This window comes from Homo sapiens, chromosome 8 (genome assembly GCF_000001405.40).
Source record: "Homo sapiens chromosome 8, GRCh38.p14 Primary Assembly".
Lineage (NCBI taxonomy): Eukaryota > Metazoa > Chordata > Mammalia > Primates > Hominidae > Homo > Homo sapiens.
The window spans coordinates 35,061,831-35,133,919 of NC_000008.11; the positions used below are offsets into that span (position 1 = coordinate 35,061,831).

At 35.9% G+C, this 72,089-nt stretch overlaps 1 long non-coding RNA gene across 2 annotated transcripts, besides 1 other annotated feature; it reads left to right on the top strand.

The window, feature by feature from the left end:
- The first annotated feature begins 18,750 nt into the window (after window positions 1-18,750).
- On the top strand, window positions 18,751-31,959 carry LOC105379369 (uncharacterized). Of its 2 annotated transcripts, none has more exons than XR_949664.2 (3): window positions 18,751-18,879; window positions 19,039-19,140; window positions 31,308-31,959. It is a non-coding gene; the product is annotated as an uncharacterized LOC105379369 (long non-coding RNA). The 2 variants fall into 2 exon arrangements; XR_949666.2 differs by lacking the exon at window positions 31,308-31,959 and adding an exon at window positions 21,059-21,117.
- Window positions 20,550-21,749: an enhancer, noted in NCBI's record as "CDK7 strongly-dependent group 2 enhancer chr8:34939898-34941097 (GRCh37/hg19 assembly coordinates)". NCBI's record gives its function as "activates an origin of replication core promoter dependent on BRD2, BRD4, P300/CBP, MED14 and CDK7 cofactors, with strong dependence on CDK7, by STARR-seq in HCT116 cells {active_cell/tissue: HCT116}" and the evidence as "EXISTENCE:reporter gene assay evidence [ECO:0000049][PMID:35650434]".
- Window positions 31,960-72,089: the final 40,130 nt, after the last annotated feature.

Sequence of the window (72,089 nt, forward strand, 5' to 3'; positions counted from 1 at the left end):
TTTATGAAAGAACTGCATCTACTCATGTCTTGGAAAGTTAACACGCACCTTAGGTACTACAGTAGTTGTATAATCCAGAGCCCAGGAACTTGGCTCCACAGCTGCTTTCAGAACCTGTTCCCTAGACCCCAGTTCTGCCATGGCTGCTTGTGGGCTGACACCAAGAAAGATCTTCTTATCTAAAACTCCTACTATTGGGAAGACAAGAACAAGAAGATCCCCGAAGCCTTTTCTCCAGTAATAAGTCCAGCCACTGTCACTGCCACCAATTCCTGCAGCCTAGATCACTGAGGCACCACAGCCATTGTTGATATTGATCAAAATGGAATAAACTACACAGAGACGACACATTGTCCTATATGGAACAAGCGTCAACACACCCTATCCAATCAGCATGCTCAGGCACATCTTCAGGTGAAAGTATTCCCCTACCAAAGCCACTCTGTAAAGTTCAAAAGAGATTAATGGACCCAGATGCACAGATACTAATGCAGGGACACAAGGAAAATGAAAAAGCAAAGAAATATGACACCAGCAAAGGAACACAAGCATTTTCTAGTAACTGTCCACAAAGAAATACAAATTTATGAATTGTCTGAAAATGAATTCAAAATAATGATCTGAAGGAAAGTCAGTCAGATGCAAGATAATACAAACAGATAAGTTAACAAAATCAGGACAACAATTTGCAATCTGAATGAGAAATTCAACAAAGTGATATTATTTACACACACACACAAAAACCCACCAGAAATCTTAGAGCCAAAGAATTTAACCAATAAAGTAAAAAAAAAAAAAAAAAATACAATAGAGAGCTTCAACACCAGACTAGATCAAGCAGACGAAAGAATCTGTCTCTTGAAGATAGGTATTTTGAAACGACTCAGTCAGAGGGAAAAAAATGAAAAACAGTGAAGACAGCCTATACAACTTATGGGACACCATTAAGCAAATAGTCACATTATGTGATTTCACACAGGAGAAGAGAAATAGAAAGGGACAGAAAACTTATTTAATGAAATAATTGATAAAAACTTCCCAAGTTTTGGGAGATATTTGAACATTCATTCCTGATTTCACACAGTTGTAGAGACAAGAAAGGCACAGAAAACTTATTTAATGAAATAATTGTTAAAAACTTCTCAAGTCTTAGGAGAGATTTAAACATTCATAGCCACGAAACTTGAAGCCCCCAAAAAGATACAACCCAAAGACATTTTCACCAAGGATGGTTGTAATCAGTTTCAAACATTAAAGAAAAGGAAAGAATTGTTAAAGCAGCAAGAGAAAAGTCTCAGGGAAGTCTCATTAGACTATCAGCAGATTTCTCAGCGGGAACTTTGCAGGCCATTGGAGAGTGGTATTACATATTCAAAGTGCTGAAATTAAAAAAAAAAAAATCAGCCAAGGATAGTACATCCAGCAAACTGTTCTTCAGATATAAAGAAAAAACAATGTCCCAGACAAGCAAAAGCTAAAGAAATTTATCTCTGCTAGATCTTCCCTACAAGAATGTGTAAGGGAGTTCTTCAAGCAGAAAAGAAAGAATGATAGTTACTACCATGATTGCATATAAAAGTATAAAACTCACTGGTAGAAGTAAATACACAGTCAAATTCACAATATTTCAATATGGTAATGGTGGTGTGTAAATCATACATATCTCTACTATGAAGGTTAAAAGTTAAAGCTGTCAAAAATTACTAAAGCCAAGGCCAAGTGCAGTGGCTCATGCCTATAATCCCAGAATTTTAGAAGGCCGAGGCGGGTGGGTCACTTGAGGGTAGGAGTCCGAGACCAGCCTGGCCAACATGGTAAAACCCCATCTCTACTAAAAATATAAAAATTAGCTGGGCATGGTGGCACATGCCTGTAATCCCAGCTACTCAGGAGGGTGAGGCATGAGAATCATTTGGGCCTGGGAAGAGGAGGTTGCAGTGAGCCGAGATCACATCTCTGCACTCCAGCTTGGGCAACAGAGTGAGACTCTGTCTCAAAAATAAAATACATAAAAAATTAAAAAACAAAAATAATAAAAATCACTAAAGCCCCAAAATAAGTTAAGAAATACACAATATTAAAGAATGTGAATTGTTGTCTCATCAAATACGTAAATTTGGGGTGGGCAGTAAAAGTCTAGAGTTTTGCATATGACAGAAGTTATCAGCTTAAAATAATTGATTATGAGACGTTTTATGTGAGCCTCATGGTAACCACAAAACAAAAACTATAGGAGATATATAAATAATGAAGTTGTAGGAATCAACACTTAACACTAGATAAAATTACCAATTGGCAAAGTAAACAAGAAAGGAAAAAAGAAACAAAAGAGCTACAAAACAATGAGAAAGCAATTGAAAATGGCAGGACTAAGTCCATACCTATTAATAACAACCTTGAATATAAATGGATTCAATTTTCCAATCAAAAGGCAGAGTAGCTGAGTGGATTTACAAACAAGATCCAAGTATATGCTGCCAACAAGAGACTTAAGCTTACCGGCACATATGCTGGAAGTAAAAGGATAGAAAATATCCCATGCAAATGGTGACCACAAGAGAGCAGAAGTGGCTAATTTATATCTGATAATGTAGATTTTAAGTCAAAAACTTTTAGCAAAGACAAAGGAGGTAATTATTTAATGATAAAAAATCAATTCAACAATTTTAAATATAGTAGCACCCAACATTGGAGCACCAAAATACACAAAGCAAACATTAGTGGGCATAAAGGAACAAATAGATAACAATAGAATAATACTAGGGGACTTCAATACCCCACTTTGAACAAAGAATAAATCAATAAAACAGAAAAATGATAAGGAAATATTGGACATGAATTGCATTTTTGACTAAATAGGCCAAACAGATGTGTAATATTTTCATCCAATGGCAGCAGAGTACACATTTTTCTTTAATGGACAGGAAGCATTCTCCAGAATCAACCATATGTTAGGCCACAATAGAAGTCTTAACAAATTTAAGGAGACTGAAATCATATCTAGCATCATTTCAAACCACAGTGGCATGAAACTAGAGATCTATAACAGGAGAAATAATGGAAATTTTACAAATATGTGGAAATTAGCAACATTCTTCTAAACAACCAAATGGATCAAAGAAGAAATCAAAAAGTAAACTTACAAATATCTTGATACATCATGAGACACACAACAGCAATAAATGCCTACATTAAAAATTAAAGAAATACCAAATCAATAGTCTAACATTACACTTCAAGGAACCAGAAAAAGAACAAACTAAACCCAAAATTAGCAGAAAAAAGGTAAAAAAAAAATAAAAAAAAAAGTCAGAACAGAAATAGAATAAAATGGAGAACAGAAAAAAATAAATAACATTGAGTTCTTTTCCAAAAAAACTAATGAAAATTGACAAACAGCTAGTCTAAGAAAAAAAAGAGAAAACTCAAATAAATAAAAAATAAAAGAATCATAAGGCAATATTTTGAACAAATACATACTAACAAATTGGATAACCTAGAGTGAATGGATAAATTCCTAGAGAAATACAACATACCAAGATCGACTGAGGAAGAAATAAGAAGCCTGAAAAGACAAATAACAAACAAAAAGATTGAAGAAGTATTCAAAAACTTGCTGACAAAGAAAAGCTCAGGACAAGATGGTTTCCCAGCTGAATTCCACCAAACATTCAAATAAGAATAATACCAATTCTTCTTAAACTCTTTCTAAATATACAGTTATAAGGAATACTTTCAGATGCATTTTATGAGGCCAGCATCACCTTCATACATAAGACAGACAAGGATAATACAAGGAAAGCAAACTACAGGCCATTTTCTCTGAATATTGATGCAAAAATTCTCAAGAAAAGTTTACCAAACCAAATTTAAAAACACATCAAAAAGATTATATATCATGGCAAAAAGGATTTAACCCTGACATGAAAGCCAGGGTTAACATATGCACATTAATCAATGTGACACATCACATTAACAAAATGAAAGATAAAAACAACATGATTATCTTAGTGGATGCAGAAAAAGCATTAGTCAAAATCTAATATCGTTTTCATTACAAAAACTCTCAACAGTTTAGATATAGAAGAAAAGTTTTTCAACATAATAAAGACAATTTATGGAAAAACTCAGCATAATCAACAAGAAACAACTGAAAGTTTTTCCATTAAGATCCAGTACAAGACAAGGATGCCTCCTCTCGTTGCTTCTATTTAACATAGTACTGGAAGTACTATCCAGAGCAATCAGACAAGAAAAAAAAGGCATTCAAATCAGAATGCAATGATTAAACCATCTCTGTTTGCAAACGACATGATCCTGTATGTGAAAAATCCTGGGGATTTTGAAGAAAACCTGTTAGAATTAATAAATGAATTTAGTAAAGTTGCAGGATACAAAATCAACATGGAAAAATCAGCTGCATTTTCCACACTAATAACAGCCTACTTGAAAAGGAAATTATTTCTTTTTGCCATTTCCAAAGCTCTTTATTTCTTTTCTAGTTCAACAATTTTGTCTATGATGTTTTTCTTCTACCTGAAAATCTTCTTTTAATATATCTTACAGTACACATCTCTTGGCAAGAAGTTGTCTCAGATTTTTTTCTGACAAAGTTTTTATTTACTCTTATTATATAATGAGGTTCTTTCTCTGGACATTCTTTTCTTTCTCAACATCATCTGCTACTGCTGTGACCCTCACTCCCTGAAATAAATAGCAAATTTAGTCTACTAAGAGAAAAGAAAATTAATTACAACTATATTTGACTCTTCACTTTTCTTCAAAAATACCAGGCATATTCTCACCTCATGGCCTTTCCACTGGACGTTCCCTCTGACTGAAACTCTTCCCCCAGATATCTATACAGCATATTCCTTCAACTCCTTCAAAAATTAACTCAAATATCATCTTTTCAAAACAATATCACACCCATCTCCAGAAAGCACTCTTTTTCCTTCTTGCACTGTTTAATATTCCCTCCTGAGATTTATCACCTTTTATCATAGTATATTATTTACTTATTTACTTATATTTACCTGTTTCCTTCCAGTAAAATAGGAAATAATAATTTTTGTCTCTTTTTTTCACTGCTGCACTTAGAATAGTGTCTGGCAAATAGCAGACAATCACTAAATATTTATTGAATGAAATGCTAATTTGTGGTCGACTTCATGAATTAGATTAAGTAACATATGTAAAACACCTGACATTTAATGTGACCTCAGTAAACACTTCTTGTGTGTACAAGAAGCAGTGGTAGACACACATTATAAATATATTATAATAAACTGGTATATATTTTAAGTTTTTAAGTTTAAATTTCTCTATTATAAGTGGAAATAATAAGTAAGTACATATTTTTTAATTACATCCTCATATGAGGAGGTCCAGGTAGTAAAAAACAATGCACATTTTACAATTGTTTTGTGTGGGGGGGTTTAAGTATGAATAGAGTTTTACTCTATAGACATAAAATCATACTAATAGTAATTGTCTATGAATGTGAAACTTGGATCTAAGGCAAGCCCATTTTCAGAGTAGGAGTGGAGATCAGTCTTCTAATTAAAACTGCAGAAAGGAATGGCCATGAATCCATGTGAACTGTAAATATATTTGCCACCAATTTCCTACATTCCTACAAATGAAGTAAAAAGAGATTTCTGAATGTGTTCCTGATAATAATTGATAATTAGACTCTGCTCACTTAGACTAAGGTGTTTTTTTTTTCATGAGAATGAAAAGTATGTAAAATGTAGAGTTATCTTGGAAGATTCAGAAAAAAAAATAACATTCCATCAGAGTGGCATAAAAAGATAAAGAAAAAGTAGTTGTCTAAGAAGGGGACCCTAGGGCACCAATGAAGTTTAGGATGATATAGAGACTTATTTTTCACTGGACACACTTTGTACCTGTTGATTTTTAAAATCATAGGCATTTATAGTATATAAAAAGCATATAAGATGCAGTAATTTCATTTATGGATGTATTCATCTGAGTTCTTCAGAGAAACAGAACAAAAAGCTTTTTTATATAGAAAAACCTTTATTTTAAGGAATTGGGGGCTGCAGAGTCCAAATCTGCATTGTGGACTAACAGGCTGGAAACCCAGAAGACCTGATGGTAAAGATGTACTCTGAAGACAGCATGAAGGAAAATTCTCTGTTGCTCAGAAGGCCGATCTTTGGTCCAACTCAGACCTTCACTTGATTGGATGAGGTCTACCCACATTATGAAGGGCAATCTGCTTCCTCAAATTTCACCAATTTAAATGTAAATTTCACCAAAAATTACTAGATTAAGAAAGCACAGATTAATCTCCAATATATTAAGCTGAAAGAAAGATGCCTTTCATAAGAGAGCACAGAAGGTATGATTTCACTTATATAAAGTTCCAGAACAGAAAAATCTAATCTATGGTGGAAAAAAATCAGATAAGTGGTTGCACCTGTTTAAGTATTGATAAGGAAGGAGCAGGGAGAAACATTCCAGATTAATGGAAATGTTCTATATCTGGAAAGGTACTTGGTTTCCAGAGTTATATGCAGTTGTCACACCCATCGAATGGTATGCTAAAAATTGTGCATTTCATTATGTAAAAATTTTACCTGAAAAACTAAAAATAAATATTGAGCACTAGTTAATGATATACATGCTTAAGTATTTATAGGTTGTTAACGTTTCAGCATGCATATCATTAACTAGAATTTAATATTTGTTTACTGTATACAACCTACTTTAAGATGCATTAATTCATTTAGGTGGATTTGTGGATAAACAATGGGACAGATAGATGAATAGTTATGTGAGAAAGTAAATATGGTAAAGTTAACTATGGCACCTATGTGGTGGATATATGGGTATTCATTGAACACATTTGTATTTCTCTATGTTTGAAATGTTTTAAAATAAAATATTAAGACAAAAAGAAAATGTAAATTAAAAAATTACTTTTACAAGTATTTCCCTCTATGCATTCAGCATAATTGGCCCTCCTTGGGTAAAATTAGAAATCCATTTTCCTAATTATTTTACATTCAAATATAAAATATCTACAAGGAAAAACTGCAACAAAATTTCATTTACCTTTTTCAATTCCATTTCTTGCTAGAGAGCAGATGCAAACTGCAGCAAAGACTACAGCACTACTTATGAAAAAATCCACATGATTATTCACTTTAACAGGGCACAAAAGTGAGAATCTGAAAGAAGGGTTCAAAAGGCTCTAATCTCGCTGCCTAAGATGTATTCTTGTTGTCTTTGCAAACTATTAGAACTCTAGACCTACAGCCATGACATTGTATATTGAAATGTTACTAACAAAACATCATTTGCCTCACTAGAATTCTCCAGATGAGAGCTCTGAGTTCTTCAGGTAAAAAGGGAGTGATATCAGTCAACACTTTAGTCTGATTCCAGATTGCAAAATGAAGGATGGACTTGTATCACTTATTTGATTCCAATTTGTACAAACTGGTCAGTGATTAGGCAAAGTAAATATTGGAAAGAAGAAATTCCTTCTAACTTACCAATGGCAATTTCAGGTATGAAATAAAACATTACCTATGTCACATAACTTACATTATGTCAATAACTCTGCACTAATGATGGTGAACTTCACTATAGGCACTCTATTATAATTTTAAAAAGGCTCAATTGGAAGTCTTCTGGATCCTCTTCCCACTTTTACTTCTCTGTGACCCCACTTCCACTGTCCTTAGGGTAATCCATTCAGACAGAGTTTGATAATGTTGAAAAAGTAGTTTCCAGTAATAATGCATCAATGCCTTTTCATTCACATAGCACTTTGCCATTTTAATATGTTTTGGAAATATCCGGCTCAATAAGACTTGATAAGATGATGCTGCCTATAGCACTAGCTTTCAAACCGTTGTTCAAATGCAGCTGCATGAAAGTCACTTAGGTTGCTTATTTCAAAAGTAGGTTTATTGGACCTACCCCTCACCTACTCAAACAGAATTTTGTAAGAGGGCATCCAGAATCTTCTTTCTTTCTGTCTATGTAGGTATCTAGATATCTATATCTATCTATCTATCTATCTATCTATCTATATCTATCTTCTATCTATCTATCTATATCTATCTATCTAATCTGTCTATATATGTGTATATCTACCAATCTATCACTTTGTAATGATGCTTTCAATCAATTAAGCTTAAAAATTACATTTTTCTTACTAGTTCTGCCAATTCTTGGCATGAGAATCTTGTTGACAATTGTCACCTGAGGTTCAGCTGGTTGAGACAACCAACGATCCACAATATGTGAGGAACATTTGAACATTGGAACCGAAAAGAGACAAAAGGATTAATTCAAAATACATTAGTATCCATAATAGGATGGCTTTATTAGCATATGTGTATATAGAAAAGAGAAAAAGAGAGGAGTGTAATTTGAGGTACAGTAATACCTACATGATTCTGGTTGTAAGGCCTAATTCTTTCTTCCTAGAAATTAGTAACAATACTTACCAAATGAGGCTAAGGCTATAACTTTGTTTGGCCAGGATCTTTAGTTTTTCTTTCTTTGTCATCTGGATCACTCTCTTTTTCTATCTCTGATTTTCAGTGGAATAGTGGCTTTATAATATCAGCTATGACAAACTAACACAGGAACAGAAAACCAAACACCAAGTGGGAGTTGAACAATGAAAACACATGGAAACAGGGAGGGAATATCACATACCAGGGCCTGTTGGGGGATGGGGGGCAAGGGGAGGGAGAGCATTAGGACAAATACCTAATGCATGCAGGGCTTAAAACTTAGATGACGGGTTGATAGGTGCAGCAAACCACTATGGCACGTGTATACTACCTATGTAACAAACCTGTATGTTCTGCACATGTATCCCAGAACTTAAAGTAAAATTTTTAAAAAATCAGCTATGAGATTACAATGTTGAGAGACAACTCTCTATAAGTCTCTTTTATTCTGCATGCCTTGCAACAGAGGCACCAACTGCTTTTGTTCTGAGCTATATTTTCAAGAATATTTCTATAACAAACATCCTTGGAAGATAGAGATAATGTCTTCCTCCAGGCCAAAGAGCAGATTTTCTTAGTACTTAGTGTAAAGGATTCAGGTTTTCTGTGTTCCAGGTTTTATCTTCTGTGATGCAATCCATTACATGTACAGGTGTCACCTGGCCTTCTTCGTTTCACCCGGTGAGAATTGAGGATTAGGGTTCTTCTAGTGCAAGAAAAGACTGGTTATTTAGCTACTGCTAGTGCTGTGAGTAATTCACTGTCCTTTGTCTCTAACTCAGATGTCATGTGTCTTTGGCAGAATTCATGAATCTGTGGCAAGGTAATTGCTTACTTGCTTAAAAGTAGGATAAAATATCAGATTTTTCAGTTTTTGACAGGCAATTGCATAACATTTTCAATTTATCTCTACTTTCTAAAAGTTCAGATGAAGTAGTAAGCCCTTGGCAACTTTATTTTATAATTCTAATTATCTAGTTCGTAATATATAAAATTCCAAGAAGCTCTTGCTGTTTCAAAGAAACAAACACTCTAGGCTAGGCATGGTGACTCACACCTGTAATCCCAGCACTTTGAGAGACCAAGGCAGGAAGACCACTTAGAGCTAGGAGCTCAAGATCAGCCTTGGCCAAAAAGTGAGACCCCCATCTCTACAAAAAAATAAAATAAAATAAATTAGCCAGTTGCAGTGACATGTAACTGTAGTTCCAGTTACTCAGAAGGCTGAGGCAGAGGATTCCTTGAGCCCGGGAGTTCAAGGTTGCTGTGAACTATGATCATGCCACTGCATGCCAGCCTGGCTGACAGAGCAAAACCCTGTCTCTACAAAAAAAGAAAGAAAAAAACATCTGAAAATCTCTTCTACAGGTAATTACAATCCCAAACATGGCATCTCTCCTTTAGCCAGGTCTACACTGTCAGTACATTATCTCTCCTCAAAGTTCTGATATGTGTTCTTCTGGAGGGAAAAGCTGGCATTTTATCACTGTTAGGAATTCATTTTATCCCTATTGGCCTCTGCATGTGTAGCAACTTCCACGTTGAAGCTAAACTGAAATATCTTCTTCCATTAATTTTATGAGTGACTTTCTGAATGTCTAAGAAGTTTGACCATAGCTGCCTATGCAACTAGAAAGGAAGTAGGAAGATAGCAATTTCTTACCAGTTTCATTTCTAGGTTTAGGTATAGACTTCCAAACACATTTTTTATTTTATTCTCTATTTTATGTAAACATATAGTCTTATCAACTTGAATAATTTTAAAGTGGAAAAAGATCTTAGAAGCCACCTATGTGCAACCTCCCACATTAAGCAGGCATGTGCTCTACTAACTATAAGCAGCCATTGTTTAGTAATCTACAGTAATGGGAGCTTATGGAATTCATATAACATGCTTATTGTGATTGAGTTAATTTAATAATTTAGCAGCACTTGTTTATACTAAGCATAAATCAGTTATCATAATCATCTCCAGTTGTTAGTCCTATGCCTATCCTCAAGAGCCACCACTGAATTAATTTACTCCCTCTCAAATATCATAAGCTATCTACCCCCAAACTAAACTTAACAAATCACAAAGATTTTTTAATGACATGGCTTCAAAATCTTTGGGTATCTAGCAAAATCCATACTCAAATGCACTTCATATGTGCTCAGCCCACAATAGCCTACTAGCAAAACTTAATACTGTATTAGCCTTTTTATGCAGATGTATCACATTGTTGATTTTTATTGTGTTCACAGTTAACTAGAAACATCAGATACTTTACACATGAATTTCTAACAGCCAGGTTCATCACATTTTAAATTCATGCAATTGATTTTTTTATCTAAATGCATTGTGCTAAGTTAGTTTGGTGGGTTTTAATCCATTTTTTCCGTCCTCTTAAAATTCTTTTTGAATGTTATTGCTATAATCAAACTATTGGTACCTTTTCCAAGTTTTCTCATTTAAAAATCTGAAACAAATGTCTTTTAAACCTTTACTCAAGTTATTGATTAAGACATCAGATAGAACAGAGCCAGAAATAAAAAAAGCCTTTGATCTTAAACTTTAAACTTCTTTCATGGTTGACATGATTTTAAGCTCTATATTTTTATGTGTGAATATTTAAAATGCTTCAAATTTATCTTATTTTTGTCAGTTAGGATTCATTTATTTATCTTATTCCCAATGTTGCAATGACTTGAGATAATTTAATAAGTATCTTGCTGAAATTTGAGAAACTACTCGATTAAATATATTATAAAGTTTATAAGTATAGGAGGGCATGGTGGCTCACACCTGTAATCCCAGCACTTTGGGAGGCCAAGGTCGAAGTATCATTTGAGCTCAGGAGTTCAACACCAGGCTGGGCAACACAGTGAGACCCAGTCTCTACCAAAAAAAAAAAAAAAAAAACAAACCTATAAAAATTAGCCAGGTGTGGTGGTGTGCACCTGTAGTCCTATTTACTCAGGAGGCTGAGGAAGGAGGCTCCTTTGACCCTAGTTCAAGGCAACAGTGAGCTATGTTTATGCCATTGCACTCCAGCCTGGACAAAAACTTTGAAAACACTGAAAATATAGATAATGCCAGTTAACTCTATTATAAAGGTGGCTGTGTAAATTAGAAGTGGTCCACATAGCCTGCATAATAACATACAGATGAACAAAGAAGTGCAAATAAAATTCACATAAAACACATAGCTTCAACATTATTACAAGTTAGAGAACAAAAGTTTTAAATCACCTGTACATAGACAAATCAACATTAAATGCCAACAGAGATACCATTAGACTTCTCGCTGTCACTTCATGACATTGGATATGGGGAACGGTGCTGAGTCTAAAGAGACTGCATGGAAAAGTGGAACACAGAAAAAGAAACATATACACAGCAAACACAAATTCACCACACAAAGAAAAATCCAACACAGAACACAGGTCAGAAACCTGTTGGTTGAAAGTATGAGCTATAGTTAAAAGATTTGAAAATATATGTGTCTGAGATGGCAGTCATGGGAAAACATTATATCTAGGGGGAGAAGAAGGTAAGTAGGAAGGAGGAGACATCATTTTAAGCTGTAGTAGTGAAGCCAAATCAAGAATTAAGAGGAAAAAAATAAGGCTCTTGAAAAAATGAAAAAAACAAGAAACATAAATTCTTTTCCCTCATCATCACCACCGACATAAAAGTTATTCATTAAAAAAGTAACTTTATGAAACTAACAGAACAAAAAGTGGTTTTGAAATACAAACAGAATTTATCAAAAGGATAGAATAAAATTAGCCTATTTCCATATAATGATACTATGTAAGAAAAACAGAAAATGATAAACAATGTATCTGATAAAAATCTCCCTCAAAAAACAATCTTAAAGTAGAAAAAAATTATAGCACAACACTCAAACTAAATAAAATATCCTACAAAAGATCATTTCAAGATCATGCTTATATAATTAATTCAAAATTTAAAAACAAAAATAGATAAAACAGCAAAAAAGGAAATGAACTGACAGCAGTTACTAAAAGTTAAAGAAAAAGACATACATGAAAATTAAGGTGAAAGACAATTAATCAAGAATAGAGTTAAATGAAAATTGGTAGGAAGAATTAAATAGGGACGGGTTAACAAAAGTAATGAAAAAAAAAAGAGGAGATAAAGGACAAAAAAAGAGTCAGAAAGAAAGGGATTAAAATGGTATACAGGCAAAGAAGATCTACCATAACAGTAACTGGAGTCCCTGAAGAATATTATTAAACAATGTAACAAAGACTGTACATTTAATTGTAATCCAGAGTTCTACTTTTGGCCACAATGAATAAACAAGGCTCAAACTAGCAATCCTGCCTCAACAACACTGAAGAAAATATAAACAAGAATTGTTTTCCAACATTGGAGATCAGGTAGTGAAGGACTGTGACCTATGAGGAAAGAGAATGAGGTGAGCCTTATAATTATTCCCATTTGGGGTAGCAGAGTCCTGTGGGCTAAACTGAGTTGAGGAGGCGGAGATTAGAGCTTGCCTAATTCCTTGGCTGACGACCAATTATGAAAACACACACAAGACCACTAAGTGTACCTAGCTTAAAAGCATTAGATGGAAATCTTAAGAGCAAAACTGAGATATCAACTTCTTCATTTTGTGAGGGAGATAACTTTTCAGTTTGAGTCCATGCAAATTAACTACTGGAATAAAAAGCCAACACTCTCCAAAAGAACATAACAGAATTACTATATTATATTATCTACAATATTTACTTAACAATGACAATCATGAGACATGTGAAAAAAATAAAAATAAAAAGTAAGTATGACCTATTCAGAGGAGAAAGAGCAGTCAATGAAAACATTCTGAACAAGAGCCACTGTGGGATATAGTAGATCAAAACTTCAAAGCTTATATTACAAATATATTCAAAGAATTAAAAGATAAATATTCAAAGAATTAGAGGAAAAATGATAAAAGTGAGTCAACAAATAAGGACCATCAGTAGACAAAATGCCATTATATAACTGAAAATCCTATAACATAAAGAAAGTAATAATTCGCTAGATAGGGAAGAACAGTTAATTGATAGACTACTTGATTTTGAGAGATATTAAAGCAAGAGTAATAGAGTGAATTTTAGCCTAAGGAAAAAATATTTAGATTAGTGAAACAGAAAAGAGAGTCCAGAAATAGATCCACACATTTACGAGCAATTGATTTTTAACAAAGGCACCAAGGTAATTCCATAGGAGAAAGGATTAACTTTTCAGCCAGTAGTGCTTGAACAACTGGACATCCATCCGTAAAAAAGTTCAATGAACTTCACATCATAGACAAAATTAATTCAAAATAATGTATAGATCTATTGTAAAAATTCAAACTATAAAAATTTTAGAAGATAACATAGGAGACCATCTTTTTGACCATGGGTTAGGTAAGCTCACATTCTCTAGACACAACCTACTAAACAACTAAGGATAAAATAAAAAATCGATAAAGTGAATTTTATCAAATTTTAAAATGTCTGCCTTTCGAAAGTTACTCCTAGGAAAATTGACAGGCTATCACAGTTGAGGATAAAAATATTCACAATATATATCACAAGATATATATATATATATATATATATATATATATTCACTATTATGTATATCTGATAAAGAAGTTGTTTTCAGAAAATATCATTTTAAAACTTTTATAGATTAATAATATTAAGACAAACAGGTTTTCCCAAAACTGGCAACAGATTTAAACAGTAGCTTTGCTAAAGAAGCTATATGAATAGTCAATAATCACATAAAAAGGTGTTCGACATCATTTATCATCAAGGAAATTCAAAAGAAAATAACAATTAGCTACTACTGCACAACTAGTACAATGGCTGAAGTAAAAAACAAACAAAAAAATGAATATACAGTGTTGCAAGGAAGTAGAGCACACAAAACACTCATATGCTATTGTTGGTAATATAAAATTGTTCAAGAGCTTTGCAAAGCAGTTTGGCAGTTTCTCATAAAATTAAAGGCACATGGCCGGGCACAGTGGCTCACGCCTGTAATCCCAGCCGTTTGGGAGGCCGAGGCGACAGGATCAAGAGGTCAGGAGATTGAGACCATCCTGGCTAACACGGTGAAACCCCGTCCCTACTAAAAACACAAAAAATTAGCCGGGAGTGGTGGCAGGCGCCTGTAGTCCCAGCTACTCGGGAGGCTGAGGCAGGAGAACGGCGTGAACCCGGGAGGCAGAGCTTGCAGTGAGCCGAGATCGCGCCACTGCACTCCAGGCTGCGAGACAGCGAGACTCCATCTCAAAACAAAACAAAACAAAACAAAACATTAAATGCACATTTACCCGATGATCCAACAATTCCTCTCTTATTTGTCCAAGAGAAACAAAAACATGTACACCAAAAAACTTGTTCACAAATGTTTACAGAAGGTTTGTTTCCAAAAGCTAATACGTAAAACAACACGAGTATCTATCAAAGGCTAAATTCTTAAATTTGTGGTATATACATACAATGGAATACTACATGTCAATAAAAAGGTATAAACTACGAACACATAAAACAGTATGGATAAATTCCAAAATCATGCTGAGAAAGAGAAGCAAGATAAAACAGAAACAAGGCACCCTACATGAACCCTGTATGATATCACACACAATATGTTTATATTGTATGATTAACTTATATGAAATTCCAGAAAAGTCTAACCTGTAGTGATAGAAATCAAATCAGTGATTGCTTGGGGCTATCACATGGGTGGTAAGATAGATGCTTGGGGAAAGGGATTAACTGAAATGGAGTGGAAGGGCATTTCCTTGAGGCATAAGAAAGTCCTATATCTTGATGTGGTAGTGTTTATGTGGGTAACAAAACATATACATTTATCAAAAGTCATCAAACTCTCATTTTAAACAGTTGAATCTTAATGTATGTAAATTATTCCTAAATAGAATTGAGTTAGGAAAAAAAAACTGTAATCAAAGAAAAGTTTCTTGAACTAAAAGACTTACATCTACATACTAAAAGGTTCACTGGGTTCCTGGAATAATTGAGTTGGAATTTCCTGAATTTTGTGACATACCCTTGTAAAACTATTATAATTTAGAGACAAAGAAAAAAAATTCTCCAGTCTTGCTCACTGAAAGACCAAAGTAAGAAAATAACAATGGGATCAGATCTGTCAAAATCAACAAACAAGTCAATTTTGTAGCAGCATTTTTATTTTATTTTATTTTATTTATTTATTTCAAGACGGAGTTTCATTCTTGTTGCCCAGGCTAGAGTGCAATGGCATAATCTCAGCTCACCACAACCTCCGCCTCCCAGGTTCAAGTGATTCTCCTGCCTCAGTCTCCCGAGTGGCTGAGATTACAAGCATGCACCACCACGCTAGGCTAATTTTGTATTTTTGGTAGAGATGGGGTTTCTCCATGTTGGTCAGGCTGGTCTCAAACTCCCTACCTCAGGTGATCCGCCCACCTCGGCCTCCCAAACTGCTGGGATTACAGGTGTGAGCCACCGTGCCCGGCCTGTAGCAGCATTTTTAAGGAACTCATGGAAAGAATGATCCAAAGATATTTTACTCAACTAAGCTTCTGTTCAAATGTCAATAAACTCACATAATGAGTTTATACCTGAAAGGACTCAGCCTGTTCACAATTGTCTTTCTAGAGGAAACTACGAGAGAATGGTCTTTATCCAACCAAAAGATACTGTGAAATTTGGGGTGAAAGGACTGACAGTGAGCATTTAATATATATAATTATAAATGTAACATGAAAACAAGGATGATGAAAATGATGGAAAATATTGTATAGATATGATTTCACAAAGAATAAAGAATTCAACTTAAAAAATCAAAAAAGGAGTGAAAATTTAAAAATAAGTTAATTGATTGTTGGAGTGGAGATTAAGAGATAATCATTTTACGCTGACAAACCAACCATAGACATGCACGACATGATGACATTTCAGTCAACAACATATCTCATATATAACAGTGGTCCTATAAGATTATATTACTGCATTTTTAAAGTATCTTTTCTATGTTTAGATTCACAAATATTTTCCATTGTGTTCCAATCACCTACAGTATTCAGTACACTCACATGTTGTACAGGTTTTCGACCCAGGAGCAATAAGCTATACCATATAGCCTAGGTGTGTAGCAGGCCACACCATGTAGGCTTGTGTGAGTCCACTCTATGATGTTCATGCAACAACTTGGTTGCCTGACAACACATTTATCAGACTGTATCCCCGTTATTAAACTATCCATGACTGTAACAAATGTAAGAAAAAGGGGAATTAAAGGTGCTGTAAAAGGTAAAAATAAAAAGATAATCACTAGAACAAATAAGACATCACATTTTCAATATACTAAAGGAAATTGTTTTAAAGTGCAAAGAAATTTATATAACACCCATTTTAACTTCCCAGAAATAGTCAGTTAACTAGAATTATTTCCAGTGTCTCCTTCTCTCTTCCAACCCTTTTTCTTTCTCTTTCTCTCATGCATTCTCTCTCTTTCTTCATGTGCATTATTACTATAAACTTGAATTGTTGAATTGTATTTTCATTTAATATTTTGTCATGAGCATTGTCAGTGACATCAAATGTTCACTAAAACATGACTTTTAATAGATTCTTGTATATTCCATATAATGGATGAATTGATATATTTGTTCTAAAATCTTACTGGCTCATTGTGTTTTGTAATCAAGAGTGTATTCATTTATTTATTCACTTAAAATGCCTTTATAAGATGCCACATGTTGTACATGATACATCTATGAGCAGGACAGAATTATCCTCTGCCTGTCTAGGAAGAAATTTAAGCAAATAATAATGTGAACTGCACCTGGGAACAGGAGATTAAGACCATTCAATTATACTTCCTGAAGGTCTCTATTTTAAAATTGTTTCTAAAAGTACCATTTCTCCTTGACATTTTTCTTTCTCCATAATTGGGAATACATGTACATTCACCTTTTCATTCTACAAAATTTTAAGTTTATATAAAACATGTTGAACCTATTTTTTTCTTTAACTATCAGTAGCATTGATGGTAATGGTATCTTAACTCTTAATATACAACATTAGCTGTTCTTGTTTCCTCTTCTGTTCTCCCTCCATTATTAGTTTTGTTGTTATGAACTGGAACTTTGGATTCATATTTTATGAATAATCATGTATTATTCACCAAATATCATCTTTAAAGAATTGTTTTAAACATTTGCCATATTCTATGAACATTGTAATGACTATTAATTCTGTATGCATCTGCTATTGTTCATAACCTCAGTCATTTTATACCACAACTTGTTCATTTTTGAATTTCTTACGTCAACTCCTTTTTTGGTTGGCTAGAGTATTTTAAAATATTTTTTCTAGGAAAGCAGTATCTTTGTTGATATTTAAATATATTGTTTGTATAACATTTTAAAGGGCGATTACTGTAATTTAATCAAAAAAGAAGTCAGTATGTTTTGACAAAATGTATTCTTGAAAAATGAAAAATTATTAATAATCAGTTTAAATTTCTTTGATATGCAAATGTACATAATAGGTAAATCTACAGAGACAGAAATTACATTATGCGCTGCTTGGGGCTGCAGGACTGAGTTGATGAGGGGTGATGCCAAGGGATATGGTGTGGAGTTTCTTTGGGAAATAATGAAAATATTGCAAAATGCATTGTGGTGATGGCTGCACAAATCTATAAAAACACCAAAAGCCATTGAACAGTTCACTTTAAATGAGTGAATTGTATGGTTTGTGAATCATATCTTGATAAAGCTGTAAAAAAGAATCAGCTTATTATTTTTACTGTTCAGTAGTCAATTTGCTGAAATTTATCTTCCTGAAACCAGAGACATCATTTTGCTCATTTATCTCCAAGCTTTTGGCATCTCTTCTCTTCACCAGGGTTTCAGACTCAAAGTATAAACTAGATACAAATCACAGCATCAATACACATTTCACTCTGACTTGGCTTGATATAATAATACAGATTTAAAAATCATTCCCAATGTTTACACTTATTTCTACTTTGCTTTTATCTGTGTCTCTGCTGTCTCATGTTATGCTCTCCTTACGCTTTCAACTGATTAGCCAAATAAGCTGTAAAGAATGGATTTGACCTGGCCAACTAATTCATGTTTTTGTTTAAGGACCCATCCTGTGACCCTAGGAAACATCACATTCCACAAAACTCCATCACAATGGCCAAACCGTTATGCCAAATGCCAAAAGTTCTAAAGTGAAATTTAGGGCAACAGAAGAAATTGGAAAAGACATTTGGAAATACAAAGAGATTTTCGAGGATCCTGAAATCAGGGCACAGGTGCAGCTGCCAGCCCTGCCTCCTGTTCATGCTGGCTCTTGAGTGTCCCTGGTTTGTACTTCCACTGTCTGCATTAAACTTCTGGGGACCATTAAGGCTGATATTTCTCCAAGGAGCTCCTCTTCCCTAACTTGGGTGGCTAAATGGCACCTTTATATTTAGTTTGGTTTTTATCCTCTCCTTCATGGTCCTCTCCCCTACAAATTATAGATGGAAGATGTTTAAGGCCAGTGCTATGAAGAAATTAATAAGTTCAAATACAGTATCTGAGGGGGATTGGTTCCAGAACCTCCTGCAGATACCCAAATCCAGGTATGCTCAAGTCCTGATATACAATGGTGTAGCATTTGCAATCTACTCACATTCTCTTTATACTTTAAATCATTTCTAGATTAAATACCTAATAGAATGTAAATGAAACCACCCTCATAGGGTTAACAAGAACTAAATGGTGGGTTCTGGGCAGAACTACAGTAATAATTAAGCATTAATCAGGCTGCACTCTGGCCCACTTCCTTGTAACTGAAAGTCAGGTAGCACTAGGTACTGACCATTTGCACCCCCATTGCTCCTGTAGATAGGATTTCGATGTTAGAATCCTAAGGCTTTTGTTTAAGAATTGATTTGCATACTTGTTCCTATAAGTAGAAACATTGACATAAGAATCACAAGGCATTTTGTTTAAGAACTGCTTAAGAGGGTCTTTAGATCCTAAATTCCAGTGGAAAGGCTGATGCCAACCAATTTAAAGACTTCCACAGAGAAACCCAATCAGCAGGAGAGTGCAGTTTCCTCATCTTCCCATCCCATGACTTTACCTTGCACTCCTATCAGTCAGTGATCCCCATACCTCGGCCTACTGCAAACTACCTAAAATCCCTAGCCCAAACTTTTTGGGGAGGTAGATTTGAGGTTTCCTCCCATCTCCTCGTTAGGCTGCTGTATAATAACCAAACTCTACCTCTGCTGCCATCCCCAGTGTCTCAATATATTGGCTTGCTGTACATCATGCAAGCGAGCCTATTACATACATGCTATGTAAACAGTTGTTATACTGTATTGGTTTTTATTTTCATTTTTTATTGTATTGTTATTTTTTGTTGTTCTTTTTCTTGAATATTTTTGATCCATGGTTGGTTGAATCTGCAGATTTGAAACCCACAGATACAGAGGACCCACTGTAATTCCTTTTTTTTTTTTTTTTTTTTTTTTTTGATGGGGTCTGGCTCTGTCACCCGGGCTGGAGTGCAGTGGTGCAGTCTCAGACCACTGCAACCTCTGCCTACCGGGTTCAAGCAATTCTCCTGCCTCAACCTTTTGAGTAGCTGGGATTACAGGTGCTGACCACCATGCCCGGTTAATTTTTGTATTTTTAGTAGAGACAGGGTTTCACCATGTTGATCAGGCTGTCTGGAACTCCTGATCTCAAGTGATCTGCCCACCTTGGCCTCCCAAAGTGCTGGCATTACAAGCGTGAGCCACCGCAGCTGGCTTCCTTTTTCATTTATGTTACATTATTGAAACTTTTAATAAATTTTGGCATTTTTTTCTTCTCTTTGTCTAAAAGAATGATAAAAAGTCTTAAAAATTCAGACAAGACATTTATGAAGCCTTAGGGGAAAAAATAAGAAAAATACAAATGGAAAAAGCATGCTTTTTGAGAAGGTTACCAGTATTCTTCTGGATACTTTTTTTTAATAACTAGAAGAAGGACGACAAAAAGCCATATGAATATATTGTTACATTAAGTCGGCACCACTTTCTAGTTTCTGGAAGTTTGTGGAAATGAAGTGAACATGGATGACACCTTACAGTGAGCATCAGCCAAGAAGGGAAGTCTTGCCTCCTTGGGAGCTGAAAAAATGAAAGTGGACTCTAAGGCTTTGAAAGAGCCTTCCAATGCCCTGCCATTTACTACCACCCACTCTGTCCAGATCCAGTAATTATGGTAATTACTGTCATTGGTAATTATCAAATCATTCTTTGGGTGAAAATGGTACGATCATCCCTGGTAATCTGCTGCTGTTTAACCAAACTGCAAATGTAATCTTTAGCTAGCTTTGGTCTATCTTGGTACTCCTTTGCTTCAACATAGGCCCCATTCTCCCTCTAATGTCCTGTGGAAATGAATGCCTATCAGTTTTTCCTGGGTTTTGATGTTGTTTACTCTGGTTTTTCAATTTAAATAGTGCACCTTTTTGCTCCATTTATCTTCTTTGTTATTTTTCAGGTGGATCATCAGAAACTTCCCTAAGAGATTTACTCCTAACTCAAACTGTAGAATCTAGAACTATATATCCTCTCCTAGTGCCCAGTATTTTAATGGGGTCCTCTTGCAGCACTGCTGTGATAATATATTCTCATGTCATACTTACCATCTCAGGAAATGACTGCACCCCTGACTCACATCAAGCTCATGGTCCACCACGCCTGCCCTCTGGTCTTTCTCTCTCTCACTTGCATGTAACTCCTTCTGTCAATTGACAAAGTTAGGTTTGACTTTATAAGAAGAACCTTTTCTTTGTTTCCCTTGCCCTTTTGCAGGTTTCCAGGGAGGCACAAGTGTCAGCTGTCAAGGCAGTTTTTAATTATTGACTCATCAGGCTTGGCCTTCCCAGGGGAAAGGGAAACTGCTATTTCGCATTTGTGCTACGGAGGGCAATGACTAAGATATGATAAATAAATAACAGTGCATGATGGATATCTGATCCTCTGCAAGCCACAAGAGAACACTTCTGTCAAAGCAGCCATGCTTCTGTCTCCTTTTAACAAGGCATCGTCCTTTAGCAGCCACAGCTGCCACTGTGAAACAATGAGCATGTGCTCAGAGCACCCATTTTTTCTATGCTTAGAAAAAGAGGGTGGCAACCTTCATAAATCCTACATTGTAGGGCTTGTCTATTTCATCCTTCCTCTGCCCTGCTTTAAAGGAAGAAGAATGGAAATGAGATTTCCTCCCTGAAGACCTAGATGCATGACCTTGCTACATCATTGTAGGACTCTTAGCAATCCACTGTCTTTCCGTTCTTCAGTTTCCTTATCTATAAAATTGAGATATCACTTCACTCTGCCTATACTACATCATTACTCTGAGACCCTGTGGAAATAATATGTATAAAAATATAAAAAGAAGGGGGCCAGGGGCTGAAAACTTTCTATTGGGTACTATGTCCACTATCTGGGTGATGGGATCGATAGAGGCCTGAACCTCCGCATCACACAGTATACCCTTGTAACAAACTTGCACATGTACCCACTGAATTTATAATAAAAATGGAAATTTAAACAATTAAAAATAAATATATATGTAATAATATACATTTTATTTGAATTATTAGCTGTTTTCTTCTCTTTCCCTATTTCACTTTTTTTAAGCTCTGCGAAAGCTGAGGCTTTCTTTTGCTCACTGCGTGCCTGACACATGGTGAGCACTCATTCAATATTTAAGGAATAAATGCATTAGACAATGAAGAAATGAGTTATGTATCTACCATGCAGCTACTGTGGCTGCTATTGGGTCATAGGAAAGTGCGTAAAATAGGCATAACCTCTGCCTTTGTGAGATTTATAATTTCACTGGAAACATAGAATGCTTCTAATAAAGACATCAACTTTCCCTTAAATTAGACAGGACTGGAAGAAACAGGGATGAAGAAAAAAAATAAGTGAAAATTTGAAGCTGTCAAGTTTATCTTTAGGATCCAGCTTTTTTCTTGTTGGTCTATATCTCCCTTCTGTTGACTTTCTTCTGCTCTACTCTCCTCATTCCGTTTGCCCCCTTACGGCCAATTCTGGTTTTCTCCTATTTGCAAACTCTTCTTATGAAAATATATAGGTGATTTTTATAGCATTAATGCATCTCCCTTTGGGATTTTCTATGTAGATGATTATGTCATCTGAAAATAAAGAAAATTTTTTTTCATTTTTAGTACATATGCCTTTTTTTCCCCCTAGCTTGTCTTATTGCATTGGCTAAATAGCCAGTATAAAAGCTTTCTTCGATTCCTAGTTTTGCTAAGAGTTTTTCCTGCAATAGTGCTGCATTGTGCCAACTTTTATTCTGCATCTAATGAGATGCCCATATTATTTTTCTTTTCTGTTAATATGTCAAATTACATTGATTGTCTTTTCATTGCTAAACCAACTTTGCTTTTCTAAAATATGTCCCACGACCCATAATATTTCCTCAACTTTTATATATATATTGCTGGATTTAACTTGCAATTTTTTAAATTTTGGCGACTATGTTCATGAGGGATATTTGTGTGCAGTATATTTATTTTGGAAATATCTTTGTCCATCTTTGATATTAGTATTTTGATGATCCAATAAAACAACTTGGTGTTTTCTACTCTACTTTCTCAGTATTTATGTAAGATTGGTAGTTTAACATTCTTAAACATGTAGTAAAAGTCACCACTAAAGCAACCTGGACCTGGAATTTTCTTTATGGGAAGATTTTTGATAAATAATTGAATTATTTTAAAGAACATATGAGTCTTTATATTTTGTTAATCTTTTTTCAGTTTTTGATAAGTTTTTAATTTCATGGAATTTAGTCATTTTGTCTGAGTTGCCAAATTTAGGGGCGTATAATTGTTCATAACATTCCCTTAGTATATTTTAATATCTGTGCATCTATGCTGTCATGACAATAAAGGACAAAATTCTGTTATTTTCTCTATTATTTATTTATTATTTGTTTATTGTGACAGGGTCTCACCCTGTCACCTAAGGTGGGGGCAGTGGTGCAATCATGGCTCACTGCAGATGACCTCCTGGCTTCAGGCCATCCTCCCATCTTAGCCTCCCAAGCAGCTGGGACTACAGGTGTGCACCACCACATCCGGCTAATTTTTTATTTTTTTGTAGAGATGAGGGTCTCACTACATTGCCCAGGATGGTCTTGAATGCCTGGCCTCACCCATCTTCCTGTCTCAGCCTCCCAAAGTGCTTGAATTACAGGTGTCAGCCACTGTACCGGTAGTTTTTTGTTTTTTATTTCATGGATATCTACTCTAATCTTTATTACTTCCTTATTTTTGATAACTTTGGTTTTACTTTGTTCTTCTTCTAAGTTCGTCAAGTATACCTATGGATCTTTGATATTAGACATTTTCAGTTTTCAAATATAATAAACATTTAATGCTATAAAGTTTCCTGTAGATTTTATTCATTTTGATTTTTATATTTTCATTGTAATTTGGTAAAATTAATTTAAATATCTCTTGTAATTTATTCTTTGGTCTATTGAGGACTTACAGATATCTTATTGTTACTAATTTATCATTTAATTTCATCGTGATTAGAAGATATAGTCTGCAAAATTTCACTCCGTTAGCATATTGAAATATTCAAACATTTTTGCCATATTGAAACTTCTTTTATAGCCTAGAACATGGTCTATTTTGGTAAGCATACTAAGTACACTGAAGTAGAATATGTATTCTGGTATAATGTTCTATAAATAATAATTAGTTAAAAGAAGTGCCTAGTGTTGTTCAGGGCACTTATGGCCTGACTGATTCTGTGTCCAGTTCTATCAGTTACTGAGAGATGAATGTTAAAATTTCCAATGAAATACATGGATTTTTCTGTTTCTTTTATCAGTTGAATCAATATTCACAGAACTATTTTGAAACTCTGTTATTAGCCATATACGTATTTCTGATTAGTATAGATTCCTGAAGGACTGAACATTTCATCATTATGAAGTGTCCTTTTTTTTAATCTCTTGTAATAGTCTTTGTCTTAAGTCTATCTTATGTTAAGATAGCCACTCCAGCTTTCTTATGGTTATTGCTAACAAAGCATATATCTTCCATTCTTTATTTTAAACTCTCATTTTCTTCACATTTAAGTGTGTTGTGTGCTGCTGTTGTATTAGAATTGAGTCATGGTTCTTTTTCAACTCTAATAACATCATCCTTTAATTACAATGTTTAGTCCATCTCCATGCAGTGTAATTACTGATAACAATTGAGATATAGCTAGAAGTTTCTATTTGTTTTCTGTGTTTCCAATTTTTTTATTCCCCATTCCTATTTCTTGCACTTTTTTTTGTTAATTCAATATATTTTAGGATTCTACTGTAATTTATCTAATGACTTTTAATCTATCCTTTTTTCTGTTGCTTTTAGTGAGCTTGATGTACAGACTAAAATCCAAATCATTAACTTTTCAAACTACTTAGAGTTACAATTATCCAACATCATATAAAAGAATCTTGCAATTGTGCTTTTGTTCTTTTTAATGTAATTTTTCATGATTTACCTCAACATACATTACAAACTCCCAAATAAAACTTATAAATTTTGCTTTAAGAAGCCATTTAAATTATACAAAAATAATATAGAGAAATATGTCTTATAAAATTGTATATAAATTTTTATATAATCATACAGGAAATAAGATAAAAATTAAGCTCATATTTATATGCATATTTATCATTGCCATATCCCTCATTTCTCTCTGAAGATTCAAATTTCCATCTAGAATTATTTCCCTCAGTCTAAATAATTGCTTTTACATTTCTTTTGGTACACATCAGTTTAGAAACAAGTCTTTTCATTTTTTATTTATCTAAAAATATCTTTTTTTGGCCTTCATTCTTGACTTATACTTTCAAGATATAGAACTCAGAATCGGCAGGCCTGGGTTTTCCCCTTTCAACAGTTTATGTATCATGTTTGCCTAGTTTCCAGGTTCCCTTGTTCTGAACAGAAGTCAATATTATTCATTTAATATAATGTGCCATTTTTTTTTTTTGCTTTCTAGATTTTTTCTTTTTCTTTTGTCCTCAGCAGTTTTACTATGATATACCTAGGTGTGGTTCCTTTGTATTTATTCTGTGTGGAGCTATTTGTGCTTCTTAAATCTGTAAGCTTATACCTTTCATTTATTTGTGGATTTTTCAGACATTACTTCTTCAAATGTATTCTTTGCCTGTTCTCTTTCTTCTCTCCTTTTAGAATTATTACATTTTAAACTTATTCCATTTTTTAAATTACATTTTTTGTAAGTCATTTGGTATTGCCAAACATAATTCTGTCTTCAATGTTTTTTTTATTTCTCTTCTTCACAATGAACATTATGTTAATCAGTTTTAAAGTTTTTTGGTTATTTCTTCCCTCATCTCTAGTCTTCTGTTGAAGCCATTCAATAAAATATTCTTTATTTTAAACATTTTAGTTCTCAGTTTTAAGATATTCATTTGACACTTGTTTATAATATTTATTTTTCTATGGATATTTTATTATCTGTTCCTTCATTATAAGCATATATTTCTTTCATACTTTAATACAGTTAAAATAGCTGCTCTAAAACACTTGTATGCTAATTCCAATACAAGGATACCAACACCTCTAGGTAGTTTTCAATTGATTGTTTCTCCTCTTGATTATGGTTCAACTACACTAGTTTCTTAATATGTCTAAATTTCTAAAAAAAATTTTATTGATACATAATATTCGCACATATTTAATGGGTACATATGATATTTTGATACATGCATAAAATGTGTAGGAATCAAGTCAAGGTATTTAGGAATCCGTAACTTCAATGATTTATCATTTCTTTGTGTTTGGAACATTTCAATTCTTCTCTTCCAGCTGTTTTGAAATGTAAACTATATTTTTGCTAACTCTACTGTGCTTTAGAACACTAGAACTTATTCCTTCTCTCTAACTGTATGTTTGTACCATCTACCCCTCAGCATGCACACACACACACACACACACACACACACACACACACATACCCTTCCCAGACTCTAATAACTATCATTCTATTCTCTATCTCCATGAGATAAACTTTTTTAGCTTGCACATATGAGTGAGAACATGCAATATTTGTCTTTCTGTGCCTGGCTTACTTTATTCAATGATCTCCAGTTCAATCCATGTTGCTGCAAATGATATTTCATTCTTTTTTATGGCCAAAGACTATTACTTTTTATTGCATACTTCACTTTGTTGACAACACATTGTAGAGTCTGAATTCAGTTAATCTCCTCTGAACAGCAGTGGTTTATTCTAGCAGCGACTGAAATTACTGACTGATCACTTGGTTTTCGCATCTTGCTCTGTATTTGGGGTGGGGGAACCTATTTCAGCTTTGTCTTCCGTGTTAGCCATATGCTTAGTCCTAGGATGTAGTGATTACTTTTAAGGTATGATCCTCCTGGGCTTCCGTTAAGAAAACTAAAAACTAAAGTGTCCTTAACAAATCAAATCTTCTGACTTGATAGGATCCCAACATCAAATTCTGTCTCTCACGCAGAGGTCCTTAACTGAAATATCTTTTTAGACCTCCAGTTTGTTGCTTATTGGTGGGCGGTTTGGAGCCTCACACATACATTCACAGTTTGTGGGTCAAATACTTGAGGAGAATTTAGACACAAATTTGGGTACTCATCTCCTAATCAATTTATCTTTTCCAGAATCCTCACCCCTAATTTTCAGTTGCTCTGACAGCTTTAAACTCAGTTTTCTCACTCCTCAAGGTGACAATCCTGAAGTTCTTAGCTTAGGTTCTAATTGTCCTGCACCAACCCTACTGCAGAATGAGCAGTAACAATGTGAACACAGAGATCACCTACTGTCTGTCTGTCTTTCTTTCTTTCTTTCTTTCTTTCTTTCTTTCTTTCTTTCTTTCTTTCTTTTTTCTTTCTTTTTTCTCTTTCTTCTTTCTTTTTCTTCTTTCTTTCTTTCGCTTTTTCTTTCCTCTTTCTTTCTCTCTTTCACTCTTTCTTTCTTTCCTTCTTCTTTTTTTTTTTTTTTTCTCAGAGTCTCGCTGTGTCGTCCAGGCTGGGGTGCAGTGGAGCAATCTTGGCTCATTGCAACCTCCGCCTCACGGGTTCAAGCTATTCTCCTGCCTCAGCCTCCCAAGTAGCTAGGATTACAGACATGTACCACCATGTCCAGTGACTTTTTGTAATTTTAGTAGGGGGGGTTTCACCATGTTGACCAGGCTGGTCTTGAGCTCCTGACCTCGTTATCCACCCACCTCAGCCTCCCAAAGTGCTGGGATTACAGGCGTGAGCCACTGTGCCCAGCCGTGTTTGTCTTCTTTCAAGGGCTGAATCTTCTCAAATTCTGCTGGCTTTTGGTCATTCCTCAGTGTGATCAAATAATTGTATGTAACTGTGTAAGCACACGTGTGTGTGTGCGTGTATTTGTGTGTGTGTATATATATACACGTATATAAATATATATATACACGTATATATATATACACGTATATATATATATACACGTATATATATACATACACGTATATATATATATATATACACGTGTGTATATATAGTTACATATAGTTTTTAATTGTTATAAACTGCTCCACACTTTCTGAAACTGGAATTGGGTGAGAGATTTTTGTTTGGTTGTTTCGTTTTGTTTGAGTTCTCCCTCTGCCTACCTGACCTATCCTATCACTAGGTTTTTCTTCATCTCTTAAGAAAACATTTCAGCTTTGTCATTATAACTAATCATTTGCAGCTATCTTTGCAAGTTTAAAACTGGACCTTTTCTGTGTCAATGAAGAGAAATAGGTTAAGATAATAAATTGAGCAAATATGAATCAAAAGTGTGATTGAATAGGACTTCGTATCTCTCTGTTCTCACAGACTGAGCATAAAATAAACATGTTTATGAAGCAGGAACAATTATATCCTCTGGTTTTAGGACTATAAAGGGATTTTTACATCTATTAATTAAATATTATCGGCACAAATATTAAAACATTCATGGGACAATAGACAATATCTTCCCTTGTGCATTTTTTTCATATTTTTCTCCCTTCTGTAAATTAGTTTATTCAACAAAGTTTTGCTGAACATATATATTTAGGTAATGGAGATTAAGCATTTTTTAAAAAAATTCTTCAGAGGTCATAATGTAGCAGAAGAGAAAGATCATTCTTTTTCTGGTTGTATTTTGCCTTATAACATCTATTTAATTTTTGTCTTGTCTAATAAAGTGTTTCAGAATTGTTTGGGGCCTAGCTGGATTAATTTACAAATAGCCTATGTAATTCTTATAGAGCGAAAGTACGTGCTTCAGCCCAATTAGTACTCTTAACACAAGACTTTTAAAACAAATAAGCAAAAGAAAAAAAACCACCACCTTGTTAGAGGCATTAGAATAAAGGAACGGTTGAAAGTCAAGCTAATCATCCCCTAATTTTCTACTCTTGTACCAGGGGTAGAATAATCTCATGGTATGAACATTCTGCTCTTGCGAAGTCTGTATCTTAGAGAAGATATGATGCTTGATAAAACTCCTGAATTTTACATGGTTCGGCCACGGGCAGAGTTGGGTTTTCAGGGAAGCTTCTGTGTAGGGTGGAATTAATAATGCTCACACAAGCTCCAGTGAATAACGATGGCTTCACTGCTGTATATGCCCTTTAGAAGTCTCCACACACATGTATTCATCAAGTGCCTATCTGTTAAAACAGGGTCAGCTTATTCCTCCCCTCTAAGACACCTAAAAAAACAGACTCCCTGGTTTCTGTCCTCTGAAGTGGAGATTAATTTCACTAAGGATTAAATAAGTTTAATATATCAAATTATTTTTTTCAGATTAATCTAGTTAGCTGGTAGAAATTTGTTTTCAGAACAATACATATGGATTGTTCTCTTCTTCCTATTTGTATGGAAAAACCCCTTTTAAATACTAAAAATTATTATTAGAAGTCACTCCTGTTTTATCTGTTTTATCTCTGGACACTGTATTTATTCAAAGATTACTTCTCAAACCCCAAAGTCAAAAAACCAGCCCTTTAAAGTTTTACTTGATATTTCTTAGACATGATGTCATTTTTTTACCAGATCTTAATGAAGTTGTGAACTGCTTATAAAAATCTGGGGCTTTTATTGGGGTTCACCCCAAAGCCTCATCAAATTTTAACATCTAACAAATGCTCAATAAAAAGTCATTGTTTAATCCCAGAATAGAAAACTACTATCAAATATTATTGCCAACAAAATGATAAGCATTCACCAATAGCATTTTTCTCTATCTCTCTTTTTTTTCTTTTGGAGACAGAGTCGCTCTGTTGCCCAGGCTGGAGTGCAATGGCACAATCTCAGCTCACTGCAACCTCTGCCTCCCACGTTGAAGCCATTCTCCTGCCTCAGCCTCCAGAGTAGCTGGGCTTACAGGTGCACACCACCATGCCCAGCTAATTTTTGTATTTTTAGTATAGACAGGATTTCACCATGTTGGCCAGGCTGTCTCGAACTCCTTGCCTCAAGTTATCTCCCCACCTCGGCCTCCCAATGTGCTGGCATTACATGCCTGAGCCACTATGCCTAGCTTCTATATCTCTTTCTAAAAGGGCGCAGCCCCTTGCTGGGAGTTTTTGTAAAGGTGAAGTGCTAGGTTCATGATGGAGATATGCTTCCTTCTTTAAGACAAATTTGAGAAATTTGAGAAAGAAACTTATCAGATTTTAGGAAAAGGATAAACCAACCAATTTGAGGTAGGAGGTGAAAGACTAATGATAACTCAATATGAATCCTAAAATTATATGTCGAGGAAAAAATAAGACATTTAAGGAGAAACGAGGCTACTGCACCTGGAAAGGGGCCCAGATGCTCCCTCTCAACTCAATCTTTGAACACTGACTCTGTGTATTTACTAAGCATCCTTTAGAAGGGAAAACAAACAAGGCTGGCAGGTCTTTTCTTGATTCTAGTTCATCCATCAGGAGTGGACCTTCCTTGGGCTCTGGCTCACGACTGGGATTTCTATCCCAACAGAAGTGAACACCCCTCTAAACAGCATTTCACATAATCTAGCTCATTAAGCACTCAAGGCAATCAGAAGGTTAAATTACACAGAACAAACACCAGTGACTTGTGTACATGTAGTAGGAGGAAGAGGTGTCCCTGGAGGGCAGAGAGTGGCAGGGCTGGTAATTTTATGAATTGTATCGTTAACAAAATATATTTTATTCTATTTGATGCTGACTTTGGGAAGTTCCTGTGTGATGATTACATTTTTAAGCAGACAATTTTTTTATGACTTTACCCAAGGCTAAAGAGAAATCTAATACAAAATTCAAAAAGACTTAGCTGAAATGCCCATTAAAATTTTAGTTGTGTCCTTTTAGGAGTTTTTAAGAGCTAAAAATTCAAAGCTGCCCAAAACAGAAAAAGAGGTAACTTTAACTATTGCATAACTCAGAGTGGGAAGCTTACAAACAAAAGTATGATCGTTCTATATTTTTAATTTAAAAATTTTAGAAACTCTTATTTTCCTGGTTCTTAATATTTAAGGAAAGTTTGTGTATAGAGACAACTATCTTATTATTGACAACTGGAATTTTTTTCAAGTTAATGAAAGACAAGTTATTATCTTTTCTGATATCTTACAAACCTAGAAGAGTGCTTTGCCATAAGTTAATTAATTATGAAGTTTTAAATCTACATAATTACAGCTTTGTTGACATCAGTACCTTCTATTTTTCAGAATAGTGCAGAAAGGTGTATACTAAACAACATTTGGAAGAAGAAAAACCTGGCATCATTCTGAGAAAGTATTTTCTCTAACTCTGAGCATGCAGTTAATTCTATGGATAAACTGAAAGGAACAGGATGGATATTGGACAGCTTCCCTGCTTTTCTAGAATCAAATGCAAAACTATTGTTTTAATTCAAATCAATTATCAAACTGTGCCACATTATTCTTCTTATTTTTAATCCAACGTTTAAGGAGAACCTTCTGTGAGCAAGATCATTCTCTGGGCATAAGGTATATTCAAAGATAACTAAGATAGTCTCTCTCTCTCTCTCAGAGAGCTCGTAATGTGTACAGGAAATAAATTACATTTGTTGGCAAAAACCTATAGCATCCCATGGAATAAAATGTGACACAGGCAAATTGCAAAACTCACAGAGTTCCTGGTAGAAAGACAAGTGTTAATGTTAAAGCTAAGAGTATGAGCTCTAGATTGAAAATGGCTGCGTTCAAATACTAACTCGGCCAACATGTTGTTTGACTTTGGGGAAACTATTTAACTTCTCTTGCTTTAATTTCCTTACCTGTAAAATTTGGGAATAACAGTTTTACCTCAATGGACTGGTGTGAGGATTAAAGGAGATGGTAAACGTAAAACTCTTCATCTAGAGCCTGGCATGTTCTAAATCTTCAATAAATCATGTCTATTTCAATTATTAAACACCTAAAATTGTCTCATTACTCACACTTCAGATCCATCTTCCATTAGTTAGAAAAATTAACAGGTGACTATAATGTATATTCATTCTAAATGTGTGAATAGAAGTAAAAAATCTCTTCATGAATGGAATTTAGTGAGAGGGAGACAGAAAATAGATTAGATGGATCTCCAAGGTGGAAACAGTACATATAATTGCTCTAAGTATGTTTAAAATATTGAAGAAAACCAGCAAGAAGGTAAGTACGGCTGCAGCAGAATTGGCAATGAGAGGTAGTAAGAGATGAGATTTGAGAGGCAATGGATGAGGCTGATAGAATATGACTTTCTAGGCTCTTGAAAGGTCTTCAATTTTCCTTTGAATAGAATAGGAAGCCATTACAGGGTTTGCAGCCAAGAATTGACAAGATCAGACTTACATTGCAACAGGGCCATTCTGGTTGCATGTCAGAATCAATCCAGATTTGGCAAAGACGGGGTGGCTGCCGGGCAGAGGGTCTCCTCACTTCTCAGACGGGGCGGCCGGGCAGAGACGCTCCTCACCTCCCAGACGGGGTCGCGGCGGGGCAGAGGTGGTCCTCACATCCCAGACGGGGCCGCGGGGCAGAGGCGCTCCCCACATCTCAGACGATGGGCGGCCGGGCAGAGACGCTCCTCACTTCCTAGATGGGATGGCGGCCGGGAAGAGGCGCTCCTCACTTCCTAGATGGGATGGCGGCCGGGCAGAGATGCTCCTCACTTTCCAGACCGGGCAGCCAGGCAGAGAGGCTCCTCACATCCCAGACGATGGGTGGCCAGGCAGAGACGCTCCTCACTTCCCAGACCGGGCGGCGGCTGGGCAGAGGCTGCAATCTTGGCACTTTGGGAGGCCAAGGCAGGCAGCTGGGAGGTGGAGGTTGTAGCGAGCCGAGATCACGCCACTGCACTCCAGCCTGGGCACCATTGAGCACTGACTGAACGAGACTCCGTCTGCAATCCCGGCACCTCAGGAGGCCGAGGCTGGTGGATCACTGGCGGTTAGGAGCTGGAGACCAGCCCGGCCAACACAGCGAAACCCCGTCTCCACCAAAAAAATACGAAAACCAGTCAGGCATGGCGGTGCGCGCCTGCAATCGCAGGCACTGGGCAGGCTGAGGCAGGAGAATCAGGCAGGGAGGTTGCAGTGAGCCAAGATGGCAGCAGTACAGTCCAGCTTCGGCTCGGCATCAGAGGGAGACCGTGGAAAGAGAGGGAGAGGGAGACCATGGGGAGAGGGAGAGGAGGGAGAGGGAGAGTAGGGAGAGGGAGAGGGAGAGGGAGAGGGAGAGAGAGAGATCATGTCTTTTTATCCCTGGTACAAATCTCAATGTCTAGCACACAATGGTCATTTATTCAATGTTTACAAAATTAGTAAATATTTTACAGCCATATTATATTGTTATATATTGCTGATTTTGTAAGTATATAGGTGTTACAGGTATGTGTGTCATGTTAGTCCCTGAACCCCTCCCAGTACTAATTATCCAGCTATGTACAGAATACTTGGTCTTTCTCTTGAAATTAAAAAAGAAGTATGCTGCCTTTAAGGGAATATTTTAACAGTCCAGAATCTGTGGATTTTCAGATTTAGAAATAGTCTTTTCACCGATCTGTATCCTATGCCAGAGATTCCAGCTGTTTCTAGTGCACTATTAGCGTGAAGAATTTCGACATGGAAGAAAGACCATATTGTTTGAAGCCAGAGTGACTGTAATTAGAAATTACAGTCCTATTTTGTAAGTTATTTTACCACTCACATGGCCTGTGCCTACCTATGGGGTTGCATATTAAATGAGATATTGTGGACCAGATCAAGGTTAGTACATAGTGAGCATTCAATAAATTATAACTAAATGACACGGTACTTGGATATAATATTTCTATTTTTTAATTATTTATTTATTTTTTATTTCTTTTTGAGATGGAGTCTTGCTCTTGTCACCCAGGCTGGAGTGCAATGGCATGATCTCGGCTCACTGCAACCTCTGCCTTGTGGGTTCAAGCAATTCTTCTGCCTCAGCCTCCTGAGTAGCTGGGATCACAGGCACCCACCACCTCGCCAGGGCTAATTTTTTGTATTTTTAGTAGAGACGGGGTTTCACTATGTTGACAAGGCCGGTCTCGAACTCCTGACCTCAGGTGATCCACCCACCTCGGCCTCCCAAAGTGCTAGGATTCCAGGCGTGAGCCACCGCACCCAGAAATATTTTTATTTTTAAGACAAGTTGTCATTGAAAATTATCCAGTTGGAGAGCACAAGTTATCTTTGACTATATTTTGATTAAGAAAAAGTCATATGAGTGGAAGCCCACTGTTATATAAATGTAAGACTCCTAGGTATCCAATGACCTAGGGGAAAATATTGTAATCAAACTTATTTTCATACCCTGAAGAAGGCCAATCATATTCAACAGGTGACATTTGGACGAAGAGGCAAACTAAAGAACGTCAATGAGAGAATGGATCTTCCCCACTGAAAAACCACAGAGGCTTCTGCAAGTGTTTGGATCAGAAAGAACATCATCATTTCAGTGAACAAGACAACTTTACACTAGTTGGGCCAGTATTTTACTGATTGGCAAGAGTACAAGAAACAAGAGTAGAGGAAGTCCTCTAGTGGAGACGTGAAAGAGAATAGAATTACTTTATTCTCTTACCAAACGCATTTGAGCAGATGAGCCTCCTTGGCTTCATGAACAATTCTGCCAAACTGTCAAGTGGAGACTCAAGTCAGTTTTAATTTGAAAATTGAGTCCAGGTGCTGTGGCTCACGCTTTTAATCCAAGCACTTTGGGAGGCCAAGGTGGGCGGATCACTTGAGGTTGGGAGTTCAAGACCAGCCTGGTCAACATGGCAAAACCCCGTCTCTACTAAAAATACAAAAACTAGCCAGGCGTGATGGCAGACGCATGTAATCCTAGCTACTCAGGAGGCTGAGGTAGGAGAATCGCTTGAACCTGGGAGGTGGAGGTTGCAGTGAGCTGAGATCATACCACTGCACTCCAGCCTGGGGGATAAAGTGAGACTCTGACTCCAAAAGAAAAAAAAATTGAATAAAGAAGTAACCTTATTTGATATTAGCCAGTGAATTAGGTCATAACAATTACATGAATGTTCCTAATTCACTCATTATCAAGTGACATCTTCATAGAGTCATGTCAACAGAGAAATAGAATGGCCCACTGTTTCTCTCTTGTCTGGTTTCTCTCTGTGTCAGATGTTTCTCTGAAGCTCTTTATCTCAGTCAGCCAACTAGGACCAAGCTACTGAAACCAAGTTCTCTTTTATTTTCAGTTAACATTTCTACCCTGCTTGGTTTGCAGCACACTTGACAGATAGGGAAAAAAAAAAAATAAGCAACTGAATACTTTTATTCCCTCCTTGGAGAAGTTGCCAGCATGGCTTGCCTTCCTAGAAAAGCCATAAGCTTTTAGTAGTAGGTACTATCTTATGCTTAATGTTTGCTTCTCCACAACAACCAGTGCAGTGAGCAGATGTATGACTGACGGGTTAGTGACTTGTGGAAATACTTTTCATGGTAGGTAGTGAACCCAAGAGCGAAGAAAACTCTCTGTCACAGATGAAATTTCCAATACCCCTGCAGTGCTAATCACAATTTTCCTGTTGCTTTACTTATTTGACATCGATTTCACATCAGCCTCCACTATGCACTACTCTACTGTTGATGTTTCATTGCCTTTACATTGGCTCTCTTTTGCCCACTACCGAAAATCTCTGGAGACCTTTTTTTTTCCTGTTGTTTTTTGGTGGAAAATGTCAAGTCTGTAAAAATTTAAAGTTTATGCAAAGACCAAAAAAAAGGCAGTTGGCAGAAAAACTTTACTTGACATCTTGACATGTCTTTTTCCTCCACCACTAACACCACCACTTTTGAGCCTTTTCATCTTGCTTTTGTTATTCTGTTCTATGACAGCAATTATATTTAGTACCATGGACTATCTCCATTCTTAAAAGCAAAGAAATTTTAATTATGCCAAAGGCTAAGTATCATTTAATTACACTTTTTAAAGAACGCTAAAGGCACTAAGAATATATAACTGCCAGGTGAACTTAGTGAAGTAGCGAGATTAGGCAGTACAGTTCCAATTCAATGAGCAGCAGCCTGGATTTAAAGAATATAAATGAATAGAAGAGAAAATGTGATTAAAATGTCAGTCCTGCCAATGGTCAATTACCTTCCTCCAAAAATACACTAATAGACTTCCTCAAGCAGTTTATTGTGTCTCTTATCTGCACCATCACCTTTCTTTGTGGGTTGGTGAGGTCTCCAATATGGTTTCCCAAATAGTTTCTTACTACTGAAGCAGAGGTAAGCCTTCAGAAATTATATTATTATTATTTGACAACCAAGAGCTTGCATTTTCTGTTCTGGTTTATCTTCCTAAAAGGAATTGCCGCCTTAGGATTTTCAGCCATAGTATTCTCTGCCTCCAACTCACAAGAGACCAAAAAAAAAAAAATGATATGGGTAATTGGGCAAACAGGATAGAAATGACTCAAAAGTATTGAAATTATAATTGGGTAAGGTAAAAAGTGGAGAGATTAAATCTAAGATCCAAAGAGCAGATGCTCATCACAACATCCCTCACTATGAAGAAGCTCTTCCAATATTAGGCTCCCCAGAATCACCCATCACCCACATCTACTCTGTTCCAATTCAACCTCTCCAGGTTACTGTTTTAAGACTTTGATTTTATTATCTATTCAGTTTGATCATTCAAATATATATATGTATAGTCTGTATAATATAAAATGTATATTTATATAATAAATATATGTATATATAAAATTTATACATTATAAAATATTAAAAATGTATTATATATTTTATAATATATAAATAAAACAATATATTTACACAATATATTTATATATAATATATTAATAATTATATTATATATTATATAAGTTATATATTAATATAATATACAATATATTATATATGAATATATATTTATAATATGAATGAAAATATATAATACATATTTTATAGACATGTAAATATATATGTTTATATATGTTTACTTAGTACCTCCTCTGAGCCAGTTATCATGTTACAGAAAAGGGATAGGGAAATAAAATAGCATATGGTGCTTTTTCTAAAAGAACCACACAGTCTCTCACAAAAACTTCCACCAAGTGCAATGGAGCATAGAAGAAAGACTAACCAACAATATCTGGGGACACCAGGAAAAGCATCACCGGTGCATAGAGCTAGAGCTTTGACATAAAAAGTAAGTGGTAGGGAAGACAACCCATTAGAGAGGACAGCAGGGACAAGAGCACAGTGGCTTAAAAGACAATGCTACATCCAAGGAAATGCATTTGTTGAAATGGCAGTCATGCAGGATGCATTGAGGGAAAACAGAGATTACAACAAATGAAGCTAAAAAATGTGAACTGGGCACAGACTATGATAAAAGATTACATCACTAAAGGGAAGCTCCCAGAGAAGAATTTTTTGAAGAAAATAATGTGATCATTTATCCTTATGGGCAGTTAAAACTTGAGTCAAGGAAACCAACTAGAAAGTCATCAATATGTCCAAAAAGAGATAACATAGCCTGTGCGAAGGCAATGGCCATGGAGATGGAGAAGAGGAAAAAGACTGAAGATAGATACACTAGTAGTTAAAATTTACAGAATTGAGTTATACTGGAAGATAAGCAAGGAGACTGGAGAAGCTCCTTGTTTTCTGGCTCAGGCTTCTGGAGGGCTTATAGTGCCCTTAATAAAACGGAGAATACAGGAGGAAAAGTAAGTTGAGCAAATAAGACACTGTTGAGATTTAAGCATGTTTGAGTTATTTGTGGAATTTCTCAGGCATCGATGCCTAGCAGGCACTTAAATATATATGCCTGTAATTCAGGAAAGAGTTCCAGGATGGAAACTTGAATGTCAGACCCCACAGCACACAGGTGCTAATGGAAGCTATGTCTTTATACGAGAAAGCTTACAAAGTCCCTGCCAACCCGCTTCAACCTACAATTCTAGCATCATCTATGACTATTTTTCTAATCAATTTATTTCCTACAGACAGAATATTCTTTTCACCAAATCAACACAAATGTCATGCATTTTTATCCTCATGCCCTTGTTCATACTGTGACTCCCTCCTCTTCCTTCATTTTGACTCTCAACATGCTATTTTTAAAGTAAATCTACGTTCCTTTCAGTTTGGGACCCTTTCATGGCTAGGTCAATCACACCAATACTTATTGCTACTTCTTTTAAATCTCTATAGGATAACTGTCAATCTCGACCATTAACTGCTTATCTCTTAGTATTAATTTATAATTTTATACTAATTTATGTTAATGTAAAATTTTAGCTTACATGTTTATAATATTTGTGTAAGTAATTTACTGTTTGCAATTTTCTTGTATTTAAAGGTAATGAATTATACCTTACAAGATTGCATATAATATACTATGCCACATACAAAATAGGTATGTAACAAATATTTGCTGCCAGTTTTGTAATAGACATATTGCAATACTTACAATATTAATAATGCTGACAAGGCCTCTTTTAAAAAATGTAAGGTTCAAATGAAATAATTTGTTAAAAGCATATTATAATTATAAAGCATTTTATAAATTTAAGAAATATCACAATATCAAGTAAATGATAAGTGTATGAGAACTATCATACCCACTATATACAATGAGTGATTATAAGAAATTTTAGGTCATCTGATGTAACATTACAGACCAGACCTTGGATAATACTGCTTCAGAGGCTTAGACTGTTGGCCTTTAAGAGCAGGACCCCTATTTTAAGAAGTGACAGAAACATTTGTATTATGAACTAAAAAAGCAAAAAGAAGAAAAACAATTTTAGAATTATAGTCATTCTGAAGAATGTCATGTCAATTCTTTTCTTCTTGTACTTCCTTAGAATTATGTTTTAAAAAATGATGTCCACTTGTAAACATTCTTTAGAAAGCAAAAATGACCATGGAAATCCACTTTGAAAAAGAAGAAAATTGGAAGCTTACACTACCTGAACTCTAAACTTAATTGCAAAATGTTAGTAATGAAGACAGTGGCACTATGACCAAAAAAAATTAGACCAATGGAACTGAATAGACCATCCAAAACTAGGCTCATACTCATAGGGCAAACTGTTTTGTGATTAAGATACCAAAACAATTTGTTATGAAGGATCAACGAATGGTGCTGCAAATATTTGATACCATTTCTAAGAAATGAATTTTAATCTTTACCTCAGAGTTTATACAAAATTTAACTTAAAATTGATAATAGTCTTAAATGTAAAAACCAAAAATCTGAAAATTTTTAAAATTTTTTATTTCAATAGCTTTTGAGGTACAAGTGTTTTTTTGTTACAGGGATGAATTGTAGAGTGGTGAATTCTGAGATTTGAGTGCACTCATAAGCCAAGTAGTGTACATTGTACCTAATGTGTAGTTTTTTATCCTTGGCCTCCCTCTCACCGTCCTCCTTCTGAGGCTCTAAAGTCCATTATATCACTCTCTATGCCTTTGTGTACTCACAGCTTAGCCCCCACTTATAAGCAAGAATACATGGTTTTTGGTTTTCCACTCCTGTGTTACTGCACTTAGAGTAATGACCTCCACCTCCACCTAAGTTGCTGAAAAAGACATTCTTTCATCCCTTTTAATGGCTGAGTAGTATTCCATGATGCATATATATCACAAAATTTCTAAAAGAAAATAGAGAAGAAAATCTTAGTGACCTTGGGTTTGGCAACAAATTTTTAAATGGGACACAAAAAACATGGGCAACAAATGCAAAAATAAAAAATTCAGACTACATCAACATTTTTTTAAAACGTGCTCTTCAAAAGGCAATGCTATCAAATGACAGATCACAAACCTAAAGAAAATATCTGCCAAACATATGCTTGACAAAGGTCTTGATTCTAAAACAGATAAAGAATACTTACAGTTCAATATTTAGAAGACAAACAATTTTATCTAAAAACAAGCAAAACATTGAATAGATGCTTCACAAGGATATATGGATATCAAATAAGTCTAGGAAAAGATGTTCAATATCATTAGTCATTAAGAAAATACAAATTTTAATCACAATGAAATATTTCTTCACACCCACTAGAATGGCCAAAATTAAATAAAAATAAACTTACAAATTGTTGTTGAGAATGTCAATTGGATCTCACTTTCTTTGCTGTTGAGAGTGTAAAATGGCACAGCCCCTTTGGAAAAATTGTTTTGCAGTTTCTTCAAAAATTAAGTATAGATATAATATACAACCTAAATATCTCACTCTTATGTATTAACCCAAAAGAAATGAATAACTCTATGTCCAACGAAAGATTTGTACACACGTCTACAGAAGTTTTAGTTGTAATAGGAAAAGCCATCAGTATGTCCATCAGTATGTGAACGAATAAACAATTTATGATACACCCAGACAATGTAATACTATACAGCAATAAAAAGGAACAAAATATTGACTTGCACAACAAGAGGAATTTATCTGAAAATGATTGGGCTGAGTAAGAGAAACCAGAGAACAAAGAGCTCATAGTGTATGTTTCCCTTTATGTAAGATTCTAGAAAAAGAAAACTAATCTATGGGGACAGAAAGCAGATCAGTTGTTGCCCCGGGTCAGGGGAATGAGGGTAGGAGTAGGAAGAGAAAGAAAGGGATGACAAGAGGCATAAGAAAATTTTAGAGGTTTATAGATATGTCCATCTTCTTGATTGCAATCTGTATACATATGTCAAAACTCATCATATGGTACACTTTAAGTACAGGCAATTTATCAAATGTCAATTATACCTCAATAAAACTATAAAAATATATGAAAGACTAAATGTCCACCTGAAACATAAAACACAATGTCAATTGGTATACGTTCTTGAGAAAGGGAAAATCACCAGCTGAACTTCTATGTCCACCAAACCACCCACTTTGCTTTATATTTTTTTATTGAGCCTCACAAAGTCTCACATTCATGAACCATAGCCCTGTGTTTGGGTGAGGACTCTATGTCAGTAAAGCAGACAGCTTTTCTGTCATTATTGATGATGTTATTTCATTGACAAATTCCTCGTGCTTGGGACCAGGCTTTTACTGCCATATATCAGAAATCACCCTTCACCAGAGGACTTCTATGAGACACTTTTACCACCCTCTTTACAAAGTGAATCTTGAACACTTTTCTGTCATTTACAAGTTCATTTTATGGTATGTGCATGTTTCTAGGTGCATCAGTAGATTATAGGGATGTATCATATAGACCACAGTAAGAGTTATGACTATAAATTACAAAGACAATCTGAGATGTGTAAGTAATAAGCAATATCAGATGACTTCAGCTGAAAATAGAATATGCTATACATATACACCCAAGAGTAAAGAAACTAAGTCTTCTATGGAAGAAAAAGGAGCTTACCAAATGGGAGTGAGCACTGGCCTCTTGCCTTCACCAGATATTCTCAGCCTCATACACTAACAGCATCACTTGAGGCCTTAGCTGTGAGTCATTCATGACCATGAGAGTTGGGTATGTATCAGGACATACCATCTACCAACAAGACACAGTACCTGCAATTTCTCTTTCCACCATTAAAGTTGGTGTCAACTTTGAGAACTTGTATAGTCATTGAGTTGTTGAGTCCTAAGGTTTGATTTTTGGATTATCTAATTATATTTCAATTCACTTCAGTGAATATTCACTGAACCCTGCTCTATACCTTAAATCAAGGGACTACATGGATAAATACTGACCAAAATTTTACAAGCTCATGAAAATAGAAATCTAAAAATCACATAGACCTTCATGAATTTATATGTAAAATGGGAGAATAACTACCAGCTTTCTTACTAATGCGGTCACACACCTAGTTATTGTTTGGTTCCAGGGCCAATTTCTGTTACTGCCCAGAATACTCTTGCTATCACACCAGAGACCATTTTGGATTTCCTTGGGCACTGGTCCACAATTTATGTGTTTTCCAAACATTTGAACATTGTGGGTTGGCTGCTTGGTGACCCATCTTGGGGTCATCCCTTTCATTAATTGTTAGCCCTGCCCATTCCTGCCTTATTTATCTTCCCTATCAGCTTGCCTTAAATGTTCCGTGAATTTTTTACACCCAGTTATCTACAGGCTATGACACTCTGGTCAATATTAGCTCCAAGTATCATATGGACCACTTTGATATTCAAATATTTTCCCTGACTTACTACAAATTCAAGGAGGACATCCAAAGAAAGGGTAAATATCAAGGACCAAGACGTTGAATGCCAGACAGAGGTTTAAAAAAAAAGACTATAATTTTACTCAAATGTAAAATTAGAAAGAAATGATTTGGTCATTCTAGGAGGACAGTCACTAGGAAAAAATAGTTTTTCTAGAATTGTAGAATAGAAATTTGCTCACTGACATAGGGAAAGAAGAAAAATTGTACATAGGAAGATTTTTAAAATACGAAAGGACAGAGTTAATCTATGGGAGCCGGTCCTACAGAAAAAGAAGAGGTTATAAACAGGTGCACAGGAGAAAACTGCAAAGATGAGGGATGCAATTTTATGGAATGCTAGGATAGGCAAAGAGGGGGAGAGGAAGACCTCTGATAAATTTTGAAATGTTGAAGAAAGTAGAAAAACTCAAATCAGAAGTTTTCCATTTTAATCCTGCCCAGAATAATAGGTGTGGTTAGGACCTTCAGATGATATACATAGGGACAGGGATGTGAGGATGTTAATAAAGTGGAGTAATGTAGAATGGCTGCTGTGTGGGAGACTTTCCTGCATCCCCCATAGATATAGAAATAGATAAATCAGAGGATTGCTGAGCAGCGGGGAAGTTCTGAGTTTACCTAGCATGAAATGGCAGTGGGCCCAATTATCTTAGCTTTGTGACTTTCTTCAGCTCCTGCTAATAGTCCAGCAAGAAGAGCAGTGACAGGGCTTGACGGGGTTATCCAGGGTTAGGGATCTATACAGTAGGCTTGGCAGAAGGTTGGGAGTGGCAGTGGCGGATTCTAGGATGTTGATGAGGCATCACTGCCTTGTCTGAGCAGGAGTCCCAAACTTTGCAGGAAGGCAAGTGATCGAGACACAGTTGGTGGACTATAGAAAGGGGAGAGTTTCAGGGATTAGAGGCTGCGAAGACAGTAAAAGCACATGGGCAAGAATAAGATATTAGAAGAAGGACCTGGTAAAAGGTAATTTTTTTTTAAGAAAAAGAAAAAAAAGCATCACAGCGATTCCAAACGGAATGATAATGAGGTCTTTCGGGCATCTTCACCATTATGTGGCTGAAAAGGAAGGAATGTAAAGGTGAAGATAATAGCAAAAACAAAATACAAAGCAAAATTGTAAGAAAAGTGCTGTATTCATTGAGGAAAACAGGAATGCTGGATGTAGAGATAAATATGGTGAACAAGGTCACTAAAGGATGCTAAAGCAAATGCCATGAACTTCAAAGCTAAACAAATTATGGAGTGAAACACACTCTGGAAGTAGCTACAGCATGAGAGAGGTGGTTTTTTTTGGTTGTTGGTTTGTTTGTTTGTTTGACAGAGTCTAGCTCTGTTGCCAGGCAGGAGTGCAGTGGCAAAATTTTGGCTCACTGCAACCTCTGCCTCACGAGTTCAAGCAATTCTCCTGCCTCAGCCTCCTGGGTAGCTGGGATTACAGGCACACACCACCACACCCAGCTAATTTTTGTATTTTTAATAGAGACCGGCTTTCACCATGTTGGCCAGGCTGGTCTCGAGCTCCTGACCTCGTGATCTGCCCACCTCAGCCTCCCAAAGTGCTGGGATTACAGGCATGAATCACCGCGTCCAGCCGAGAGAGGTTTTTTAAAAAGTCTGATTTCATCAACTCATCTCAAGAGTTGTTAAGGAGAGGTAATATAGAAGCCTTTATTGGTAAATAATTCAGGAAAAGTAATGTAACTGGGGAAATCCAATTTTCAATTAAAGTGAGGAGAGGGAAACAGCATTAATAGAATATTTTCAAATCATAAGGAAATTTTCTTGCTTAAAATTTCCATATAAGACAATTAAAGCAGTAGCAGAAGAGAGAGAAAATATGGGAAGCTCATAAAGCAGGAAAAGATTAACCTGAAAAAAGTGGGAATGAAGAAGTCAGGAAAGAAAGGATTTGCTCCTGACATGGTAAGTGTTGACAATTGGCATCAAGGAAAGAAACCAACAGCACCTTAGAAAATGTATGCTAGAGACGTTTAAGAATTAGATAGCTTAGCTCTACTCATCTTTGCTAAATTCCTACATTTTGGCACTACTATGTACAGATAAGAATTTAATATTAAAAAAGGTTAAAATTAGAGTGAGAAAGAAATTTAGAATTCAATTCAGTCAGTAAGAAAACTGAGTCTAATGAAGTTAAATAACGTCCTATCTTACTGGATTTGGGAATAGAATTTATGTCTTTTAACCATACTGCCCCTAATTAACTGTCAATCAAAAGACTCATATTTTAGCCTAAGTTCTATTATTGACTAGCTTTCTTCTCTTTATTCTTTATCGCTTCGCTTATTTTCTTCTATTATTATTATTATTTTTTTTTTTTTAGGTATAAGTCACACAAGAAGGCAGAGAGCTTGAATCTCCCTGTGTCTCTTGGTAGTAGGGTTGGCAGTAGGGTGGGTGGTAAGGTAAACTTAAGCTGGGACTGTGTGCTAGTAATATTGCATTAGACTCATTTCTTTTCTCAAGTAGAATCACGGGGTGAACCTTTGAATTTGAATTCAGGATACTCACATTTCCACTGGCAATTTTAATCAAAATGTTATTTTATTAAAATTGCAAACAGCTATGGAGTTTTCCTTGTAGCCTGTTTTTTTTTTCATGCATTTCTCAAATTCTGTCCCTATGGAATTGTCTATAAAACATTAACAGACTTTGCTGCTGACAAAATATTTGAACTTGATAAAATCAGTCCCTGTTTGTGGGTCATAAGTCATTTGTATGTGAAATGAGGATATCATGCTACACTTATTCCTCAAGTCATGAAAGAAGATATGAGTTTGCTATGAAATTCATCTTTCCTAGTCTCTCCTTTTCCCACAAAACTTCAAAGTGTCAGGATTTCCCCAACCTCTATGGGTTCAGAAGTCTATTTAGTTCTGAAATGTGTGGCAGATGAAATCGAGATTGCAATTTATACCAAATAAAAGTTACTCATTCTCACAAAGTCCACTGTAAGCCTGAATGAATCTCAGCGTACCCTCTTCCACGTGAAACTTCAGCATTACAGGCTGCTCTGATCTCATGGTGTGTCCACATCAGCAGACTCTGTCAAGATCTTTAGGTGGACCAGAGTCAAGCACTGAAAATAAAATGCTTCACACACACACACAAAATGACATGCAGTACTACTGCTCATGTTATGTAGGCTAAACAAGTCCTATAGCCCTGCAGAATTTCAGGGGATGAGATAAGTGGAACCCTTCTATGTCCACTGATGCAAAAACTTGTTAATAATAAATAGATGAAATACTGCAGATGGAAACGTGGCATATAAATTCCATTTTTTCCCACTTTAAGTGGAAAATCGTTACTGGCTATTAATAGCCAGTAATAGCCAGTAATAATTCAATTAGCTAGGCATTATTGTATTAACACAATATTACAATGTTTGCAATAACAGACAGTTGCTCTTGTTTTGGCTTAAATTTTAGCTAAGGGGAATCTGTTGCTTTTTAAATGGTTATAAACAAAGAATATTTAAGAGTCATGAAGTTTAATCAGAGTATCCATGGATTTAATTCTCTTTATATAATTTCAAATTCTGGTTTTATTCTTTGTGGAGTTGAGTTTTTCTGTTGCTTTGTTTTGTTTAGTTTTTTTCTTTTATTCTGGTCTGGAAGTATATGTAGAGTCTAAAAGTCATTTATCCAATATGGAACTCTGTTGTATTAAATTATATATTATAAAACATTAAAATATAATTCTTACCCAGCCTGTTGCTCCATGCTATATTTAAGAAAAGACTTCTAGCAGTGTTATTTCAAAAAGAGAATTAGGAAAAGACTGCAAAAATAAAATTCACATGCAAAAAGCTTGGATTTCTCATCCATCTATGTGACAAAATTACCCCAAATTTACTCAAAATTAGTAAGTCTGAGATAGTTGTTTGGGTCTATGCTTTAGGATGTTCCTGAAGACGCATCTTACTACTGATGTTTTCTGTTTTCTTTATGTGAACTTTATCTGTGGATAGAAGGAGATTTTCACTAGTAGCCTGCCAAGGCATCATGGGAATTTTTCCAGCATGGCTTCATGCTATGGTTAGCAGACAAAATAATCAATCTATACGTTCTCTCTAGGCCCATTCACGTTTTTCTCATATAGTATGTTCCCACAACAATTACTAAGTGAACAAGCAGAATTCATGATTTTGGACCTTTGGCCACAGTTGACTGGACCAAATGCAGGGAACATGTGACCTCAAAGGAAGAGAGAGTATCTGCCTTAAAAATCCTCAGGGCTTACTGAGCTTTGACACAGATATGCCCAGGAAACTAGCTGCACTTCCCTCTCTAAGGTCCATAGAATAGTGCTTTAACTTTAGAAAAATGTAATTTTTTTGTGTTTGCTTTGCTTAAGGTATTTTCTATGGCTTTATATCCCTTTATAACCAAATATCCCTGATCGAGACCTTAGGAACATACCTGTATGATCATAATTACAATACAAAGTAACAGTTTTGAGCACTTACTATGTTTCAGACACCATTTTCAGTTCTCTGTCTCTCTCTTTTTATCTATATATATAGTGCTTGGAAGTATTTATATACATATATATGTATACATTTTTTCAGTTGTCACAATTGCTCAAGATATTATCCCCAATTTACAAATAAATAAACCAAGGCGCATAAAGGATAAATCACCTGCCAAAAATCACATAGCTAGTAAGTGGCACAGCCAGCATTCAAACCTATGAAGTCTAGCACCAGAGCGAGTGCTCTTGAAAGTGGACCATGGTAGGTCTGAGGAATTTCAAAGCCAAAAACACCCAGAGACGGAAGTCTGAGAAAGCATTGGGAATATGAGGGAGTATCAGGAATACCAGGGACTAGAGTACAGAGATCAGAATCTTGCACTAATTGCCTGAGAAGTTTGCTGAAATCCTTACTTAGAGCAATGTTGTGGAGAGGAATATGAAAGGTAAGTATGGTGGAGGAGAAAGGAGTGCTTTTGCTTTTGCCTTTTGGCCCCTTAAGTGAGAGTTTATAAAGTAAGACAACAGCTTATGTGCACTAATCATTTGCTGAGTGACTAGGTTCAGCAAGTTTCTATTTTCCCTGGGAGATAATAGATTTAGATGTTTTAAACTATAATTTTTTCCTACTGTTAATAAACTCTGAGTGCCATAGTGACTGGCAAAGATTAAATAATAAATAAATTGATGAGTTATTATAATTTTATAATCAGCTGTATCCAACAATTGAATTAGTCTCTAGCACTTCATTACCAGAAATGGCACAGATTAAGCTTTCTGCTACCTGAACAGATTTCTATAAAGATACACCACAAGTCATGCTTCTAATTTCCTCCCCCTTGACAAGAGGCATTGGAGATATAGTGAAGTGTGGCTGATTTTTATCCACCGTGCTAAACAAGGCACCTTTTGTTATCTCCATCATACTCTGTTCCTTTGCGGGAAACACTTAGCATGACTCACAGTACCTGCTGGTGTCTATTACCTTGGGTTATGTAAGAGGTAAAATAAAAATGACTGGATTTAAAGGGCCAAAAGTAATAAGGACGTAGAAAGAAAATCACCTGGAGTAAATGGTTACACGAGGACATGGCAAATGTCTAGTAGCTACATGTTGAGGGTTGGCAGTGCTTCTGGGTCCCGATTTTTCATAAGGGTAAAACAAAATGTCCTACATTCTAGGCAGCAGGAAACAAATCAGCAACCCTGCAGGGAGAAATGATTGCAATTGCTCTGGCACTTAGGTCTAGAAGTGATAGGTGGATGAGTCAAAATCATTGCAGGTTGTTGAGAGTACCTTACTATTAACAGGTGAACATAAAGTCTGGTATCCAGCTTGGGATAAAGGGGATAATGTTAAAGAATATGTCTATACAACTTCTTCACAGATGAGGGCTACAAAGAAATAGGATTCATTTTTCCTTTTACCAGTGAAGTCAAAATGCTTTTTAAAAAAATTAGACACTGGAATTATGAACAAGCTACTTGTGCAACAACGTGTCACTTTCTTTGTACCTTAGAGGTCTAGCTCCAAGATCCATATATTTTGTACTCTAAATCTGGGGATTTTCTAAGTGCTGTGGCCCCTGTTGTGAAGCTTTAACTACTCAGTAATGGTCCCTATTCATCAACTTGGCTTTTTTTCCTGGCAATTTTAGAGGGTTGTCTGTCAATTTCACAGTGAGGGGAGCAGGTATATTATACCGAGCAATTTTATAATCTACAATTTTCTTATCTATTAGGTTCTTTTGTCATTGACCTACATTCAGTGAATTTAAGGATGACTTGGAAAGATAAAACTTATATACAAATTTCTGGGATTGTTCTGGTAGTTCCGGGTGGGGTCTAGAAATCTAATTTTTGAGCAAATTTGACTCAAATCTAATTTCTGAGCAACTTTGACTCAGTTGATCCCTATGTAGCTGTTCCAAAGACCACACTTTGGGAAATGTTCTCCTAGAGTCACTAGGTTTGCAGGTCCCATTACTTAGGAATAACCCTGACCTGGGTTCTGCTTAATTACCAATTTGGACTTAGGTTCAAAGAGCTGCAGAACAAAGGGTGGAGAGAAAGCCCAGGAGAGTCCGCCACAGGCCCTTAATACATTCATCTCCATGCCTGGACTGGCTGTCCCTACACTGGGAAGCAAGGCTCATTTCCATGAGTAGAGAGAAAGTTAAGAACAAGTTTCTAGGAAAGTGAAGTTTCCTAACCTCTTAGATATGTCCATTCTAATGGTCAGAATATCACTCATTTCCTATGAGCTATTGAATATTATTAAGAAAGATAAGGTGATTAATATCCTGATTGGGATCTGCAATCTCAAAAGAGTAGGTTTAATCTCTCTCTGTTATGGTTTAGAAATCCTAGAGTGTCTTTGATTGATGCCATTCTTTAAGGCTGTTAGGCATACCAAAACAATTTGTATATTTTTGTTATTATTCCTATCAAGTCCCCTACAATCCCACTTTTAAGGAGCGCATGATATAAGTCCCAAGAAGAACCTTGTGATAGTTCAATCAATTGCCAAGCAACTGTATATAATGTGGCTGATTTTGCTTCCTACCAGCCATACTCTATTTGCAATCAAAATTTGCACCTTGGTGCACAAGAAAAAAAATAGACATACTGCAAAAAATCAAATACAAAATTGGTCTTTTATGTTTCTTGGTAAAATGGATGATGGGAACTATTACATTATGTGCAACATTTCACTTAATGTATCTGTTTTCCAAAACGGTTTAATAAAACCCTCAATCTACTAAACAAAGCCCCCCCAGTATAGTATTTAGGGGAGCCAAACCATGTATGAAACTCACAACTACCCCAGTAAAGTGAGGAAGTTTCCTTTTAAAAATTGGGCCTTGTGTTTAGTTAAGCTTGCAATCCATGACTGCTTCTGTGAATTAAGAGAGATTTTTCTCTCTTCATTAACCATTAACTCCTATATGTTTCTTTCCTTTGGAATCTAAAATAAATCAAATCAGGAAATATTTTTAGCTTTTGAGTTGATTAACTGTTTTGCCAACATTTATAGAAGGTATTTGTTAGGACCTAGGGGAGCAATTTCTTAAAATAAGTACTTACAAGTTGCCTGCTATTTGCCTAAAGTGATCCTTCACCCTAAAGCGTAGTGAGATGACTGAATGTCAGTGCTATTTCTTTGATGGCCAACAATGATCCTTTCTCTAAGGGCAGTAGCCTCATTTATTTTAGATGACATTTCACAGTAATATATCATGTCTGACACTTAACCCTTTTAAAACTCAGTAGAAATAGAGGCTCCTGTTGTGTTAACGTCTATAGGAGAACCAAATGTGCTCAGGGAGGCAATTGCTCCTTGTTAAGGAAAGTCTTAGCCTTCACGGAGCCTGGTTTTTAATGTTTTTCAAAAGCTCACTGGTCAGAGTGGATAAGCCTGTCAGTAAATTGCCCGTATTAAAATTTAATTGTATTGTTTTTGTAGAATTCTGGGCTACTTCATGCAGTTGACTTTCTCTAACACCATATGTAGAATATTAGAAACAAAAGTCAAAAAAGACAACAACAAAATCCTGAAATATGAAAGCATAATGGGTATTTAGAGATGAAGGCGTTTCATTTCTTCATTTTACAAATGAAGAAAATGGATTCCAGAGGGAAGTATCACTGCTCTCTAAATATACATTTTTTAATGACTCTGTTTTTCCTACCTTTATTTGGCCTTTCAGCTCTTTTTTTCCACTTAAGGAACCTCTATATACTCCAAAGCATTAATTCACAGACTGCAGGTCCATAGCACTTTGTTCAGACAATACACATCTATAGAAGAGTATCATGATTGTGTTAAATGATTGGTTGCATGCTCATGTCTCTAATGGTAGGCAGAAGCAGTCCCTTAATTATCTTTCTATTTTCAGTTCTAACTACAATTGGAAGATAGAAGTTAGGAAACTCTGAGTGACTTGATTGATGACACATAAGTAGCCAAGAGAACCACAGAATTTTTTTTTCAACTTTCTCCAGCTAGCACTATTTAGACTTCACTCTGTTGATTCAGAGATGGTAGAAGAATTGGCATTGTCTCTTATTCTTCTCTTTTTGTCAAGATACATCTGGAAAAGGTACAAAGTGTCGAAAAGAGCCAGACACATTCTTTTTTTTTTTTTTTTTTTTTTAATGACACTGCATCTCATCTTTATGTAAAAGATAAAGGGCATTGGGATTTAAACAGCGTAGGAGTAATGTGCTGGTCACTGCCTGCTTGAGAAATTACTCAGGTTATCTGAATCTCCTTTCCTAAAAGGGTTATTGTAAAACTTAAATGAGATTATATTTGTACAGCATGGGCTAGTAGGTGTTTTTTAAAGGTACTTCTCCCCTATCTTCTCCTATAATTTGACACTTTATAATTTCCAGTTTTTTAACACACATTATCTTATTTGGGTCTTAGTACAGCCCTGTGAGATAAGGAAGAGAGGTATTATCCTCTAATTATAGACAAAGAAAATGACATGCTTAAGATATGGTTCTGAGAAAATAAAATCAGGCATTTTGTGCTTCTATTAACACAGTACCCATCCAGTGGCAAGAATCGAAGCTAGCCATTCCCATGTCTGAAGTATAGGATAAACACAAGCTCCCTCTTCCATGCATACCAGAACTTCCCTTGCAAATTCCAAGGGAATCTAAGACGAACTGTGGAGGAGCTCTCAGAGGCAACCACTATCCAGCTGGACAAGGACTAGTTTGAGTCAGGCTATCGATGTGGAAGAATTATAACAAAATGCAACAGATTAACATAAATCAAACAAGGAGATTATTTTTACTACTTTATAAGTGAAATATACAAGCAGATCTTTGTACATACCACTGAGAAACCCCAGGTCACAAATGGCCAATATTTTCTCTGAGTAGGTCAATCCATTCATTTATAGTCCCAGTCTTAACCAATGGTCTCAAACACATGTGGATAGCTGATATCTCCAAGAAGTCCTATCATCCCTCATGTAACAGAGAAGTTAGAAGTCAGATTGCTGAGGTGCAATGTTACTGCTATTCTTTTAAGCAAGTGTGGTGGTAGAGGAGAATTTATATTCTTCTTTAAACAAGACGCAAAGCCAGTAAGTGACCACAGGTCTTTAATTGAACTGTTGTGGAAAAGGAATGTGAATAAATATGTGCTTAGCTAAAGCTGAGACAGGGTAGTGACCACAGTTGCATGATCCAGTTGTTATGCCTTAATATGGTGCTCACATAGAAGTGGTAGGCTACTGTGAGTGGATGTGGGTGAAACCCTTTGTCCACAGCTGTCACTGTGTGCAGCCCCAGTTTTCAGACATTCTCATTTCACCTAGGTGTGATCAGTAAACAAATGAAGGTGATTTTCAGGTTGACCAATAACAGTAGCACTCTGTCAGTGAAGCGAGGGTATTTTATGATGTTTCTGACCTCCCATTCTATCTGAGGATGTGCTAACTCTGACTTTACCTGGGCACTGCCAATAGGAAAAGGGGCCTGGTAGAATTTCTGTTCACCTTTAAAAACATACATACGATTTCTCTTTTAATTTCTAGTTATCATTTCTCCTCCTTAACTTTATCATGCTTTGGACAATATCCTACGATTCTCCTTTCCAAGCCCTGAAATAAAATGCAATTGAAATTGAAGAATATATTTAGACTTAGAGTTGGAAAGACATAACATTCAAAAGGGTCCTGGAAGCCCTAAAGTCTTCTCAAGTGCTAAGTTTCATAGGAGCCAGCTTTTAACCATTTTTCTTTCATTATCACTCCTCCTACACCTGAACATTTTGGACATCTAGAATCAAGAAGGAAGGGTGGGTAGGACAGCATTAGACTATGGGGGGCTTCTGGTCTTGGGAAGCAAGACATCCGATATTTAAAAAATGATCGTGAAAATAAATCAATTTAGATGCATAAAAACCTCAGGTCATTTTTAAAAAAATAAACATAATAGTTTTAGATTTACAGAAAAATTATAAAGATAGGGTAGTGAGTTCCCATGTACCCCACACCCAGTTTTCCCTATTTTTAACAGCTTACTTTAGTAGGTTATATTTGGCACAATTAATAAACTGATGTATATTATTAAACAAATATTAATAGAAATTATACTAAACCAATAATTGATATTAATCTAAATGAATATTCTCAAGTCTGTACTTCATTCACATTTCCTCAGTTTTTTTCTAGTATCTTTTTTCTGATCCAGTATTCCTTCTAGGACAACACACTGCATATAGTAGTTGTGTCTCCTGAGGCTTCTTTTGGCTGGCACATATTTTTAGATTTGTTGTTGTTTTTGATTGTCTTAACCACTTTGGGGAGCATTGGCCAGGTATTTTGTAGAATGTGTTTCAGTTGGAATTTGTCTCACATTTTTCTGATGGAGTTATGGGCTTGGGAGAAGACCAAAGACGTACATTGACATTTCGATCACATCATATCAAGGGTAATACTATCAACATGACTTATTGTTATTGACTGCAACCTCGATCACCTGACTGTGGTAGTGTTTGTCATGTTTTCTATTGTAAATCAATTCTTTGTCATCCCTTCCATACTAAAATCTTTGGAAGGAAGTCACTGCGTTCAGCCCATACTTACAGAATGAGGAGTTTTGCTCCTTTTCCTTGAGAGCAAAATATATGTATGGACTATGTGAAATTTTGTGTGGGAGGTTTGTCCATTCTGCCCCATTAATTTATTTATTTGCTCATTTCTGTATAACAGTATGAAATTTCATGAATATTTATGAGATATTGGAATATGATACATGCTGTTATTTATTTTGTTGTCCTAATTTTTTCAGCTTTAGACATGTCTCATAGTTTAAAAGAAAGTTTTCCATAAACTTTATTTTAAAAATAGGTATTTTATTTCTATATATATTTTTTATTATACTTTAAGTACAGTCATTAAAAAATTATGAGTTCATGTCCTTTGTAGGGACATGGATGAAGCTGGAAACCACCATTCTCAGCAAACTATTGCAAGGACAAAAATAGGTATTTTAAAAATAAATATTTATTGAACATCTACTATGCATAAAAATTATGCTAGGACTGAAGAAATATTAATTGAATGAAGTATTGATATCACCGTCAAGGAACTTGTAACTCTGGGAGAGAGGGAATCTCAAATAAATAACCTTCATGCAAGCAAGATACAGGCAACCCCAAACCCAAATTCCAGATCCACAAATTAATAGCCTTGTGACACTGGGCAACTCACTCCATCTTTCTCAGATTAAAAATATTCTGAAAAAAAAATTGCTTCATATAGTTATTTAGAAAATCAAATTAATATAATTTAAAGTGAAAAAAGGGTAGTAGATCACTGGTTAAGAATCTAGCCTTGGAACAGCTTTGATTCATACCCTGCCTTTCCCAATACTAGGTCCATGACCAGCAGAGCTAATTTGGACTTGTTTACTAACCTCTCAGACCTTAGATTTCATTGCCTATGAAACAGGAAAATAGAAAAAGCAGAGGATGGGGCAGGCTTGTGGGGTTATCAAGAGCTCTGATTTGTTTCCTCCAAGTTTATTATTTGTCTTAAAAGGCAGGGGATTATCCAGTGAGAATTTGTAACTGGAGCTATAGGTAGAGGAAGCACAGGCCTATGCGTGATATTCCAAGTCACCATTAGAGGGAAGGCAAAGGTCTGATGAGTAGGAGGGAACTCAAAAGGAACTATCTTTGTAAGGCTCTGTAGCAACTGCCAATGGTCTGGTGACTGCTTGAGCCCACCACAGAACAGCTTCCACTTGTTGCATGAAAACTTGCACTGAGACTCCAGACAGGTTGTAGGAAACTCTGTTCTTTGTCTGTTTTTATAATTTCAACTTTTATTTTACATTCAAGGGGTACATGTGCAGGTTTGTTACATGGGTGTACCACATGAGGCTGAGGTTTGGGATATGAAGGATCCCAGCACACAGAAAGTGAACATAGTATCCAATAGTTAGTTTTTCATCCCTTGCCCCGCTCCCTCTGCCCTCTAGTAGCCCTCAGTGTCTATTGCTCCCATCTTTATGTCCATGAGGACCCACTTCCACTTATAAGTGAGAATACTGCTTATAAGCAGTATTTCGTTTTGTTTTTCCTGCTTTTATTTGCTTAGGATAATAGCCTTTCACTGCATCCATGTTGCTGCAAAGAACATTAGTCCATTCTTTTTTTTATAGCTGCAGCTCCATGGTATACATGTACCACATTTTGTTTATCCAATCCATGTGTATAAGCACCGGGATTGATTCCGTGTTTTTGCTGAGATAAATAGTGCTTCAATAAACATACGAGTGAATGTGTCTTTTTGGTAGAATGATCTACTTTATTTCAGATACATACTCAGTAATGGGATTGCTGGGTTGAATGGTAGTTCTATTTTAAGTTCTTTGAGAAGTCTCCACGCTGCTTTCCACAACGACTGAACTAATTTAAATTCCCACCAACAGTGTATAAGTTTTCCCTTTTCTCCTAAGCCTAGCCAGCATCTGTTGATTTTTTCTTTTTTATTTTCACTTAATAATAGCCATTTTGACTGATGTGAGATGGTGTGTCATTGTGGCTTTGATTTGCATGTCTCTGATGATTAGTGATGCCGAACATTTTTTCGTATGTTTGTTGGCCACTGGCATGTCTTCTTTTGAGAAATATCTGTTCATGTCATTTGCCCACATTTTAATGGGGTTGTTTTTTCTTTGTTGAATTAAGTTTTTATGGATTCTAGATATTAGTCCTTTGCTGAATGCATAGTTTGCAAATATTTTCTTCCATTATAGCTCACTGCAGCCGACCTCCTGGGCTCAAACAATCCTCCTGCCTCAGCCTCCAGAATAGTTGGGACCACATGTGCATGCCACCATGCTTGGCCAACTTACTGTTGATTTAAATGTTGGTCTCTCCATTGGAATCTAAGCTTCTTCAGGGCAGGGTCCATATCATCATAGCCCTAGATCCTAGCATTGTGCAGATACTGAGTAAACATTCATTTAGAAAAGAATGATGAGGCTGGGCATGATGGCTTATTTCTGTAATCCCAGCACTTTGGGAGGCCAAGGCTGGAGGATTGTTTGAGCCCAGGAGTTTGAGACTAGCCTGGGCAATATAGTGAAACCCCAACTCTACAAAAACATTTAAGAATTAGCCACATGTGATGGCATGTACCTGTAGTCACAGCTGTTCTGGAGCTGAGGCAGTAGGATCACTTGAGCCTAGGAGGTAGGCTGCAGTGAGCTACTATTGCACCACTGCACTTCAACCTGGGCAACACAGTGGGACCCTGTCTCCCCTGCCCCAAAAAATGATGAATTCTGAAGATTTCATTATATAAATTATTAGGAAGCTTAGGTAGAGGATATAACAAAAGGAAACTGAACTTCGTAATCTCACTACAAACCCTCATTTCTGAGAGGTTGAGTGTGTGTCTGTGGCAATCATGATATGAGGAATGACAAGACATGCTAATTTCATTTTTTATTGTTTTATAAGCCTGCTTTTTCTTTTAATTTCTCTTTTTCTCCCACAGGAATAAATGAAGTCCCAATGAGAAAAGCAAAGTCTATTTTTTTCAGAGCTTGCTATGCCAAAGGAGTCAACCACCGTCACTTGTGTTTAAGCAGCGACTCAAAGTAGACGAAGCAGTGGTGAAGCTTCATGATGGGTGAGGATAGGTAGGCTTCAGATGTGCGCTGATTGGAGGCTATTGGCATGGGAGAGCTGTGGGTGGGCTTATCAGAAACAGGGCATCCTATTTCATTGGTTAAGGGTGCATATTTGGCTTTCTCTGGTTGGCCCTAGGTTGGAAGTAGAGACAAGAAGTAGGAAAACTGTCAGTTATTAATCAAGCCCTGGCCATCGTGGGTCAATTGTTACAGAAGTTACTGTGCAGCTTCCTGGATTGTTACTAGAGAGAGCAATCTGGCTTCCTGTAAATCTGACTTACAGCATGCTGGCTTGTTGGGCCGTTGACTGAAGATAAGGAGGTTTCATTTCCTGATCAGGTTGCTTCAGGTCATTTTTTTACAGGACCTGGTTGTTACCCATTTCTGCGTTCAGTCTCTCTTTCTTCTTGTCAACTTTTTATCTCCTTTTCTCCAAATCTTTTTCTCACTTTTTCTAAATCTTCTCTTTATATTTATGTATTTTCTTAGGGCCCAGTAAAAGTTAGGGAAGGGCAATGTGAAATGTGGTGAAGATTCAACTTATAAGGCAACAGGTTTTGTTCATTCACATCAAGCTCTGAAAATCTCTCATCTTAAAGGATGGAGAATTTGGTCAATTTAGTGATCCTAAATGTGCAATAAAGTTTGTTTTTATGAACAATTATTAAATGCCATGGTGTTATTTGGCTATATTCAAACACAACATTAAATCATTTTCTGTACAAGTCTCCCAGAAAATAGAAAACTTAGAGTCTGCAAACATAATTCAGTATTTTCTGGATGTGAGATTGAACTGAGCACACTTCAGTTTCTCTTCTCTGGACTTGCCAACACATGGAACTATTTTGAGATGAGGCAGCAGAAAAAAATTCATGTAGCCTCCAATATGTACTTCTAAAATATTTTATCTTTTTCATTTTAGGGACTCGGAATGGAGCTTAAATGTGGCCATTTGGCCTAACAGTGTTTCCTATTTGAAGATGCATTCAGATCCAAAAATTAGACTTAAAAAAAAAAAATGGGTGTTGGCAGCTGCGGTGGCTCACGCCTATGTAATCCAGCACTTTGGTAGGTCGAGGTGGGTGGATCATTTGAGGTCAGGAGTTTGAGACCAGCTTGGCCAAAATGGTGAAATCCCATCTCTACGAAAAATACAAAAATCAGCCAGGCATGATGGTGCATCCTGTAGTCCCAGCTACTTGGGGATACTGAGGCAGGAGAATCACTTAAACCCAGGAAGCAGAGGTTGCAGTGAGCCGAGATCATGCCACTGCACTCCAACCTGGGCAACAGAGCGAGACCCTGTTAAAAAAATAAAAGTGGGTGTTTTCTGTCTTTCTGGAAAATTACCAACTGGAGCAGTAAACCAAAGTGAGCTAGTGAGCATCAAGAGAAAGAAACTTGTTTAGATTAAGAGGTAGAGCTAATTTTTTATAGTACCCCTGATCTTGTGTAAAGAAGATCTATAATCAAAGAAAATATTTTATATTTTTTGTAGGTTTGCTAAATTTGTGGATCATACTTTATTATAATACATGAAATTTATTATTTTTGCACTTATTTTTATTTTCTTGAGACAAGGTCTCGCTCTTTCACTCAGGCTGGAGTGCAGTGGTGTGATCACAACTTACTGCAGCCTTGACCTCACAAGTTCAAGTGATCCTCTCACCATAGCCTCCTGAGTAGCTGGGACTACAGGTGTGACTCACCATGCCTGGCTAATTTTCTCATATATTTTGTAGAGATGGAGGTCTCGCTATGTTGCCCAGGTTAGTCTTGAATTCCTGGACTCAAGTGATCCTTGGCTTTCCAAAGTGCTGGGATTGTAGGCATGAGCTATCATGCCCAGCCGAAATTTATTTTTAATGGCATTCTTCCTCTCTTCTGGAATTTTTAAAGCCAATTAGGCATTGACATTGTTAGCTGTGAACATCTGCAGCATCTCCTCTGATCTGCTCTTTACCCAGCATAACACAGGATTTTTCCAAGGGAAGTGAGTATTGCCTTGGGTCTGTAAATCCAAGGAGGAGGGAGATAAGTTAGGCACCAGATCACAACAGTCTCCTACTGAACAAATGTACTTGAGAATAGCATTTTGGAAGGTGATCCAGCTGTGCAAGCTGAATCATTTTTCACAGCAATTTTACTAATGCTTCTCACCCCGAATTTTAAAAGCCTGATGAGTCACACTGAATGGCCAACTGCTTACATTTTCAAGCAGAACAGAAAAGCATTTACATACATAGGCACAATACATTACTAGATCAACCAAATTAACTCCTACTTGTATAACCCTTCAAACACCACACAGACAAAATAAATGGTCATTTAACCAGTAGGATCACTGGCAAATGTAACATTAAAATGTTGATTATTCTATTCCATCTCATTTTGTGCCTATGTTGTTCTTTCATGAAAGTAGTTAACCAACACCCATAAATCTGAAGGTGAGCAAAGGACGAAGTTAGGTTTCCTAATATGCTAAAATAATATCCGTATGAGATGAGACATTTTCCTGGCACAGCTTACAAAGAAAACATGCTTCCTTTAACTTAAAAGAGGAAGGGAGTGGACTAAATACTCTGTGGATGGTGCACTGAGTCTAGAAAATCTTCAGCCTTATGAGAACCAGGTTTGTATGAGGCAACTTAAAGTCTTTTATAAAGAAATAGTAATATTACTGTGTTCGAAAGGAGGAAGCAGCTTGTTCCTGTGGCCATTCCATAGCATTAGGATCATCACTCATCAGTTATGGTACATGGTACTTTTAGTCTTCAGAACATTTGGTGCATTTTATCAAATTTTCCACACATCACTAGAAGGCACAGTGGCCTATAACATCCTGTTTGTCACACAGTACTTTTGAAAGTGTCTAGGGATTCTATTTATTGGATCATCAATGATAGGAACAGAACATCTATATTTATCATCATCTCTAAAAGAACAGGGTCAGTTATTTGCCCAAGACTTGAAAGTATTTTTTATAATAATCTCCAATGAAAAGATGTGATCATTTTCCATATTCTACTTCTTATGGGCATGTAATACTTCATCACTGTGTCCTTTGCTCTGTACCCAAATCATGTTATGTGCTGTGTCATCAAACACCTAGTATGGCGTCTGACCACCCATACTCCATGTTTACGAATAATGATATCACATAAACAGGACAATGGAAATGAAATGCTAGGTAATACTATTGCAGAATCTGATAATCCGAGAGTTAAAGGCATCTTGAGGAATCACACATTCTAATGACATACCCCTTATACCAACGCTTGAACATCTCCAGCAATAGGTAACTCACTACCCTAAGTAGCATGAGGAGATGTCAAGTTCTGAAGCTGTTTGGGAACAAGGATATGAACACGCATGAAAAGGTGAGAGACAAGTCTTGACCCTTTCAAGGTTGAGAAGTAAAACTGAAATTGCCATATAAAATATGAACCTTTGTAGACCTATAGACTTAGCAAGTGGGTATACTAGGGAAACAAAACAGGCACAACAATAGGAAGAGTCACTGAAGTTTGGTTGGTTTTATATTCACTTGTGTTTGTGGTCTTCTATGGTTTGTTTATTTTATTTTGGCTTGGCTTGTATGTTGAAAAAAGCACCCCTCACTAAGAATTTATAAAAAATGCATTGGGGATTTAAATTTTTTATACCTGAATGGCTCAAGAACACCTATTTCCAAGCTAATGAAAAATACTGCTTGACCAATGACAACTCTGGGAAGCTTAGTATAAAATACAAAACCTCACAAGCATCTCTAATGAAGCCACCTAAACAGCCTTGACAATCTCAACAACAAATCATTTCATAAACCAAAATTATAAAACACATAAGGAAATAATCTATTCTAAGTGAAAGAGAGAGCTATTAAAAATTGTTTTAAAACTCTAAGATCTTTGTGTCTTTCTGGAAGAGGGAACAATATAAATTGTTTAATCTGAAAAGTCAAGCATACATGTTAAAAACTTAAGGGTTACTAAACCAACAGAAATAACAATATTTACTAAATTATTACGGAGAGAATATATAACACTAAATCAGTGACAGTAAGTAAGAAAAAGAAGAAAACGCTAAAGGATAGAGAAAAGGGGAAACATGGAGCACCAAAAAGCAGGTTAAAAAAAAAAAAGCACAAATAAGATGGAAGACATAAATCCAAACATATTAAGAATCAGTATAGAAGATAACATTTCTGAGAAGATGAAGCGTTTTCTCTCTATTTTTACCACTATTTATAACTAAGAACTGTGGATGTTATATATAAAATAAATAAAAGAAAATTCTGAAAGACGGAGAGAAGAAGAAAATGTGCTAAAGCCCTCAGCACATAAGGAACAGCACGGTAGTGACTTCCCTGAGTCGTCTTTTTTGCTGCTTATATCCTTCACTTAGAAATGAAGTAGCTAGCAACCAAGAAACACTAACAAGTGCAGAGAAAAAGAGCCCAAAAGAGCCTGCACTGCCTTTAATCAAAGGACCAGGAAAGCAAGAACCTACAAAGACAGACAACTTTCAAAAGATAATAACTCAACTCCAGTTGTAACCAGAACCAATTTCAGCTACTCACCACTCAAAAGCCAAACATGAGAAACAAGGGTTGGTAGGAGGAAACTCAAGTTTAATAGGAAAGTTAGCAAACCAAGAAGGTGGTGAGCTAGTGTTCTAAAGAACCACCTCAAATTTAAAAATTTATCATAGGTTTTTTAAAGGGAAACTTGGTTTGGGAGACATGCAGGAGTGGTGCAGGGTGCCGGGGCTGTGTGACTTAGTTCTGTTGGCTATCTTGGATAATTACCCATCTGGAAGTCTGGTTGGCATTATCTTGACTTCTACCCCATGGTGATGGACTAATTGTGACTCTCCCTAAGCAAGTGGATTCAGCAGTCAGGGCTCCGTGCGTGATTTGTTTCAAGATTAGCCTCCAGAATTTCTTAAGCAAGAACATAATTAGATAAGTATGCATTGCCAAAGGGGAGTATCTGGAGAAGGAAGGAACAAAGGAGTGAAAGGGGAGGAAAGGAAGAAAAAGAAACTAGGTGATTAAAATATATTTTTAAAACTGAGGTCCCCAGTTACACAGTCAAACATCACAGAAAACACTATAACCAAACTCCCATTCATATTAGCAAAGGTTGAGAGGGGAACCTAGACTTCCACCCTCATGATGCTTTAGGAAGGTGTTCCAACACCCCTGTCAGTAATGCAAGAGATAGTCAAGAGGGAGCTGGGACTTTCAACTCTGTGGACCAGTACCAAGACCTCCACCCATGAAGTATCAGAAAAGACTACGTGGAAAACCTGGATTTCAATACTCACCCAAAACTAACAAGGAGCCCCAGTCCCTTTCTTTCCACTGGGGTGGCATCAAAGGAGGCCTACTGGAGAGTCAGGAGTTCCCCTATTGCCCACAAGGAGGCTCCCCTACCCACAAATGTCAATGGATGATGAGTGAGGACCCTGGACTACTACCTCCTCCTAGCAATAATAAGGCAGTGCCTTCCCTGCCCTGCCAAAGCAGTATTGGACAAAGCCAGCTGCAACAGAAGGTTAAAATAAGAAAAGGAGCCTTGTAACACAATATGAAAATATCCAAGTTTAAATGGAAAATCACGAATCATACCGGAAAATCACGAATCATATCAAAAAATCACAAGAAACTCAAAGGAGAAAAAAAAGGCAATTAATATATAACACCAAGATATCAAAAAATAGTAGAATTATCTAACAAGGATTTTAAAGCAGATATCATAAAAATGCTTCAATAAGCAATGAAAAAAATGATGGAAACAACTGAAAAAAAATCGAGAGCCTCAGCAAAGAAATCAAAAGACTAAACAAAGTAATAGAAGATACATTTTTAAAAGACGCGAAAGTTAAATTTTAGAACTGAAAATACAGTAACCAAAATAAAAATGACTGGGTTCAATAGGAGAATGGAGAGAACAGAGGGAAAAATCAGTGACCTGAAGACAGATCACTAGAAATTATCCAATCTGAACCAGAGAGAGGAAATAAACTAAAAAAAGTGAAGAAGCAAACAATCTGAAAGACATGTTGGACTATAACAAAAGAGTCTTCCTACGTTTGTTTTATATATAATGCCCAATGCGTCTAGTTGTACTTAGTGGGAGGCATCGGGAAAAGTGTATCTACACCATTTTCCTACAACAGGAAGTTCTCTAGATTTCCTTGAGTCTTCTCATCTCCTGGAATAAAGTGTATGTAACCAAGAGAAATTAATAGATACAGAGCAGCTTAGTATTCTCCCAGTCTGTTTACTAAATTTGAATTTCTTTTCTCCTATGTTTCTGATGCCTCACAAAGAGCAAATTGGAGGCCAGGCACGTGGCTCATGCCTGTAATCTCAGCACTTTGGGTGGCCAAGGCGGGCAGATCACCTGATGTCAGGAGTTTGAGACCAGCCTGGATAACCATAGCCAACATGGCAAAGCCCCGTCTCTACTATAAATACAAAAATTAGCTCTCCATGGTGGCAGGCACCTGTAATCCCAGCTACTTGGGAGGCCGAGGCAGGAGAATAGCTCGAACCCGGGAGGTGGAGTTTGCAGTGAGCCAAGATCGTGCCACTGCACTCCAGCTTGGGTAACAGAGCAAGACTCTGTCTCAAACAACAACAACAAAAACAGGAGTAAATTGGAGAGTGTTCTAGGCAATGAAAGGCAAAAGAAAAAGTAGAATACATCATAAACTGACATCAAGATGTAGTGAATGGCCCCACAACATCCTGAAACTCCCTTCCAGAGACCATTTTTAGTTTGGCTTTCTTCAGCTTTTCAAGACGTTGCTTCTATCTACCATCTGTTCAGGCAGAAGGGGGTCATACTTCCAGGACTTGGCAGTGTCAGTGGTCTCTGCTGGTGCAGAAGCCTCTGCTGGTGCAGAAGCCTCTGGTCACTAGCTAACTACTCATTCCATTTGAATTCAGAAATCTTAAAACAATAACATTTTCTTGTTTACCCAGTCTTCAAAACACGGGGCACAAAGTAAGAAATTAAATGAAAAAGTGTGCTTTAATGAAGCAAGCACATACTAAGAACAGAATTCCAGAGTTCCAGTCCTAATTCTATTATGCCTTGACTTCTTATATGTAGAAGCTATTGTTTTTCCTTAAGAAATCATTTTTTTTCCTCCTGTGAAACATAAAAATCTTTGAGGTTGACAAAACCTTAGAGATTCAGTAGTGTAGCTCCTCAGCACAACCTAATATACCCCAATTTCTAGCTCCCAAACTCAATGAGTTACTGCACTTCACTGCTGTTACACATAATACCTGCCTGTTTTAGCTCCCTGGAATTTAAACTAGAATAAATGCTAATTAATCAGTTTATATGTGTGTATGTATATAGTATTTGTAAACATAATCTATATGCACTTTTTAAAAACGCAAGTATAAAATAGTTGTACAAGTGCTTTGATTTCTCAAAACCGCTATACATACCTATGGAAATGGTAATGTTACATAAGATGAAGCTGAGTAGTTACAGTTACAGTTTTTTACCTCAATGTATACTCCTACCTCTGCTAAAGGCAGAGAGTTAACTAGGGATTGCTTCGGGAAAATGAGGCAGAACATTTTCTTTTTTCAGAGGCTGCTGCTCACCTTTCCAGCAAAGAATAAGACTAGACAAGAGGGAAAAGCATGGAAGGGATTTGTTTTTAAGTGATCCAAACTCCAACTGTCAGCCTGAAAGCAAAAATAATATGCAAGACACAAATAAAAACGAATGATGACTTATCGGGACATTATTAGAAAGGGCACTGAGAATTTTAACTATACCACTTATAAATTTTTCGTCCTTCTTTCCAGAATCAAGGCATAATCTATGGCCAACCAAACATGTGTATCCAGCAAGAATTCAGATAGATTTTGTTTTTCTGAGATTTTTGTAAAAATTTTTCTACTTTGACCAAAAGTAATTTAAATAAACATAAATTCACTCCAATGACACACCCCACTTTCCTAGCATCTTAGTTGCCTCATGAGCCCATTTGACACCTCTCTCTCTCTCTCTTACTCTCTCTCTAGACTAACATACTTCACAGTATATTTTCACAGTATATTGTGTGGATTCCATTAAACGTTAAATACGTGGCTCAGATTCCATGTTAAGTTAAATTTGAGAAATTTTGGGTGAAATAAAGCTACAGGTCCATCTTTCTTCTGAGCTTTTAACAAAATTTAAAAGCTGCATCTCCTCTTCCTCCCCACCCCAACACATACACACTTGAGCAAGGAACACCTTCAGGTGTCAAGAATGATACTAGTGTTCCTTAAAACTTAACTGGGGAAACCAAAGCCCTAGGCACAAAAGTCAAGCTTCAATATCTAGCCATATTCATGAAAACTTTGCATGAAAATATATATATATTTCATTTCTCCTTTCATATTGGAAAAATGTTCCACAGGGTGTGAGTGTGATATTGTCTGCCACCTCTGGTGCACAGCTTGGTGCTCATAACTTTCAGAAGCAAGCACCACCTATCCATTTTTCTCTTTATCTGCCTCAAAGCTTGTATCCTACAACATCTAACCTAGCTTTTGCATAGCTTAGAGTAGATGTGAGAAACCTCATCCTCAATATTCTTCTCCTTATTTTTCTTTTTTCAAAAATATCATGTAGCTCTTCATAGTTATAGATAACAAAGTCATGCTCATTGTAGAAAATTCATCAAAACCTAATATGTAAATTAAAATCATGTAACTTGATGTCGTATAAAATTATCATAAAGTGTATATTAAGTAATAAATGCTTAATAATAATCAAGAAAATCATGAAAGAGAAAAACATGAATAAAAGTGATCTAGGATTTGCATTAACAGATGTCAGAATAACTAAAATTCCACTATGATATAATCAATGTGATAGTGCATAAGAATGGACATATAGATTATTGAAACCAAATAGAAAATCCCAAAATAGATCCAAGAAAAAGCAATAATTTAATATATAACAAGAAAATATTTGGATTCAGTGGGAAAAGATAATTTATTTAATAAAGGATGCACGGAAAATAGCTGTGCATTAAGAGAAAACTAAAATTATATCCCTTTATCACACCATACACAAAAATTAATTACAAATGCATTATACACTTAATTTTTTTATTGAAACAATTGAAACCCTTAACAGAAAATCTAGGAGATTGCATATTTAGAATCTAAGGAAGGGGAGAGAATTTTAACAAAGATAAGAAACCTATATAAAATTTATATATTTATATAATCAAATAAATATATAAATAAATATTTGAATACATAAATATGTAATTTTTATGTGCCAAAGTCTAAAATAAAAAATTAATAGGCAAATGATTGGCTTTGGAAAAATAATGTAGATGACAAACTATTATAAATGCTTATATTTGTAAGGACACAGGGATTCTTAAATGATACAGGAAAAATACAAACAACTCTATAAACAAAAAAATAGCAAAAACAATTCACTGAATAGAAAATTCTAGTGACAAAATTAATAGTAATTATGGAATTTATCTCAAAGTAACCATAAAGTATAACTTTATACCACTGAAATTAGCAAACATTTTTAAAAGCATTGTTTTTATTGTTGGCAGCGATATGCAATGGAAATGTAAATTGTTATCATCTTTGTAGAATATGGGAAGAAATCTGGCAAGAGCAATTAAAATTAAAAATTCTTAAAACTAAAAATTAAAAACACGAAGTTTCTACTTTTAATAGTATTTCCTATTGAAAAAATCTTCAGCGCATGTGAATGTATGTACATAGATGATTACTGCAGAATTATTTATAATGGCAAAATAATGGAAATGAGTTTACTTCCACTAGGAATCATGAAGCTTAAAAAGCATTTTTCCCACACTAACAATAAGAAAAATCTGGATAAACTAAATAAATCATAACTTCTCTTGAACTCATCAGGATAGTTTGAATAACCTAAGATGGGCAGGCCCCTCCCAAGAGAGAAGAGACAAGTAGGCTGACTTTTGCGGCAGAGCACAGGATAAGGATCACCCTACAAGCAGGTGAAAATACAACTAAAATTGTCATAGATTGCTGAAGACAGTGTCATAGGATAACACAACAGTATAGAACAAACAAAGGCCACGGACACAAGAGGTGACTGTGTTTATTTGCAGGCTCTTTTCCACGGAATGTCATCAGGTGGTCAAAAGACATATTCGTGTAAGGACAGGGGAGCAGAGGGATCCCACACACATATAGCTGCTTATTAGTGCAGATGGGCTGGAGGGGATGCAGTGCTCCTGTGGAAAAGGCTCAGAGCCTCACTGCCCTCAATCCCCTAGATATTATCTCATTTGAAACTAAATCTTTAAGGTTCCTTAGAGGGGTAACAAATGCTACTACCTTCAGGGCACATGCAAAAACCCATGATGGCTGGTGAGAGGATAAAAGGAAAAACAAAAGAAAGTAACACTTTGATGCTGGTGGAGAAGTCAAAAACAAAATCAAAAACAGTGTCTTAAACCCTATATCAATGCCATTCGAGGTTACTTACCACCAAGTGATGTACCAGCAAATCTCTCTACAGGAGATTTTTCTACAAATACAAAGAAGACCTTGGCTGCCATGGAGAGAAGAGACAGGAAGGCTGAGAGAGCCTTACCCTCAATGCTCAGACACACAGGGCCTGACTGAGACTGAGGCTGGACCAAAGTCACCACCACCACTCTGGCAAAGTACTGAATAAGAAGAACAATAGTTACTATGGGAAAGAGGAAAGAGCTTGGAGATCCACATTCTCTGTGTACATGTAGACAGGGACAAGTGGAACACAGCCACTAAGAAAAGCCCCCTGGGCCGGGTGCAGTGGCTCAGGGCTATAATCCCAGCACTTTGGGAAGCTGAAAAGGGCAGATTGCATGAGGCCAGAAGTTTGAGACCAGCCTGGGCAACATGGGGAAACCTTGTCTCTAGAAAAAATACAAAATGAACCAGGCATGGTGGTGCACGCTAGCGGTCCCAGCTACTCCTACTCGCGAGACTGATGTGGGAGAATTTCTTGAGCCCAGGAGGTGGAGGTTGCAGTGAGCCAAGATAGCGCCATTGCACTGAAGCCTGGTCAACAGAATGAGCCGTGCCTTAAAACAATAATAATAATAATAATAATAAACAAAAACCCCTCTTGTACCATAGCACCCTCCCTAAGCACAAGGCAACAGGTGATTAACACTGGAGGATTGTTGTTGTTGTTGTTGGGGGTGGGTAACAGCTTTATTCAGCTGGTAACAGTTCACACAACATATAATTCACCAATTTAAAGTTCACCATCCAATGGTTGTAATCCATTCACAGAACTGCATTAACCATCATCACAACCAATTTTAGAATCTTTTTACCTACCCCCACCAAAAACCTGTGTACCATTTAGATATTACCTCCAATCCTCTTACTTCTCTTTGCCTCTCCCACCCATCTCTTGACAATCATTAATTTATTTTCTGTCTCTACAGATTTGCACATACTGGACATTTCATATAAATAGAATTATACAGTATGTGGCCTTTTATTGATTTATTTCACTTAGCATATGGTTTTTGAGGTTCATACATATTGCAGCATGTATAAATATTACATTACCATTTAGAGCCAAATAATATACACATTTTGCTTGTTTATTCATTTGTTAGTGGACATGAGAGTTGTTTCCACTGTTAGGCTATTATGAATAAGATGCTATGAATATTCATGTAAAACCCTTTGTGTGGACATATGTTTTCTTTTGTTGGGGGGTATACTTAGAATTGAAATTGCTAGATCAAATGGTAACTTGATGATTCACTTTTTGAAGAACTACCACATAATTTTCCAAAGTGGCTACATTATTGTTATTCTCACCACCAGTGTATGAGCATTCAGATTTACCCACAACCTTGACAACACTTGGTTATCTGTATTTTTTATTACAGCCATCATAGTGGATGAGAAATGGCTATTCATTGTGTTTTTCATTTGCATTTCTCTAATGACTAATGATATTGACATCGTTTCATACATTTATTGTCCAGTTGTATATCTTTAATGGGAAAATGTCTATATAGATACTATCCCCGTTTTAAATTGGTCTGTCTTTTCATTATTGAGTTGTAAGAGTATTTTATATATTATTTATACAAGACCCACGTTAGATATATAATTTGCATATGCCTTCTCCCATTCTATGAGTCATTTTTTCATTTTACTAATGGTATCCTCTGAGGCTCAGTTTTTATTATGATGAAGACCAATGTATATATTTTTTCTTTTGGTGATTGTGCTTTTGATATCATATCTATGAAACCAATGTCCAACGTCATGTTATATCCAAGATGATGTTTATGAACTATCCAATGTCATGAAGATTTTTTTGTATATTTTCTTCTGTATGTTATAGTTTTAGCTCTTAGATTTAGCTCTTTGATTCATTTAAGTTAATTCTTGTGTGTGGTGTGAGGAACAGCTCCAATGCCCCTTGCCCTTTTTTTAGCATTTGAATGTCCAGCTTTCCCAGCTCCATTTTTTGAAAAAGTTTTCTCCTCATTAACTTATTTACCACCATTTTTTAAAAAATCAATTGACCATAAATGGATAGTTTTATTTCTGAGCTATTTTATTCCCTCAATCATAGTTTATAGTTTACTCATATACCAGTATCACACTGTCTAGAGCTAAATGATAGCACAGTCTAAAGCTACATGATATCTTTCTAGTAAGTTATAAAATATAGAAGTTTGAGTCCTGAAAATTTGTTTTTTGTTTTTTGATTTTCTTTTCAAAATTGTCTTGGCTATTCTGAGTCCTTTCATTTCCTACAGGTTTTAGGATCAACCTGTCAATTTCTACAAAGAAGCCATCTGGAATTCTTTTTTTTTTTTTATTGAGACAGAGTTTCTCTCTTGTTGCCCAGGCTGGGGTGCGATGGCGCGATCTCTACTCACCGCTACCTCTGCCTCCCAGGTTCAAGAGATTTTCCTGCCTCAGCCTCCTGAGTAGCTGGGATTACAGGCATGTGCCACCACACTTGGCTAATTTTGTATTTTTAGTAGAGATGGGGTTTCTCCATGTTGGTCAGGCTGGTCTCGAACTCCCGACCTCAGGTGATCCAGCCACCTTGGCCTCCCAAAGTGCTGGGATTACAGGCATGAGTCACCGCGCTAATTGCCATCTGGAATTCTAAAAGATATTGTGTTAAATCTCTAGATCACTTTGGGGATTCCTGTTGTCTTAACAATACTGTCTCCCCATCCAAGAGCATGTAATTTATTTAGTTATTTAGATATTATTTCATTTCTTTCAACAAAGTTTTGTACTTCAAAGTATATGTTTTACACTAATTTTGTAAAATTTATTCCTGAATATTTTTATTCTTTTTATGCTATTATAAATATAATTATTTCACTCATTTTATTTTCATTATGTTCATTGCATGTGTATAGATACAGAACTGGATTTTGTATATTAATCTTGTGTCTTGCAACATTTCTGAGCTCGTTTATTAGTTCTAAAAGATTTGTGGTGGATTTCTTAGAATATTCTATATACAAGACATGCTGTCTGTAAATAGAGATAGCTTTGTATTTCTTTCCAATCTGAATGTCTTTTATTGGTGTTTATTATGTGTTGCCCTGTGTAAAATCTCCATTACAATGTTAAACATATGTGATGAGAATAGACATCTTTGTCTTGTTTCTGATGTTGGGGTAAAACATTTAGTCTTTTATCATTGACTATAAGGCTAGCTGTGAGTTTTTCACAGATGCCTTTTATCAGGTTAAGGAATAGTGTGTTGAGTGTTTTTATAATAAAAGGCCACTGAATTTTAGCAAATGCTTCTCTGAATTATTGAGATTAGAATGTGGGTTTTGTTTTTTATTCTATTGCTATGGTATATTACATTTATCAATTTTCAAATATTAAATCAACCTTGCATTTCTTGGATAAATCTCAGTCATTGTGTATAATTTTTATATGTTGCTTGATTCGATTTGCTACTACATTGTTGAGAGTCTTTGCATCTACGTCCGTAAAAGGTATTGGTCTGTACTTTTCGTTCACATCTTGACCCGGTTTTAGTATCAGGGAATGGATTAAAAGTATCCTTCCTTTTCTATTTTTTGTTAACAGTTAGTGAAGAAATTCTGTTAATTCTTCTTTAAATGATTGATACAATTCTAGAAAATTTTTCAGCCATTTGATGGACTAAAGATAGTCATAACATACACAAACCCAAATTCAGAAGCTTAACTCGTGAGTATTTTTACAATGACATAGAGGTTTGCCTATTACCAGGTGTAAATATTATTGAACTGAATCTCTACTGTTCTCTACTGTTTAACCAAAACTACAAGCTGAAAAAAAAAAAACCCACAAAAATACAACCCGTTGTCAAGAGAAAAAGCAAACAAAAGAACCATATCCAGAGATAACCGGAGATTGCAACTGTCAGACAGTGACTTCCAAAAAAACTATAAAAAATATGTAAAGGATAATTCTTTTTTTTTTTTTTTTTTTTTTGAGACAGAGTCTTGCTCTGTCGCCCAGGCTGGAGGGCAGTGGCATGATCTTGGCTCACTGCAAGCTCCGCCTTCTGGGTTCACGCATTCTCCTGCCTCAGCCACCCGAGTAGCTGGGACTACAGGTGACCGCCACCACGCCCGGCTAATTTTTTGTATTTTTAGTAGAGACGGGGTTTCACCATGTTAGCCAGGATGGTCTCAATCTCCTGACCTCTGATCCGCCCGCCTCGGCCTCTCAAAGTGCTGGGATTACGGTGTGAGCCACCGCGCCTGGCCTAGGATAATTCTTAATAACATGAAACATACTAAGTAGAGGGTGAATTTCAGATGAGAGAGGAAAATTGTGAGAAAGTGTAAGATGAAAATGCTGTAAATCAAAAAGAAAAAGAATAGTGGTAAAAGAGATAATGAATGCCATTGATGAACACAGTCAAGTGAATTATAATTGGATTTGAAAATGGGCCAATATAAATTTTCGAAACTAAAACACAAAAAGAATAATTATTTGAGTTTGAGAGCCAGGACAGAGTCTCTAAGAACAGTTAATTAATGACAAAAATTCTAATATCTATGTAATTGGAGACCTCAAAAGTAATGTTGAAGAAGTAATGTTTTAAAATACAAGAGCCAAGCATTTTTTTTTAAATTAATGATAGTTACTAAAACTCAGGCCCAAGAAGATAGGAAAACTCCAAACACATGAATACATTTTTAAAGAAGAAAACAAAACACGTAGAATTATTTTATTAAACTACTGAAACTTAAGTGTTTTTGAAAGCTAAATATTTTTTAAAAGATGTAATACATACAGAAGAAGAAAGGCAAGAATTGTAGTATACTTCTCACCAGAAACTGTGAAAACCAGGAAACGTTGAATTGACATTCTTAAAGTATTACTTAAAAAAATTAACTCTCAATCAATAATTAAATACCCTGTAAAAATATTTTTAAAAGGCTTTTTTACAAACACGTGATGAGAGAATGCATGACCAGAAGACATACGACATAAGAAATAATAGTTGAAGTACTTCAACCAGTAGAATATCATATCAGACAGACATGTTGATCTACAAAAAACAGTTTTCCAAAAACGGCAATATCAGAGATAAATATATAATAC